The sequence below is a fragment of the Balaenoptera musculus genome, chromosome 13 (genome assembly GCF_009873245.2).
Source record: "Balaenoptera musculus isolate JJ_BM4_2016_0621 chromosome 13, mBalMus1.pri.v3, whole genome shotgun sequence".
Lineage (NCBI taxonomy): Eukaryota > Metazoa > Chordata > Mammalia > Artiodactyla > Balaenopteridae > Balaenoptera > Balaenoptera musculus.
In genome coordinates, this window is record NC_045797.1 from 79,100,656 (window position 1) to 79,172,744 (window position 72,089).

Consider the following 72,089-nt stretch of genomic DNA (forward strand, 5'->3'; position numbering starts at 1 on the left):
CATTTCAGGTTCTTGACTGGGGGTTGACACAAATTAATTATAAATTGAAATGTTGAAAATAAATGAATTCCTGTTGTAGTTTTAAATTATACCAGAAAAGGCTGTTCTTGAATAATGACTCAAGGCTCCTGCTTCCACCCCGCAAGATGTTATTCTTTGCCGAAAAGTAGAAAGCAAAGGACAGATCCCATATCTGGTCATTGTTCCCACTCAGATCTCTCTTAACCTTCAATCCCATGAAGTCACTTGGTGGGCAGGGAGACTGGCACTTGGGGTGTCTGCTTATCATTTTGGCTTTTCAAAAAAGGAGGTGCAGCCACTTTCTGAAGTGACTAGGCTCATTGTTTGGGCTGCCTGTCTGAGCCCACACATCCTGCCCTCACCGCACCCCTTCCCACCCACAGGCAGGCCAAGTCAATTGGGGATCATCCCACAAATCTCCACCATGCTCTCAAAGGGCGATGCCGTAATTCCTAGGATCACCGGATGAATGGCAGGAAGGTGAGTGGCGTTAACATGATACCCCATTGCACTGCATTCAGATCTGGGCTTTTAGAGACAGGCAGAATCAAGGAAATGACTGAGGAAAAGCAGCCTGCGTTCTGGAGATGGTAATGAGAATGGCAATTAGAATAAATGCAATTCTGACACGTGTGGAAGTTCTTTTGTACAGAGAACTACTGAATGCTGGGCCCAGGGTGCGGTGGTCCCATAAGTGCTTTGTAACAGGAGAAACCACTGCAGCACAAACCGTGTGAGGCCAACTCACAGGTAAAAAAAAAAAAATCCTAATTCTCATCTCTTGGCCTTCAGGATCCAGAAAAAAAGACAACAGACTCTGACAGATGTAATGGGAAATAATTCCTTTGAATCTGTGATTTGCTTAGCAGAGAAAAAAAGGAAGTCAGGTAATCCTTAAGTGACCCCAAGTGGTAAAAATATCCCAGCAGAAGGGTTTAGGTCTTTGTGGGTATTCACAGTGTGACACTAACGCCACCTGGTGCACTTGGCTGGAAATGATAAGCCACGGACCCCAGGGAGCTGATGTAGGTAGAGGTGGGCCCTGCTGCCTTTGTGTCATTTCTCGTGGTGCTGGGTTGTGAGCCAACAGCGGGGAAATGAATAAAAAATTTATGGACGGAAGCATATAATAGAGTTTGTTATTACAACCAACAGAACTAACACCAATATTCTAAGTGAACGGTATTTAATGATATGGGTGTAATTCAATGTCTCCAAATTGCTAGCTTTTCAGAGCCAAACAAAATACCTCAAGCTTCCAGCCTGCGCGACTACTGCTGAGCCAATTCTCTCCCAAATATGTCTACGAAGTCGTGGGAGCGCCTGCTAAACCTGGTTGCCCTGAGCCTGACTGTCACCTTGCTGAGCTTTGGTTTGGACGACTGCTCCAGAAGGTTCTCTTGTCCCCTCCTGCCGTTACGTAACCATTTCCCACAGGACAGGGTCCTAACCAATTCCCCCGCCCTCCAGCGTCTCCCTGTCTAAACACGGACAGAACCCTCCTTTTACGACCCAAGTCATACTGACATACCTAATTGCCAACACCCTGAGCAACGTTTGAGGATTTCAGGGCAATCACACTGTAGGAAAGGAAAATCGAAACTCATCAGCAGACACTGTTGCTCCCACGAGACTCAGTCGGTGCCGTACCTGCGGGCCATCACTCTCCACCTCCACACTCACCCTGGCGACTCCTATTCTGATCAGGGTTTCCCAAGCTAGACTCTCCTCCCTGAGACCCTAACCCACCACAAAAAGGAGAACGCCCTTACCATCCAATTATTGCCCTGCAGAGAGACAACCTCTGGCTGCCTCCTCAACGTCCTACTTGGCAGTAGCAAGTATTTATCCTTTGGGATTTAAGTTAAGGCAACATAACAGCCAACAGCCAACCAAAGCCTTTTCTGGTGAACAGGATGAGTTACCAAGCTGGGGAACAAGATTTAAGGTACAATAATGAGTTGAGCCAATGATTTCCAGAGGCTTATAATGTGGCTCTGTGGAAAGCAGAGGAAATGGTTCAAATACAAACAAGTGGCAAAAAGAAAAAAAAAAAAAAATTAAAAGGCCAAATGGGTTTTGAAAAACTGAAGCATCCTTAAAAGATTTGTCTGAATCCCCAAAGTAACAATTTTGAAAGGAACTAAACTCATCTGGCGGCAAAATTTATTTTTAAAATAACCTTATTAGTTTCTCAAAAATGACAAATGGTACCACTTTTATCAAAGTTTTTCTCTACAGTAACCTCTGCTGCATAGTATAATAGCAAGGGCTCCAGCATGAATCTAAACTATATTTAACTTTAAGACACGTATCAGCTGGGCCATGTGCAGAGGGCACACGATGATTTGCAGCAGGATCAAGAAACATCTGGCCAGGCCGTTTAAAGCAGCAGCTCTCAACGCATAAGCGCCGCCGGGGATACCAGGCCCCACCCCAGATTAATAAAATCAGAATTTCTGGAGGTGAAGTACAGATACTGGTATTTTCTTTTAAAGCTCCCTAAGGTGGTCCCAATGCACAGCCAGGGCTGAGAACCACTGACCTAAGGGAAGGAACCTCATTAAAGGCGGTGGACCAGCCCTAGAAGCCAGGCGATTCTAGTACTGCAAGCACCTCCCTCTCAGGTGTCCTTTTCAGTCATCTTGCTTGAGTCTTGGGGTAAAAGATTGCAGTGGGAATTAAAGATCTAAGAGCCATTTGTCCGTAACAGCGTTTCCTGATGTGTAGTCTGAGGTCCATCTGCATCACGATCTTCTAAGGAATTTGTTAAAGTGCAGATTCCAGGCCCCACTTTAGACCTGGAGGTCTCTGCCTGTGACTTATAACTAGAAGTCAGGAGCATTTCCAGGAGCAGGTCCAGGCCTATCTGACTCCAGGTTCTTTCCAATTCCCTATCAACACTTTTGACCAGTACAAGTAGAATCTCTGTAAGAAAAATCAGAGCATTAAATGGTTTTAATGAAAGGTAATTATTTAAATCCACAGGGCGGAAAACAACAGTAAAAATTCCCCTGCCACTCCTCCCACCAAAGGAATCCTCCATCAATTACTCTGGAGTAGCAAAATACTATCCCTCCCTTTCCTTCCTGTTCCACTGCATTTTTTCCCTTTTAACAAATATTCCTTTTTCTCCCAAATAAGGTCACCTGAAAAAAAATTCCTGATAGATGTCAGCCTCTATAGGGAAATAATAAAAGTATTATATAAAGGAAACTACCCCAGATCTCATTTATATTTACCTACACATTTTTCATATTTTACATATCTCATTCAAGCTGCAATAAAGTATACAGTTCCCTCTTAAGTCAGAAGAATAAGGTGAAAAACTTGACTACGTAGTTTTGCCCATTTAGAATTGGCTGGGAACCAACTTTTATTTTTAAATCTGGACCGTTCTCGATCGCTGCCACACACACACTTCTACCTTAAAAAAAGAAAGAAAGAAGCTTTGCGCCTTATTTACAGTAAATTTGGATCCTTGTTTGTAGCATAAGGATGGCGGTGGGGCAGGAGCGGGGAGGGCATGGAGACTAAGGAGTCATGTGCAAAGAAGCTGCCGGTCGGACATGCGGACCTCCACTCAGCACCAACTCACACAGCGCGTGGAGAGACAGGAGAAAAGCAAACTTTAAGTGCAACAAGTACTATTTCAGTTTGTAAAATAAGTTGTACAGAGTTCTTCCTATATTGTTAATGTGAATGTCGACCAGTACCACCCTTTCAGAAAGCAATCTGAAAATGACCCTGAAAAATCTTCATAAGTTTCATTGGTTTTAATTCAAGAATCCAGTTTCTAGGAATCCAGGTGAAGGAAACAATCCAAAAGATAGAACTAAGATGTTGACGGTAACACAAGACAACCGTAAACGGTGTAAACACCGTAAAATGTGGTATGAGTGCCTCTTATCTGCTGACTTTGGCTGAATGTTTAACATAATCCTGAGTGATGAGAATTATTTTCACCATTTTTATAAACAAAGAAACAAAAGCTTAGAGAGCTAAGGACCTCGCTTCAGTCACCCTGCTAGTAGGGTCAGAGCCGGATTCGCACCCAGGCTTGACATCTGAGATTCACGTTCTCTTCAGTTTCCCTCAAAGCTCATGAGTTACAGACCACAGCATTTTCAGTGGATTATGCAGCCATTAAAGTATTTATAACAAGAAAAACACTTACATTAAATGAAGATATAAACATTGTACATATGGTAAGATCTAAACTGTACACCAAAAAATTTACAGAAAAAAAGCAATGAGGCAAAATGTTATTTAGTGGTGACTTTCTCTACTAGAGGGAATATAAGTAAAAAAGTAGGGAAGGGTGGGGTTACTCTAACCTGAAGTTCTCATCTCTGTTTATAATAGAAACATACATGTTAAGAACCAGGTACAGAAAGGCTTTGGCAATCTATAACTAATCCCACTAGCTGGAGCCCATTAGAATCAGTTCTCTTACGGCAAACATCCCTGGGCAATGAAAGCATTTGGTCCTTCTATTTAGTTTTCTGTGTTCTCTCTCGGGTGGCTCTGTCCGAATAAGAGGCTCCCAGTATCTTCCAGATTAGCAATACAGTGGAGACATAACCCGGAGTTAGAGAAGCTCATTTAAGTTTATTCAAATTTGGATAGCAAAACAAAATCCCCAAACACAAAACCACTCCAGTCACTATGAAAAGCATAATTCTAACAGAGCTTGAAGGTAGCTTTGAAGAGAATGAATGGTGAACAGAAGATGAGATGAGTGACAAGGAGAATGTGCCGAGACTCACACCCTCAGACCTGAGGGCATGTCTATGAAGTGTTGAAGATGGCGCCGGTCTAGGCATTTCTGTGCAGAGGGGAGACTGACAGTAAGAGATCTGTGATTACACTCATAAATTCTTATAGTGTATATAGTAGACAGAGCTGACTCTGTGAGTCGGAAATACTAACATTTGCTGGTTAATATTTTAACATTTTCTGGACATTCAGGTGCCTCTAGTGTCTGTGTTAACTGGGGACCTAAACATACCGTACCAGGCAGCCTCTGAGAGAGGGTGGCAGCTCTTCCGCAAGGCCACCCAGGTGCCCTCTGTCTCACTGCTCTGCCACTCCCCAAGGGTAACACTTCTCTAACGGGGGACACTGACTCACTAATACACCAGGTTCCAGCCTGAGGGGGGCGGGAAAGGGCAGGTGGAAAGGGCACGTGACACATCACCCATCTCATACCCCACTGACCAGAACCTGGGAGGGACAGTCTCCAGCCAGGTAATCTAGGACCAACCGAAGCTCAGGAGGCTCCATTTCTAATAGGAAGGAGGGGCAATGAGCATCTCTCATGGCTCAGTGGCCACAACATAACCAGAACTTAACAATCATTCACATCCTTAGCATTAATCGGAGGCTGAAGAATGGGCACCTGGAAGCAGGGACCCAGGGACTTCCCTGGCGGTCCAGTGGTTAGGACTCTGCGCTTCCACTGCAGGGGGCACAGGTTCAATCCTGGTCAGGGAACTAAGATCCCACGTCCCATGCGGCGTGGCCTAAAAAAAAATTTTTTTTTAATTAATAAAAAATGTTCTTAAATAAAATGGAAGCAGGGACCCAGCATAAAGGGAAGGATTCATGGTGATGTGAGTGGAAAGTCAGGTCTCCAGGCAACCCCTCTACTGGTCTGATTACATGTCACTTCCCCTTTTAAAAACTCCATTGCCTGAGTAACGGCATTTACACAGTACTTTGAGGAGAAAAACCAAATACCCCTCCCACGGACTCCCAGCTCTATCTAGAATTCCTCTCTAACCTCCCCATTTGGACCTGAGAATCTTCTTCCAAAGGGAGACCCAAGAGTAAAAGCTGAAACTAGGAAACCCAGGTTCTGGTCCCAGTTCTACCAACCGGGCTGTGTGAACACGTACTCCTGGAAACTCAGTTTCTGTACCTACAACACAAGAACATGAACAAGATCAGAAAGACCTCTTCCAGCTCTAATCTTTTTTTAAAATTTATTTTATTTTTGGCTGCATTGGGTCTTTGTTGCTGCACGCAGGCTTTTCTCTAGTTGCGGCGAGCGGGGGTTACTCTTCATTGTGGTGTGAGGGCTTCTCATTGCAGTGGCTTCTCTTGTTGTGCAGCACGGGCTCTAGGCGCGCGGGCTTCAGTAGTTGTGGCTCGCGGGCTCAGTAGTTGTGGCTCACGGGCTCTAGAGCACAGGCTCAGTAGTTGTGGCGCACGGGCTTAGTTGCTCCACGGCATGTGGGATCTTCCCGGACCAGGGCTCAAACCTGTGTCCCCTGCATTGGCAGGCGTATTCTTAACCACTGTGCCACCAGGGAAGCCCAGCTCTAATCTTAAATGCTCTAAATCTCAAGACTTTTCCTTGCCATTATATCAATTCAAAACCTGTTTCTAAAGCACTGATTAATGGGCATGAACACAGCAAGGAGCTGTCATCACATAGCTTTGAGATTGGTTATGGTAGTTCTAGGAAATCTCCAAAGACAGTGGTCTAACTAATATGTATAAAATAGATAACTAATGAGAACCTGCTGTATGGCACAGGGAACTTTACTCAATGCTCTGTGATGACCTAAATGGGAAGGAAATCCAAAAAAGAGGGGATATATGTATACATATAGCTGATTCACTTTGCTGTACAGTAGGAACTAACACAACATTGTAAAGCAACTATACCCCAATTTAAAAAAAAAAAGTTATGCCAAAGAAATATTATGCAAACATATGAATAACTATGTAAAATTGTTCTCAGTATTGTTGAAACTAGTGACAAATTGGATTCACCCTAAGTGTCCGGCAATAGAAGACTGTTAAAATAATATATGGAACACCCAAACAATAAAATACTATATAGCTATTAAATAATTTTTTTATAGAAATCTCTTTGCTTTATCTCTTCACTTGTTTTACTTCTGTATCAATATCTGGAAAATAATATATACAATGTAAAAAGTGTGTTTCCCTGGTGTTGGGATTTTGAGTAACTTTTATGTACTTCTTACTTACAGATAATGTATTATGTAATTTAAAAAAAAACTATGTAATATAAAAATAGAAAGATAACTAAATATATGGAAATACTTATTTTTAATAGCTGTTAATTAAGAAAAGTCACAAAAGTCACAAAAAAGCATTAATCTATTCTGTAAACCACCCCCCTTACTTGCTAAATAAAAGAAAAACTACTTGTTCTATGTAGTAGAAGTAAAACAAAAAAAAGCAAAGACAGTGGTCTAGAGATAAGTGAAAGAATGGAATCCTCATAATCATTTCACATAAACTATGACTCAATATACTAGGTAATGGTTTTCCCACTGCTTACACAGTGAATTTCACTCAAGATTTTGTTTGAAGAAAATATCTCAGTGCTAAAAGATTTAAAAACCATCATATAAGAAATTATAATAGCCTGCCTGTGCTATTAAGGAATCTCTAGGGTAAGAATAATTTTCCCAAAGAAACTACTTTATAAATAAGAGTCAAAAGGTACAAAGCAACAATTCAACTGTATCTATATAAATTTTCCCTTTTCCTTCTGGTATTTTAGGCAAGAGGGTTTGAGGAAATGTATTTCAAAGAACGGCCTTTAAATTTAATTTTAAGACCTAGAGGGACATCAGAATAGTTTTATCTTTACAGTATGTATCACCTGGAAAGAAAGGTTCTTAAAAAGAAGATAAACCTTCAGAAATACATCTTCACTGTCACCATCACCAAATCAGTCATCAGTCCTTAGACACAGAACCTTTTCTAAGTCCCTAAAAAACTCTAGGCCTCCAAACTAACCCAGCTGTCCTTCCACCTTAGGATCATACACTTTTCTTTCACGTCACGACTCTTCTCTAGCTTCAGCATATACCGAGGCGACCGTGACCGTCTCAAGGCTGTCTCTATTTAGGACCACTTCTTGTGAAAATTCCACACAGGTCCTCTGCCGAATGCACATACCCATAAACTTTACTTCATAAACCCAGAGCTTTCTTGAAAAACTATAAAATAATTTTAAAATAAGACACAAACTTTCATGAAAATATAGTCATCATATTTATTATTTTCATTAGGTTGCCATTCTATGAAGAATTCCTAAGACTGATGTTTCTTGACATGCAAGAGTTATTAGCATTAATAGCTTAAGTTACTATAAATACTGCTGCTTGGAAGCAGTACAACTATTTTAGAGTTTTAAGACTATAGACTTTTATTATTCAAATCTTATTCAGTGTATGTTAAAATCAGAAGGTTCTGAACAACTGGTTAGGAAGGTAGCCAAGATGCAGGAAAGACGTCTGTGCCTCCTTTTCAAGGGCAGCCAGCTCTTGAACCGTAGGTGCCAAAATATCCACATGGCCTTTATAGTTTCCACCTGTATCACACGCACGAATCACAAAGTAATATAAATGACATGCTTGAAATAACTTGTCAGCAATGCTTTGGCTCAATTATATCAATTTAAACGTTGCTCCTAGCAGTAAAAATGTACTACTGAGCAAGTTATCTACAAAACTGAGTTCTAAACGTGTTAAATCAATTAAAATAAACGATTAGGCCTTCCTTACTAACAGCTGCCCCAATACCCCTACCAACCCCTCCCCTATTCTCTTTTCCTTGGTTTAGAAACCACCAGTTTAGCCTGAATCTTTAAAAAATTTCAGGAACGAACGAAGACCATTGCAGGCAAAGGGAATAAATAGTATCCTGGGTTACCCCTTGTTCAAAATTACCATTATTCTCTTGTTTCCTAATAATTCCATAAATTTTCAACTACTCTTATGACATTAACACCTCAAGAGAAACAGCTAAGTTGCTGTCCATTCGCATAGAGATCACACAATAAAAAATGCTGCGAGACAAGTATGAACAAAGTGCTATAAGACTAATAAGGAGGGAATGATTAATATGCTAAAAATATACACTGAACATAAGGAAATGAAATACTCTCTTCTTAAACTGAAGCTCAAAAAAGGACACATTCACATTTAAAACAGAATTCAAAGTAATTCAAAGCTTACCACCAATAGTTCTTTTTTGACCATAGGTAACTTTCCCATCAAATTCATCCACTGGTACCTTTATATCTGGCTCAACCTGAGAAATGGTACAGTTCAGATGTTCTTCTATCTCAGACAGCAACTAAGAAAGGGAGAGGAAATCGACAGAGCTGCGTTTTAACAGCATTAAATTAAACCAGGAAGGCTATCATACTTAGTATAAATGGAAGTCAGATTTCTGAAGAGATGAACTCAATTTATGAACTACCATAACATAATCACTCATTAATTCTCACAATTCACAAATAGACAAGAGCTGATACATAACTTTTACAGATAAATGCAGTCTATTCCTACCAATTCTAATAAGACTCTGGGAGCCTTACCTGCATCTCATTGTACCATATGGTACAACCACCATCTTCCTTGAGTCTTGTGTTGTAACACCCTTTTCCACGGCTGCTACATACGTGGTACCAAACCTACGAAGGAAAAAAGATTAACATGTACAGAGACTGAAACATGCTAGGTATCTTTGTTCTCAGTTAGTTTTTTAACATTTTCTGTCCTCAGAGCACAAGATAAAAATAGATTGCAGGTATGGTCTGTCACCCAGTTACTACCACTATTAGTAGCTCACTAACTAGGTCTTTTGAAAGAGTTATTTTTGAAAGGAATCCAAAAGTTTTCCTAAAACAGATGTCAATTACAGAAAGGAATTCTCAAATAAAAATAATGAGAAAAGTAAATACTGGAGAATGCTATATCAAGATTAGCATCAAAAATAAAGTTCAAATGTTTTCTCTAAGATTTTTTTTGAATTTTTTTTAATAGATCTTTATTGGAGTATAATTGCTTCACAATAATGTGTTAGTTTCTGTTGCACACAAAGCAAATCAGCCATATGCATACATATATCCCCATATCCCCTCCCTCTTGAGCCTCCCTCCCATCCTCCTTATCCCACCCCTCTAGGTCATCGCAAAGCACAGAGCCGATCTCCCCGTGCTATGCTGCTGCTTCCCACCAGCGAACTATTTTACATTCGGTAGTGTGTATATATTGATGCTACTCTCACTTCGCCCCAGCTTCCCCTCCCAGCCCTGTCCTCAAGTCCATCCTCTACGTCTACATCTTTATTCCTGCCCTGCCACTAGGTTCATCAGTACCACAAAGCAAATAGCAAAAAGCAAAATGAACAAGTAGTTTGGGGAATGAGTGTGTGGGAGTTCCTTACTCTTGCAGCTTTTCTGTAAATCTGTATCAAATTATTGTATCAACTGATATCAAAATAATAAGTTAACCCTCTCTCCCATAAAAAGCCTACCATGGCATGATGCCAGAGAGGGTTTAAATACTTTTCACTGAAAATTATATGAAAGCTATTCGGGAAAATTACATTTCATATTTTTCCTTTCTAAACTTCATCCTACTAGTCGTCCATTCAATGAATAAAGAGAAAAAGATGCCATTAAAAAGCTCATTTAGGGCTTCCCTGGTGGCGCAGTGGTTGAGAGTCTGCCTGCCAATGCAGGGGACACGGGTTCGAGCCCTGGTCTGGGAAGATCCCACATGCCGCAGAGCAGCTGGGCCCGTGAGCCACAGCTACTGAGCCTGCGCGTCTGGAGCCTGTGCTCCGCAACAAGAGAGGCCGCAATAGTGAGAGGCCCGCGCACCGCGATGAGGAGTGGCCCCCGCTTGCCACAACTGGACAAAGCCCTCGCACAGAAACGAAGACCCAACACAGCCAAAAATAAATAAATAAATAAATAAATAAATAAATAAATATTAAAAAAAAATGCAAAAGAGTTCTTTACCATTTAATTATTAAAAAAAAAAAAAAAAAAAAAGCTCATTTATATTCCATACGCAACTGAATTCAATGTAAATGAAAAACTCAAACTGCTTTTATTTCCAACATCTAAAATAACGACACAAACAATGAATATAATACAGCACTGAAAAGATTACCTTCTCTTTTTCTGTTGCCACCAGGGAAATGGCCAGCCCCATCCTGAAAGATTTTAAAAGTCTTTATTAGACTTTATTCCTGAAGCATAGAAGCTTAAAAAGGACAAAAAAAATGACAAGAGTACCTTTCAGCTCTTCCTACTCTGCCGATTCGATGGACATAGTTTTGCTTTTCATCAGGCAAGGTGACATTTATAACTGTAAATAAAAACAATTACTACCAATTGACATTAGTTCCTAAAATTTTCAAACATACATGATGTTTGATGTCCTGAGTATTTCAAACATATTAAATGGTTTCCTTTGAATTCCATAAAATTCAAACTGCAAGCATAAAGACTTTCTTTACCATAAGGAACACCATGGATATCAATTCCTCTGGCGGCTACATCTGTGCAAATCAAGAATCTTACATCTCCTTTCTAAAGAGAACAGAGAGGAGAGAAAGGACTTTATTAGTATATATACTAAAAAAAACCCCACAAATACCATCTTTCCACTAAATGAGACCTCTAATAACTAATGTGTTCGTATCATATTAGCGGTCCAGTCATTCATAATTCACTGGAACAAGTATTGCATTTTTAAGTTATAATTTGCCGAAATATGACATTTAAGGTGAATAAATCAATGACTGGATTCATCTTTGCTTTTTTCACATAAAAGTTCTTCAACCATTGCTAAAATTTGGCTTCATCTTTAGAAATCCTGACTGGTAATTCAAAACATAAGACAGAATAAAATGTAAAAACATAAGCTTTACTTTTACCCTTGTATTAAAATAATTCAAAATACTAGATATTTTACCTCAAGGTTACACTTTTTGTGACAACAGATAAAATCCTAAAGAGACTGGGCCCCTGGTGTTCTCACCAAGAATATACCAATTAGCCTTCAGATGTCATTTGTGCTGCAAGGCACAGCAAAGTTAGAGATTTGGAGGGAGTGAGGGGCATACTGACTTCCGGTCCAACAAAATGCCAGGATAGAGAAGGGTGGCATAAATGCTGAAATGAGGCCATGTGATTTTTTTTGTTTTTAATTAATTAACTTATTATTTTTGGCTACGTTGGGCCTTCGTTACTGCGTGCAGGCTTTCTCTAGTTGCAGCGAGTGGGGGCTACTCTTCGTTGCGGTGCGCGGGTTTCTCATTGCGGTGGCTTCTCTTGTTGCAGAGCACGGGCTCTAGGTGCACAGGCTTCAGTAGTTGCAGCATGTGGGCTCAGTAGTTGTGGCATGCGGGCCCTAGAGCGTGCGGGCTTCAGTAGTTGTGCCTCACAGGCTCTAGAGCACAGGCTCAGTAGTTGTGGTGCACGGGCTTAGTTGCTCCATGGCATGTGGGATCTTCCCGGACCAGGGCTTGAACCCGTGTCCCCTGCCTTGCAAGGCAGATTCTTAACCACTGTGCCACCAGGGGAGTCCCCCCCACCCCTTGTGATGTTTTAACATCCACACCAATTATGCTCAGCATGGAAACATAATCCAAAATTTTTAAGCCCAGTACTTCCTACCTTTTTTCATATTATGGGTCTGAGAGAAATGATATTTGTACTATACACTGGGTAAACACACTGTGATAAATGATGAGAATGCTTGTGGGTGGAGGCCACTGACCCTGAGTTCTAAATGGCTCAGCCCAACCCATCTACACCAAAAGCTATACAACCTGTTCATGTGCTGAAATCACTTAACTGTGACAGTCTACCCCAAATAATTCAAAATATATTTAATTCTACAAAACAGGTATTCTGATACCTGTCTCAATCTACAAATTAAGTTCCCTATGGGTATTGTTAAAAATTGTTTTAAAAAAAAAGGCTCACAGACATAATTTAACTATCTGATGATACTTCTCTTAAAAATTTCTACCTGAAAGAATTTAACTAAAACTTCCTTAAGTTGAACATTCTTATCAAGTAGTGTTGTGCTGATGGAGAACATGTAATTTACCACTTGACTGTTAAAGATGACAAAGCCCTGCTGTGATGAGGATATAACAATAGGGCAGAAGTATTTTGAAATTTCTAGGACAAGAATTGCTTTAACAATATTAACTGGAACTGATTAAAACTAGATACAACTCCCCTCTTAAGTTTTAAGGAAATGCTGTCAACTAAATATCAGTACCTTGAATCTTTCCAAGTTTTGCTTCCTCTCATGAGGCTTTCTGTCACCATGAAGACAAACACATGAGAACTGGTGCCCCTTTTTATCAGGTCCTAATGAAAAGCACATTAAACAGTTAATCTTGGAAACGATTACGACTAAGACTATGTCAAAAAACCCAGTAACATTTAGACTACCAGTTGGGGTATAATTCTATGGAAATCTATACCCCAACTTGTCATAAACCATGGTTAACACAATATCTGTCGTAGGTGAAATACCCTTAAAATGAACTCCATCAGCATTAAAACTGATTTGCTTTGAAGGACATTTTAAGTAACCTTTCCCAATCTGCAGTGGTAGTTCCTGTGTACACCAGGAACCTCACCTAACCCATGTAAAGCGAAGAACCAAAAAGTAAACAAAAGAGATTATTCTTGGAGGAACCAAAATAGGCATCAGGAAGTTCATGCCCTTACTAAAAGGCCATGATCACAAGCCTGCCCTCCTCGAGGTATTCTAAACAACTTAGTTACCTGCCTTCTTGGCCAAAGCAGATTAGAAACAGCAAACTGGAAGGATGGAGAAGTGGTATTTTAGAGGCAAGTGCAGTGGTAGCCAATCAAAAAAGAAAGTTTTCAAGTAGACACAGTAACAAAAAGCAGTGCAGTTCAGACCAGAGTAATAATAGTCACTGTGAGAAGTCTTTCAATTTTGCTATATGTTTGAGAATATAATAAGTGTTGGGAAAATATATAAAGTAAAAATAACCATTAACATTGACTATACTTGCTTTACCACATATCTATCCATCCCTCTATCAACTCACTTTTATATTTTTGATGCATTTCAAGGTAAACTGCAGGTATCAGTACACAGTTGAACATGCGTATCATTAACTAGAGTACAGTATTTGTTTAGGTTTGTTTTCTTGTTGAGGTTAAAGTTGCATACAAGGAAATGTACAAATCTTAAGTGTACACTGTCTGAGTTTTGACAAATGCATACACCCATGTAGCCCAAAGCCCTATCAAGATACAGAACACGAACATCATCCACAAAGTACCTTCGTGCCCTTTCCCAGTTATCCACACTCCCACCTTCCTGGGGACAACCACTGTTCTGGTTTTTTGCTCATCATAGATTAGTTCTGACTCTTCTAGAACTTCACACAAATCAAATCATACAGCCTGTACTCTTGTGTAAGAATTCTTTCATTCAGCATAATGCTTCTGAGATTCACCCACCATTGTTGTGTCAATCAGCAGTCCATGCCTTTTCAGTGCTCAGTAGTAAGTATTCCACTGTACAGATATTTTGCATTTTGTTTAGCCATTCTCCTATTAATGGCCTCTTAGTGTACAGTTTGGGGCCATTATAAATGAAGTGCTATGACCATCTTGCACACATCCTTCATCAATATATATTCTCACTTATCTTGGGCCAATACTTAGGAGCTGAATTGCTAGGCCATAAGACAGCAATGTTTAATTTTATAAAAAACTGTAAGACCTTTTACCTAAGTGACTGTACTTCAACAATGTATGAGAGCTCCGGTTTCTCCATATCCTCACCAAAATTTGGTGTTTTAATTATTTTTGATCTAGTCACTCTGAGTATACAATTGTATTACATTGTGATTTTATTTTGCATTTCTCTAACGACTGATTATACTGAACATTTTCTCAGGTTGGTTTATATATTTAATGTTAATTATAAGGAGCATAAAATTAGAATCATTATATCTTCATTGTAGATTGAATATTTTATTACATAGTGACCCTTTTTATTTCTAGTAATATTTTTGTATTAAAGTCTATGACATCTCCATTAATACAGTTAGACCAACTTTCTTTTAATTAATCTTTTAGCTGACACATACATATATTTTTTCATTCCCCTTCCTTTCAATCTATCCATGTCCTCAGGTTTTAGGTATGTTTCTTGTAAACAACATACAGCTATATTTTATCCAGTCTAACAATCTATGCTCTTCATCAGAAGACTTCAGTCCACTGATAAATACTATAGTGTTTACCCATACGCTCAGATTTTTCCACCAGCCGTTATTACTCTATAATTTCCAACTGCTCTGCTTTTTCTCATTTTTTCCCCCCTTCCTTTCTTACCTTTTTTTTTAGATTAAGGTTTTTTTTTTCTCATTTATTGATTTAGAAGATATACATTCTATTATTTAATGATTACACTTGAAATTTTAACATTAATCAAAAACTCTACCCTTCTTCCAAATGATATAAGGGCCTTCGAATGCTGTGATTCATCTTCACTGTAGTGAAACTGTACCTATGTGCAAAATTATCTCATTGTTTTTCCTACATCGTTGCTGTAAAATCTGGGCATCCACGCTATACTGCATCAACATGAGACTAACAATCTATTAAGTGAGAAAATAAACACAATTTATTTCAAGTGAGGAAACACTACCTCCTCCCTGTTGCATAAAATACTGCTCCAAGTTATCACAGTCGATTTTGGTTCTACAGAAAATAATTGCTTGATCCATCTTGTGTTCCTTGATTGCTCGGACAGCATACTCCCCCTTCAGGATTTTAATAGCTTCAGACCACATCTCTTGAGTAACACAATAACAACAACAACAACAAAAAAAGAACAACAGAATTTCAATCTGAAATTGTCATGAACACACATAGTTACACAGACTCACTGCTTCACTCACCTAAAAAACTCTACTTTAATACAAGTATTATAGACAAAACCAAGAAATAAAAAGATAGGGTGAAATGGTGAGGTAATCCACTTGCTCATTTATTTTTGTTTCTCTTAATGTTTTTTATGCCAGTTTATGGGATACCAAAACACCTATAACCATACCTCTTATAAGGGAAAATGCACACGTACAAACACACACACACAAATAAACAGAAATACATACCCACAACAAAACTTTGTTCTTACCTCTCATTGAGAACTAATCATATTCTGCCCTGCATTAACTTCCCTAAATGCTCAATAAATGTTTACTCAATTACTTTAACCTCTTTAAAAAATAATAAATGTACTTTCTAAATCAATCTAAACACCAGAAAGTTCAAACTTCACTCTATGAAATAAATACTTTACATCAAACCTAGTTAGTAACTTCTTAGTTGCCATCCTCCAAATGTCCATTTTTCAGTGTGAAGCTGGGCTATAGTTACTCTGCAACTATCTAATGCAAAATTTTAATTTTGTAATCCAACATATTTCTAAGGTCTCTCTAGTCATCTCTAATTGTAGTAAAAACTAAGCAAAACTTTTACAAGGAAAAATATATGAGGCAGTAAAACATTTTTATTTTATAAAATGCGTTCCCAGACAGTGGGATGATACATTATCATTATTTTGACTATCAGTGTCCACTCCTCTCCAACAATAAGGCTGGCTGAGCAGACGCCTCATAAATTTGGAGCTACACGTAAAACTGAGTTCAAAGGAACTGTCTTCGATCAAAATTTCAGACAATTCACCTTTTAGATACTTGTTAAAAATCTACCAATGAATCCAACTATGAACAAAATGCAGTCTAACCCTTGCCAATGATCCACTTGAGACATGTGATAGCACACATGTGGCCTAACGGGTTTCAGATCTCTTCTAGGTTCTCTAAACACTATGCTTGTATCATGCTGGATCTTCATATATCTTTGAAATATTATGTACCTGATACAAACTGTCTCAATTCTGCATAGAAGTATCTTCATTGAATCAATTAATTTTAGGCATTTTAAAAACTGATAAATATTTAATGATATGGAGTTTCAGTATAGGAAGATAAAATAGTTCTGGAGATGGATAGTGGTGACGATTGCACAGTAGGAATGTACTCAATGCTACTGAATTGTACACTTACACACAAAAAGAATCATCTCAGGATCATTTCTGTATCTTTCACAGGGTTGTAGCTAAAGACATGTTCCTTTGTTACTCAATTGCCAGATATGAAGAATCTACATGACATTTCTCTTGGAATTCAGGGCTAAAATACAACCCGTAGCCAGAGAAATTTGCTGGCTTCCTGGAAAAATGAGAATTGTATAATCCAAAATATTTGTGATTTGGATGCCAGGAGACTAATATCTTAAATTCAGTGATTAATATTCCTCTAAGTTGACTGATATCAGCTTTCCCCCCATTTTTAAATTATTTTTGTTCCTTTTATTTTCAGATTTCCTGTTCCTTCATGAGAGTAGACAGGGCATAAATTCAGTAAAACAGATCAATTCGTTTTCAAAACCTTTCCACACATTTTATTGACTCTTCTAACTTACCTGGACCGTTAGCACCAGGTCTTGTATTATCTTTTGCATGTACTTCATCAGTCTGTCAAAGGAAAGGATAAAAGAGAAGTGGGGAAGGGTTAAGTAATGATTCAGAACAGGTATATTTTATAAAGGGAGAACTGTATCTAACTTTAGATTGCATTTCAGACCTACATCTTTATCATCTATAGGCAAAACCATTCTTCAGATTCAGAAAAACCCTTTATTAATTATAGGTCTAAGGCTAATCAATTTTAAATATAATAATAAAAAAGCAAAGGTGGTTTTCAAAACATTGTGTATTTAGAATAAGCATACCCTTATTATATAAAGGTAAATCTAACAATGGTGAAAAAGTGAGATGATGAACTCATGAAACTGATATTTAGAAAAATAAGGCACATCAAGGAGATTCTAAAATACTACTAAAAATGGAAATCATTATATCAGAAATTAGACCTATATACACACAGGTAATCCTATTTATTTACAAAAACTATGTCAAGAAAGATGATCACAAAAGTAACTTTATATAGAGAGAAAAGTAAAGTATAAGCCCATCACTTATTCCATACCTAATAGAACTAAACTCTTCTGGTCAATGTGCCAGACTTCTCTTTTCTTAAAGGTACATTGTCTGGTTGCTTTAAGCATCATGAAGAGCTCCAGGTTAAACTAGTTTACGAATGCTTTACTCTATACAAATGTGAACGTTATAAAGTACTTACCCTAATGTGGTTTTTCCCAAGCCTTTCCCAGAGTCTGTCAGCTTTGGGATTCACTGGGACAACAACATGGTGGACAGTATCTGGAACAGAATCTTCTCCTTTCAGATCAACCCAGGTGGGAAAGTGCATGATCTTCTCAGACAGTTTCTTCACATCAAAGGAGTGCAAAGTGGCTGAGCAAACAATCACCTAAGAATAGAAAAACCAAAATTTAGATAAGCTTTTATAGTAATAATGATTCTAGCATATGAATACAGATGTGGGGCACGAAGTACGCTAAGCCTGGAACCTAAGACAAGTTCAATACCTGACTCTGTAGCAACAACTAGTGCTGTGACTTTGGGTGGGTTAATCTCTCTGAGCTTCAGTCCCCTCACTGCCACAGAAATCATGCCAGCTATTCCTCAAGGTCCTACAAAAACTAAGTAAGATGAAAAGGTTTTTAAAAATCTAAAGCCATAAACTTGTCCCCTTCTCTTAAAAGCCTCTCCTCTTGAATTCTTCCTAAGAAAACAGAATGAGAAAGAGTAATATTTTAAGAAATAATTACTAAGGAAATAACTGTTTTTCAACAGTTCAAGACATTTCTCCTTCAAAGAGGAAGCAGTACTCAGAGTCTTGAATATAAACCCTAAATGCTCTGTAGAAAACAAAAATAACGATTCAGAATTTTTTACTTATAGTCTTCTGTTACACCTAAGTAATTTCCTCAAATTCCCTTCACCTTTATTTCTAAAAGCAGCTTGTAAGACTGTTTCCTTTGTGTGTACTACTTAATCAGGTAATGAAGACAATGTTTCATACAGCAGTTAACGTAATCAGAAGACACTAAAATGTGAATGTAAAACAAAAAAAGTAAGCATTAATACGTAACAATTGTCTACATGTATTTTAAGATGCATTAGTTATTTCATACCTGAAGTCTTTTTCCATCAGAGGTAATCTGAGGAATCTGATTGTGAATCCTATTTATAAAATCAGAGTAACCTTGAGAAAGAAGCCCATCCTGCATGAGAAGCAAAGAAGAACATAAGTTTTTTAATCAGTATCTAAATCTTTCTTTTCTAAATCAATTGCAAAATATAAGATACAGAAACTAATTCATACACATACATATCTCCATACTTTCAAAGTAATTATTTTCTACTGGATATTTAAAGACAAGTTGTAAATTCAACTTTAAAGCCCATGTGACTATAATATGAAAAAGCTGACAATAAATAACTCAAAAACCATACTCTGGTATTCTAAAATGAATACAAGAGTTAATAACTCCCACATCTCCTTAAGAATACGACTCTAATATGAAAAAGCAAAGACCTTCAATGTTGAAAAACTACCTCATCTTGAAAATAACTTGGAACTATATCTCAAGACCCCAAAACACATTAATGTAATTTGTAATGTGTAAAAAAAAAAAAAAAATGTATGTACAAACAAGATAACTATTTGGAGTACAAAACAAACCTACATGTCTAGTAATAAGGGTGGTTAAATCAGCCATGAAGTGTGCATATAAGAGACCATTAGACAGCCTTTAAAAATTATTCATAAATAATGACATGAAATACTTATGTACCATATTTTTCTAAAAAAGATTTCCCAGATTCTACATAGCCTGATTGCAACTACATAAAATAGTATTTATTATAAATATAAGCAGTGAATGAAAATACACCAAACTGGTAACAATGTTTCTCTCTAGGTATCGGGATCATGACTAAATTGTATTTTTTCTTCATCATTTCACATATTTTATCCCCCAAAACATAAGCAAATATTTTTTTTAAAAGCATGAGTATATTTTAACATACAGCTTCATCCAGGACCAGGAATCTAACTTGGGATAAGTTCAGCTTTCCAGTTGACACCAAATCATCCAGTCTTCCTGGAGTGCCAACAACTATATCTACCTAAAAAATATCCAAAAAAAGCACCTTAAGAAAACTGAAGAACTATTGTAATCACCTTAGAATAGCAACCAACAATGGTCTACTTACAATAAAAACATGCATATTGAAGTAGTCATAGTCAACTTTAAATCTGAAAAGAAGGAGTTCTAGATAATGCTATATTATTAAACTTATATCTGGTTTGAAATTAATGTGAAGATTTTGGCAACTGATTGTAACGTTTTAAACTGTTATAGACAGTCTAGTATATAAAATTTGTTTTCCAAGTGAAAAATCAAATGAATTTATAGGAACTCTGAAATTAAACCAGGATCCAAATCCCAGTTCCACCATTACCCAGCTGTGTGACCTCAACTTATTTAATCTCTTCTAGTTTCAATTTTCTCATTTTTTAAATGGGTAACATTTTGTGTTTTGCAAGACGGTTGTGACAATTAAGAGATGAGATATGTAGTGCCATTGATGCCCAGTGTGCCAGGTGCTTGATAAATTTGGTTATAATTAATAATGAAGATGACCTGACTAATCCAGGAAAAACAGTAATAATTACTATTTGTCAAGTGCTTATAATGAACATGTGCTGTGCTAACCTTTTACAGGTATTATATCATTTCATGTTACCACTAAGGAAAACACTACTATTATTAGTCCTGTTTTTAAATGAGGAGACTGAAGTTTAGAATTCTCAAATCATAAGAACTTGGATGATACAGCTAGTAAGTACCCCAACTGGGATTCAAACTCAAAGTCCAAACATGAGAAAAGGTCTAATTCAAGTAAGAACAAGTTTTATTTAACTTTTTATTATAAAAATTTTAAGACATCTACAAAGAGAATATGAGCCGCCAACGCCAGTACACCCAATTAACCACATTTTCCATTTTCACACACACAACTTTTAATCAAGTCCATGGTATAGTGATTAGGAACACAGGCTTTGAAGTAAGTTCCACCTATGAGTTGTAAGATCTGGGGCAAATTACTTAATATTTGGTATAAGCCCTCTTCCTAATCTGTAAAAATGGGGAAGAGGACCATCACAAAGGGCTATTGTGGGAACTGAATAAGAAAATGTATATAATGCACTTAGCAGGGCCTGGCCCATTTCTAGAAGGTAATCAATAAAGGATAAATATTTTTTTTTTTTTTTAAATAATTATTTATTTATTTATTATTATTTTGGCTGTGTTGGGTCTTCGTTTCTGTGCGAGGGCTTCCTCCAGTTGCGGAAGAGCAGGGGCCACTCTTCATCGCGGTGCGCGGGCCTCTCACTATTGCGGCCTCTCTTGTTGCAGAGCACAGGCTCCAGATGCGCAGGCTCAGCTGTTGTGGCTCACGGGCCCAGTTGCTCCGCGGCATGCGGGATCTTCCCAGACCAGGGATCGAACCCGTGTCCCCTGCATTAGCAGGCAGATTCTCAACCACTGCGCCACCAGGGAAGCCCAAGGATAAATACTTTTAAAGTGTGTATATGGATGTATGTGTGTGAGCACAATAAGGTATTATATAAAATCATTCAATAAATCAGACAATTCAAAACTTCTACTCTTTATCAACAGGCATAAAAAATGACTTCTTTTTCACTTGTGTTCTCCACTCCAGACTAAAAACATAACTATCTCCTAACAAATTTATCACTATAGTCTCATTACTTCAATATCTCACCCCTTGAAAAACTGAAAAAGCACTGTGCTGAATGGACTTTCAATTTGATCCAGTAGAAGGCATTTAAACTCCCATAAAAAATGAAAGACATTTCTGAAGCTATTGCTTCAACTATGTTGATAACTGTAAGCAAGTCTCAGTTCAATCTAGAAAATACTGTCTGAAAATAAAACCCACTCAATGTATTAAGAATGTGCTACGTGCCAAGCACTGTGCTGGACACAGCAATGAATACAATACCACTCTGGTTCTATGGGTAATGTCTCTTTACCAAAGGATTCTAACCCACTGTGTGAGTTTCCTCCCTCCTCAATTTCAGCAGGTAGTCAGCATGAAAACAGAAACTTGGTCTCTCAGGTTTAAAAAAAAAAGTCAAATTGGAAAAGCCTGAGAGAAACAGCTATATGACTTGGATAATAGCACCAACCACTTCTTCAGGCCTAACTGCACATGCTGCATAACTGTGCAACTTTAAAAGATTAAAAAAATTAAGTAGTTCTATTCTCTGACTCCAAAGCTGACTTCTGCCTGCAGCGTAAGACATAACACAGGGCTAAGGGTGCCAGAGGATGGTGGGAGATAACAGAAGTAGAGAATGTAAGATGGAAGGAAGAGCAGAAAGAGAATATATTACATCCCCTAAGTAGAATGGAACTGAATCCTGCCAGGAAAGCTATGGAATAACACTCCCTTTACTTTGCCATTAGCTTCAGCCAGTACCAAATTTTAGATCTGCCTGGCAAAAGCAGATCTAATTCCCTAAAAGCTCTGTAGCTGGACAATGTTTTACGTGGAAAATGAATTTGGGTTTGAGGAACCAAGATAGGGAATGAACATATTAAATCTCTCTTATAACCATTAAAATATAGCAAATCAAACAAGAACATAACAAAGCTATGTTACTATCTTAGCATAGTATTAAGTACAGTAATGATTCCTTGCTCTTAATATGCCACACCAAGTCAAATCAAAACCATTCAGCATGAAATTTCATTTGACAGCAGCACCAAGGCAACTGAGGGGAGAACATATTTGCTCACCATAACCCAGTATCAAGCAGTTTAGATTAAATGATAAAATATTTAGAGAAGGAAATGAAAGAGAAGTTTGTAAGGACAAAGTTACTTCATACATACAACATATTTTATGAAGTGCTACCTGTACCTGAACTGACAGGCAGTTAAGAGTTTCCCCAACTTCTTCCCCAGGAATGAGGATCACAGTCCGAGCTTCGTCCTCGGTAACAGCACAGCCTTTAAGACTTCCCCTCACACAAATCTGAACCCATCTCCCCTCCTACTAGAACCACTGCCTTACCATCCTTCAGCCTCCCCAAGGATCACTGCCAAAACTACCTTCTCTGCAATCCACCTTATCTCTATTTCTATTCTTAACTCCAGCTGCTTCTTTTTCAATTATCCCCAGAGGAAATGACTCAATGCATGAAAATGCGAAGGAAATTCGCAGGTTCTCAAAAGATAAACCAAAAAAAATTCACATGTGTTGGAATTTTGCATGAGGTGCTTGGAAGCAACCACTATGCTGTACACTTTTGGGAAAAGAAAAGGCAGACTTGTGAGATGTTTTTGAACATGTATACACTCTTTTTTGACCTTGTTTAATTTCAGCCTCATTTGACTTTTCTTGAAACACAGCAGAACTATATTGCCAAAATGACAACCCATAGTGTTACTTTTTAAAAATTAAAAGTACAACTTACCCCGTTATCCAAAACAGAGAGCTGATCCCGTGCTGCAACACCTCCAATTATCAGAAGCTCCCTGAAATAAATACCAGAATAATAATGTAGAAAAAGATTAAAGCCTGCTTTATTGTTTTTTATTCAATTTTAGGGAGGTGGACATTAAAATTGAATAACTGAGAAAGAATCTACAATAAAGGTCTGGAGAAAGAAAGAAACAAGGCACTTCATTTCCAGGAGCTACATAAAATGTTAATGCACGGGAAAGTAACTGAGGAGAATGTGAAAGCTTGGAACCCAGAAAACATAAGTCCTCATCTACATACCTTTCTATATTAGGATAATTCCAGGTACCCCAAACTCTGGTTTCAATCAACCTTTATAGACACATGTGGTTGTACGTGTATAAAATATATACTCTGAAAGAATATATAAATATTAATTTTTAAAAGTTGCCTCCAGGTTGATAACCAAAAACTGGGGAATGGGGTGAAAGGAGACTTACTTTGCACAGAATATCCTTTTGTGTTTGAATTTTTCTCACTCCAAATACTTCCAAAAATATGTTTAGATTAAAAAAGATTACTTTGGGACTTCCCTGGCAGTCCAGTGGTTAAGAATCCACCTCCCAATGCAGGGGACGCGGGTTCGATCCCTGGTCCGGGAACTAAGATCCCACAAGCCGCGGGGCAACTAAGCCCGCGTGCCACAACTACTGAGCACGTGGGCCACAACTAGAGAGCCCGCGTGACACAACTACAGAGCCCATGCGCCACAACTAGAGAGAAACCCGTGCGCTGCCACGAGGAGCCTGCGCCCCACAACGGAGATCCTGTGGACCACAACTAAGACCCGACGCAGCCAAAAATAAATAATAAAATACACTCTCTAAAAAAAAAAAAAAAAATTGCCTTATGCCGAGACAATTCTATGGGGGGAAAGAAGAGTCTTTTCAACAAACGGTGCTAGAACAAATGGATATGCACGTGCAAATGAATGAAGTTAAACCTCTTCCTTAGGCCACACATAAAAATAAATGCAAAATGAATCACAGACCTAAATATAAGACCTAAAACTACAAAACTCTTAGAAGAAAACATAAGAGTAAATTTTCATGATCTTGGGTTAGGCAAAGTCCCTTACAACACCAAAAGATGAACAAACAAAAAAGCAACAGATGAAAAAATAAATTGGACTTCATCAAAATTAAAAATTTTGTACTTCAAAGGACACTACCAAGAGAGTGAAAAAGCCCACAGAATCACAGAATGAGAGGAAATATTTGCAAATTATATATATCTAATCATAATACTACATGTATATATCTTACAACTCAACAACAAAAAGACAAATAACCCAACTGAAAAATGGGCAAAGAATCTGAACAGACTTTACAAATGGCCAGTAAGCACATGAAAAGATGTTCAACATGATTAGCTATTAGGGAAATACAAACCAAAACCACAATAAGATACCACTTCACACCCATTAGGAGGGCTATAACTGTAAAGACAGATAATAAGGTGAGGATGTGGAGAAACTGGAACCCTCACACATTACTAGTAGAAATGTAAAATAGTGTTGTCACTTTGGAAAACAGTTGCGTGGTTCCTGAAGATGTTAAACGTGAAGCTACTATATGATCCAGCAATTCCACTCCTGGATGTATATTCAGGAGAAATGGAAATGTATGTCCACACAGAAGTCTATATACTAATGCTCAGCAGCCAAAAAGTGGAAACAACCCAAACATCCATAAACTAATGAGTGGATTAATAAATATGTGGTATATGTATACAATGGAATACTTTTTGGCAATAAAAAGGAACTAAGTACTGATACATGCTATAACACTGATGAACTTTAAAAACATTATGGTAAATGAGAGAAGCCAGTCATGAAACAGCACACATTGGAATTGTCCAATTTCATTTATATAAAATGTCCAAAACAGGCAATTCTATATATGGAAAAGAGGTCACTGGCTGCCCAGGGATAGGCAGGTGTGAGGGAAATGGGAGTGGCTGCTAAAAGGTAGTGTTTCTTTTGAGGGTGATGAAAACGTTCTAAAATTGGTTTTGGTGGTCGCACAATTCTGTGAATATAATAAAAACTAAAACAACCTGTACACTTTAAAGAGTGAATCGTATGATATGTGAATTATATCTCACTATAGCTATTCACAAAAAGATTGTCTCCTTTTTATAAATAGCAGACAAAATTACTTCCTGAGGCAGCCAGACAACTTTCAATCAGAAGTAGCTATCAACTACGTTCATTTATTAATTTTACTCTTATTTAATCAGTCATTTAAAAAATACCATAAAATCCTGGGAAAGTGGACGGAGTCTCATAAATTCTATGACTGATGAAAAGAAACAGCTTCACGGTTGCTTACTGTCATCTTAAGCGATTTATATAGTGTTTAAAAAAAAAAGCTTTCTAGCCTGTGAATGTCCATTACCTTGGCATAGTCCTTAACCACCCACCACTAGAGCCATGTTTCCTAAATCCGGTAACACCAGAGGCCAGATTGGTTACTTAAGAATCACCTGGAAGAGGAGAGGTGCCATTCTTCCTTAAAAAACAAAGAGCTCGGGCTTCCCTGGTGGCGCAGTGGTTGAGAATCCGCCTGCCAATGCAGGGGACACGTGTTCGAGCCCTGGTCTGGGAAGATCCCACATGCCGCGGAGCAACTGGGTCCGTGAGCCACAACTACTGAGCCTGCGCGTCTGGAGCCTGTGCTCCGCAACAAGAGAGGCCGCGATAGTGAGAGGCCCGCGCACCGCGATGAAGAGTGACCCCCACTTGCCGCAACTGGAGAAAGCCCTCGCACAGAAACGAGGACCCAACACAGCTAAAAATAAATATAAATAAATAAATAAATTTATAAAAAAAAAAAAAAAAAAAAAAAACAAAGAGCTCCAATTCCTGTTCCCTGGAAAATCTGATTCAGTATATCCAGAAGAGGGACCAATAAATTTGTATTTTTAAATAAGGTCCCTTAGTTCCCAGGTTTGGTAACTATGGTCCTAAATCTATCATTTCTTCTATAAAACTTTACTCTTACCCACTTTCCTGATCAGATACATTTATTTCTACATATCTGGCAGAAAACTACACATACACGTAACAATCTGTGCTTGTGTGCAAAGCACTGTAGGGTTGAGGAATGTAAAAGACCAGCCCCCGTCTCATGGAGTGGAATACTGAGTTGGGACGAGTAAAGCTATGCACATTTAAAACAAGAAACACTAACACATGACAGTGCATAGGGATTATGGGGAAGTAAACAGTCAGCCGTATCCGAGGAGGGAGAAAGGACCGGGCTGGCACCAACACGTTAGCTTCAGAGAAAGACCAGGACTTGAGCTGGGTCTTCAAGGAAAAGGCTCATTTGTACTGAATACCGAAAGGAGTAACACAATTTTACCATCTTAGCAAATAAATTGATTTTGTCATCTATCTTCCCTTCCAGGCTTTGTCCAGATGCACGTTAATCTTTACACATAATTAGAGCACAAAAATCAACTTATATTAGCATTTTACATTCTTCCAAAAACACTCTCTTGTGAAGAGTTCTGAGTCTCTTCCACTAAGAAGCTGCTCTGGTGATGTACTCCTGTAGTGACTCTCCCTGTCGTATCCTTAAAGCATTTTATCACATTACTTTGGTTGTTTCTCTGCCTTCCACACTATCTCCACACTCCTGCACATAATTCTATAAAAGCAAAGATGAATTCTTGTTGTTATATCTTGATCCCTAGCCTAAGTCTTCACACATGGTAGGTATTCAAATAGTTACTGAAAGAGTGAAATGCATCAATCATCAAGACAAAATTAGGAATTATTTTACCTAAAAAGTTTTACTAAGTATAAATTTATCCCTGAATAAGTTTAACTTATGAGAAAGATCAACATTAAAAAGATGGGGGGCTTCCCTGGTGGCACAGTGGTTAAGAATCCGCCTGCCAATGCAGGGGACACGGGTTCAATCCCTGGTCCAGGAAGATCCCACATGCTGCGGAGCAACTAAGCCCGTGCGCCACAACTCCTGAGCCCGTGAGCCACAACTACTGAAGCCCGTGGCGCCTAGAGCCATGCTCCGCAACAAGAGAAGCCACCGCAATGAGAAGCCCGCGCACGGCAACGAAGAGTAGCCCCCACTCGCCTCAACTAGAGAAAAGCCCGCGCACAGCAATGAAGACCCAACACAGTCGGAAAAAAAAAAAAGCTCAGACATCAAAATAAATAAGATTTTTAAAAATATAAATAAATAAATAGATGGGCCCACGGGACATCAATAATTCAGAGTTTCTGAAGTTAGATAGTGGTGATGGCTGCACAACCTTGTGACCATACACTAAAAACCACTGAATTGTACGCTTTAAATGGTGAATTTTATGGTGTGTGAATTATATTTCAGTAAGAAAAATTAATAAAAATCAAGTGTCAAATCAACTGACAGAGCAGTTTACTTATATGGTATGGCTTTCCTCAAATTAAAAGGGATTGCTACTGAGCCAGAAGTTCCCCAAGATCACTAGACTTACGGTCTCCTCACGATGGCAGAAAGAGCCCTCGAACTAGATTGACCAGTGTGAATGCCCACAGGGAAGATGGTCACCACTAGGAGACAGGCTAGAATTAACCTCACCAAGTCAGGTTTACCAACACACTAGACAGAGTGATACATTTTCTATGCAAATGAAGTGATGAAGCTAACATTAAATGAAATGGTCCCTTTAAAAATTAATTTTTACTCTGATAACTGTTTTGCAAACCATGACTCTTATTTTATATAAGAGACACAGGAAAAATCTCAATTTACTTTTTTTTTTTTTTTTTTTTTTAAGAATATTTATTTTTGGCTGCGCTGGGTCTTCGTTGCTGCACGCGGGCTTTCTCTAGTTGTGGCGAGCGGGGGCTACTCTTTGTTGCGGTGCGCGGGCTTCTCATTGTGGTGGTCACTCTTGTTGCGGAGCATGGGCTCTAGGCACACGGGCTTCAGTAGTTGTGGCACACGGGCTCAGGAGTTGTGGCTCGCAGGCTCTAGAGCACAGGCTCAGTAGTTGTGGCACACGGGCTTAGCTGCTCTATGGCATGTGGGATCTTCCCAGACCAGGGCTCGAACCCGTGTCCCCTGCATTGGCAGGCAGATTCTTAACCACTGCACCACCAGGGAAGTCCCTCAATTTACTTTTTTTAATAGAACTCTTCTCACTTAAACAGTAGTTTTATATAGAAACTAATTGTTACTATATGTCAAAGTTAAATATATTTACAAACTCATACACATGGATATGTACACACGCTGAATTTCTACCTCATTTTTTTCCTACTTTACTCTTCTTCTGAAACACCTCAGACCTAAAGACAATAGGCATTTGAGCACAAAAGGAAGCTTTACCTTAATTTAGGATTATCGACATATTTCTTAAACTGCTTGACGTTATTCAAAGTTTGTTCAGCCAGCTCTCGGGAAGGTTCGACAATGAGAGCTTTTGGAGCATTGGGGAGAAACTTCGTTTGTGCCACCTGAGCATTACCTTAAGAAAATAAAGAAGATTAGAATACATTCAGATCACACCTCATGATACCTTGATTTGTAAAACACGAGCACAAATACTCCAGTATCAAAATTTTAAATAATTGTCAAGTGGTATAGGTGATAGTCAAACTAAACAAAATAAAGATTCTTAAAATGAACTACAGATTCTTTAAATCTACTTGCAGTAATTTTAATGGATTATATGCTTTGTGATAAATTAAATGAGCTATGAAATGTACTTTCTTTAAATAACTGGAAGCAATTAGGCAGCACAGTGGGGTGAGAGTGGGAGCTTTGGAGTCAGGCTGCTTGGATTTGGATTCAGTTCTACCACTTACTTGTCCTGTGACCTTGGGCAAGCGACTTCGAGTCCCTAATCCTCAAGTTCTTTGTCTATAAAGCTACCTTACAGGGTTGTTATGCAGACTAAATAATGCAGGTGAAGCACTTAACACAGTGCCATGGCACTTAATAAGCACACACATTATAAATACTGGATACCATCATCATCATGACCAGCTTCCCCAAAACGCGTGAACTGAAACCAAATACTTGGGGTTTATGAATTAGGTTTTGAAACTGAATTTTACTGACATGTTCAATAAAGATGCATGACCAAACAGGCAAGGGGGGTATCTGTACCTCACTACAAGAAGCCTTACTTACTGGAGTTTTCAATACCCCATTCTTGAAATCTTTACCCTCTCAGGTGCTATACCTGTGTGCTGTGATTTGACAATGAAACTATCCGGTGCCTTGGAAAGGGCAACAAAACCATCTTTTGGTGGAAACTTAAATTCTTCTTCCCCGAAGTTGAATTTTAGTTCAGCATTCTAGCATTGAATAAAGGAGAAAATGAAAATGCTTAACCTAAGAGCAAACTAACCAATATGAAATAATGAAGATCGAAGTAGCTTATAATCACAGCAAAATGTCTCTAATTACCTTCAAAACACAGGCAGGAAAGAGGCCTTGGTTCTTCATATGTGGTGGTATTTCAAATGCCAGACCAAGGTCTTTTCCTTTAAGAAAAAAAAAAAGAGAGAAATTGAATTAAAACGACCAGAAAAGAACCTCCACACGCTCACACCACCAAATCCACCAGCCTACACATATTCACACTCCCCCTCCTGTTACTGCAGATTAGCTGTGCTAATACCAACCTCTTCACTTTTTCACTTTACTCCTGAAATTGTCCCCTCTCCCCCGCTACAATTTTAATTATTCCCTTCCTACGGGATTGCTTCCAGTAGACACTTGAATTAGACAAACCTCCCTGAGCTCAAAACTTCCTCCATCTGTCCTTTATTTTTTCTTCTCCTTTTTGTAGTAAAACTGCCTGATTTCCATGTTGACTGTGTCCACCTCATTTCACTCCGTTCTCTGTTGAACTGATTCCCAATCAGGCTCCCCCTACACACCCCTCGCTCCACAACAGCTCTTCGTCAAGCTCATTGATGATCTCCACTTGCCAAACACAGCAGTTCTCGTTCCTCATCTTTCTAGGCTAGACCCGTCAGCAGCACTGGACACCATGTGATCACTCCCTCCTCCTTCAGAAGCTTTCTTCACCTGAACTGCAGGACCGCAACCTCTTCTGGCTTTCCTCCTCATTCACTTCTGCTGGATTCTCCTCAATTTGCCAACTTCTAACCACAAGAATACCCTGGGCCTCAGATCTCTTCTCTTCATTACCTACTCTCACTCCCCAGGTGATCTCATCTAGACCTATGACTGGATCATAGATAAGCCAGTAACTCTCAAAGATGTATCAATATCTCCAATTTTGATCCCTCCCCTGAACGCTTAACTGTACATTTAACTACTTACTTGATTTCATCACTCAGATGTCTAATAAGTATCTCAAACTTAACTTGCCCCAAACAGAACTCTTAGCATCCAACTGGTTCCCTACCTATTGTCACCACCCAGTGTTTTCAACAAAGCAGCCACAGTGATTGTACTGTTAAACTCTTAAAGACAGATGATGCCAATTCTCTACTCAAAACCTAATGGCTTCCAATCTCAGTCAAAGTCTGTATCATAGCCTATAAGGTCCTATATGGCCTGGCCTCACCACCTCACTGACCTAAGATTCTACGACCCTCCCCCATGCTCAGTGTGCTCCGGACCCACTGGCCCCCTCACTGTTTAAATACCCCGAGCCCGCTTTCATCTCAGGACCTTTGCAATTACTGGTCCCTCTGCCTGAAATACTCTTCCAAGATATTTCTACTCAAATGTCACCTTCTCAGAGAAGCTTTCTCTGACCACCCCAGAATGCTCTCCATCCCCTTACCTGGATTTATACGCTCCCTCAGTGCACTGTTCCCACCTAACATATATATTTGTCTCTCCCTATCAGTAGCTAAGCCCCACAAAAGTATACATAAATGTGTCTAGTCCATTTCCTGCTGTATCTCCAGCACCTACCAGCATGCCTGGCACACAGCAAATGCTCAGTAAGTATTTGTTCAAAAGAAAGGCAGGGAGGAAGAGAAAGAAGACTGAAGATGGTGAGGAAATTTAAAAAATCACAAATAATGAATATCACATATACTCTCTAACAAAACGGTCCCTAGAAAGCTTACCATTTTTGGAGAATTTGACATGCCCTTTATCCATATCTAGGTAACATCCAATGGTATCATGCATAGTGAATTCCTAGAAAACCAAAAAGTCAAGTGCTGTTAATAAAAAGCAAAATTGAAAATAAGGTTAAAAGGTCAAATATAGCTGCATCCAAAGTATGTGTTAGTGTTGCATAATGCTTCCTTAAATTCTAATGTAGATTTTAAAAATGCCTAGTACAGCATATCATATACAATAGTAGAAGCATCAGACGGACTTTTTAGAAGCAACATGATATTAAGGATCCTCCACATTACTAGAGATGTCGGCTACCACAACAAGTATATTTAGATTTAACATGATTCAAAATAAGAAATGAGAGCGACACAAGTATTAAAGTCAAAGCCAAAATCAAAATGGGGGGAACACAGAAAACAAAGTAATATACTTTGGAGGGGCTGATAAATGGCACAAAAGAAAAATATTTTTCTCATTTTGTAACATTTCTTCACTGAAGTCCCAATCTGAACTTTCCATGGAAAATATTCAGAAAATTCACTTGAATTTCACAATCATTTCTATACCCTCAGTCATGTCATGAGTGATCAAGTAAGTATGCAGGAAAACTTACTAACACTATGATTAAGTCATTAATACAACTTACCTCTCCATAATTATCAAATTGTTTATTGTGAGATTTCTTTCCTGTTCCACCAAAGCCAAATCCAAACTTGTCAGTACCTAGATTTTAAAAGTAGTTTATAAATGTGGTAAGAATAAAGTTAAAAGCACCATAAAAGTTCACAAGCTGAAGATAATTTGAAGCATCTACACAGTATTGTGTGGTACATATTAATGCATACTAACTTTACTGACTTCATTCATACCCTTAACCTTATTCCTCCTGATTTTATGATGTTATAATATCTATTTTTTTGGTACTTCAAATCTTTCTTGGAACAAGGAGGGTATAGGTAAATATTATTATTTCCATGTCTCTAAATATAAACTTTGTATGGTTAAGTTTACTATTTTGCTCCCCACTAAAATAAAATGTTAAAAATTCACAAATGTAAAACAACAAATTCAGTTTATTTTAGAAACACTTACCTAGGTCTAGGGAAGCCTGCATAGAAGACCACCCAACTCTGCACAATCCTTGGTCATGACACGATACTTCATAGTAGTGTTTCCCTGCAAGGGCAAAATACTTTGAGATTTACATAAATTATACACTTATGATTCATTCACCATGTAGCTACTTTCCCATTGTTTCTGAATAACAATTTGTATCTTCCAAATGAAGAATTGTAGATCTTTTTGTAACATTAAAAATCTTTTCAGATCCTTGATTCAAAGCTACTTTAAAGAAAGTTCATGTATTAATACATCACCCCAAAAGTTCAGACAAGAACAAATGTTGTTTAAATACCTTTCGTTAATCCTTTAGTAGCTCTACATCCATGCCATTCCTTTACTTCTCTGCTCTGACAACAAAGACCATCTGACCCAATTGCTGGATTTGAGAAAAACACAGAAAACCATGTCAATACAGATTACATAAATCACGCATTCTGAAATAAGTATCGTTCAGTCTCACTAATAAGATAATTCATTACTTGGTGCAATGTTCCAGGGACTGAGACTTGCTGATTCCTGAAGGATAGCAATGTCGTCCCCATGAGTAGCTGCCCTCATTCATCCCCTGGAGGGCTGTGGCTTACGTTGAGGACTAGTTTCTCTACTGTTATCTGTTGGCTAGGACAGGATTTTACCACAACAATTCTAAAAAGGCATCAACAGAGCACCTAACCTGACTTGTACTACCGCAGCTGCATCACCAACACATGTTTAGACAACTATTCTTAGAGTCCTTTAAAGAAACGGATACTAAGGATGACGCAGCACCCACTCATCAATGCTTGCTGCTCTGATTTTATGCCGAAATTAGAGCTTGAGTGAATGCTACACTAAAAGAAAAACAGAAACTCTGGCTTGTTCCCTAATCCGTGGATCCAGAAACCATAAAGGGAAAGCAGGAAAAGCCTGAACAAATAACCCTATAGCTGTTATTTGCTAATATTAGGGCTCTAAAAGATGAAGTTCTATATTATACATCATAGTCATAGTGCTTATTGGTGCTTTTTGGCGTTAAGTAAAGCATTTGGCTTTTGTCTGTACTGGAAACTATAACTTCTGTCCTGATTCAGGCTTGCAAATCATATTCGCCACCTGAATGTAGAAGAAATTTTTTAAAAAAGCATCTCGTCACACATTTTCCTTCACTTATAAGAAATTAAATTATTTATTCAAAGTATAAATTCTTATTCATATGGGTACATTATATAAACCACTGAACTTTTAAAAAAGTTCTCTGACAAGGGCAAATCATAAAAAATTTTGTATTTAAAATTCTTTATGCATATATACATATATAAACTTTTACATAAATTAGGTATCACATGGTAGAGAGTAGCAGTGTGGGGTTGTTTGTTTCTGTCATGATTCCTCAAGGCCCATTTACCTTTCTCTGCATCCTGATTTTCTTACTCATTGACACCTGGAGAAAATTCCTCCAAGTCAACTCTGCAGTTCTGACTTATTCTTCATAATGGCTACACAATAGTCCTTGGATACACCCTAATCTTTGTTTACCATTCTAGCAGTATCATTTACTTTGCTGGCAGTTTTTATCATTACAAATAATGTTGCATCGAACAGCTTTGAAAGTATATTCTTACATACTGGCACTTTCATTCCAATGAGCTTGACCTTCCAGGAATATATGTTTTTTTAAATATTAACAGGTAATGCCAAACTCCTTTCCAGAGAGGCAGTAATCTGTAAGTCGGTTATCACCCTTTTGGATTCTTGCCAATCAGATGGGTATAAAACAACATTCACTGTAACTTTAATTTCCATTTCCCTGCTACCTGTAAACTTGACCTTTGTATGTTTATTGCCATTCGGATTTGGTTCTTCTGTGAACTGCCTATTCACATCCTTTGTCCATTTTCCACTGATTGCTTATCTCTTTCTTACTAAAACAGGTAACACTTTATCTGCTGTCAACACAAGAACCCCTTACCAGTTTACAAGGATTCTTTATCTTTCCTCAATATTGCATTAAAAACAAGTTTCTGAATCACAAATGTGCTGCTAAAATCTATCCACTTACCAAAAGCAGATCCTCTATCATATGGGTTCATTTGCCATTTGTTCAGCACTAAGCAAATTAAAACAAGAAAAGTTAACCCCAAACAAACATAATTTAAAACATTCTACAAAAAATAAAGCAAATATTTTATATTTTATATGATATCTTAACTCCTCTAGATCCAATATGGTTTTACACACTATTTGGAATGTACGATTAAAACTGTTGCTGTGGGCTTCCCTGGTGGCGCAGTGGTTGAGAATCTGCCTGCTAATGCAGGGGACACGAGTTCGAGCCCTGGTCTGGGAGGATCCCACATGCCGCGGAGCGGCTGGGCCCGTGAGCCACAATTACTGAGCCTGCGTGTCTGGAGCCTGTGCTCCACAACAAGAGAGGCCGCGATAGTGAGAGGCCCGCGCACAGCGATGAAGAGTGGCTCCCACTTGCCACAACTAGAGAAAGCCCTCGCACAGAAACGAAGACCCAACATAGCCATAAATTAAAAATAAATAAATAAATAAATAAAAATTAAAAAAAAAAAACAAAAAAAAAAACTGTTGCTGTTTTTATTAAAGGCAAAACTGAAACTGAAAACTGAAACAAGCCAAAAATAATAGTCACTGGCCCATCCAGGGCAACCTTTTCTGCTCACTTGCTTCAGTGTCTTTTTATTAGATGGCACTGATCTTTGTCATAACTATGAAAGCATTAATAAAATGAAGTTCTGGTGACTTCAATCATAACGAAAATAACCCACCAACATATCAGAATCTAATTATCACTTTATCATTATCATTAAGAAAAGCAAGTCCTTTATTTTAAATAATTCATAAGTCACAAAATATTTTCCTCCTCGCTTTTATGGGATCAGCATCTTCCTTTTCTAAAACATCTTAAGAGTCTGGATAATCAAAATATCACAATAGCTAAAGAGAATGCTATGTGTTTTCAAGCCCAATTTCCACCCAAGGTAGAAATCTTTTCTAGGTTATTTCTGGTCAAATGATACCTATCATCTGCTTAAACACCTGAAATGATGGAGAAGTAACGTTCTCTTGAGGGTCTCTATCCATTGTGGGCTCAATCAAGCTACTAGGAATTAAACAGTATTTTCTAGAACAATTATTCTCTCTCCAGATCCCAACAATGATTTAACAATTATACCACCTCCCTTTTTTGTTTGTTTCTCCATGTTTAAATATCTAGCTTCCTTACTCCTAATAGGACATGATTTTTGGAACTACAACCATTCTGGTTACCCTTCTGTGGAAGCAGATAGGATCCTTCTCTTTCATCACTCTCTCTGATAAATGATGGTTTATAGTTGCTACAAATTCTGAGACTATTTTTAAACAGACTAATAGTCTAAATAGTTCATATCCATTATCTCACAATTCATTTACAAATGAGTTCATTCTACAAACTATGTAACATTGTTACTTTCAAACTACTGAGAAGAAAATGTTGATATGCCAGCTCACTCCACTTAAGCTTGCAATTTTGTCACAATCCTATTTTGTATCATGAAACATAAGTGACTTAAAATATAACAAAACCATAGATTACTCAAGATAGAATGGAATTCAGAAACCATTTAATAAAAGCAACAAAATTTAAGGATGAGAAAACTAATGTAAGATTGCTCATGGCACAGACAGAACCAATCTCCATGGAGATAGGACTGAAAATAAGAAACTGACTTTAAAAGGTACACTTTACATTTCAACCTCCTGGGCTCCTTCTTTCTTACCTTAAAGGAAAATGCATGCCTCTTTTCCCTGTAGAAGGCAATATTTCCTACCACCATGGGTTTATACTCTATCAACTATTTGTAAAATCTTTCCTTAATGCCTTTGTAAAATACTGTACCAATTTATCTTCAATATATGCATAAAAAGTTATCAGGTTAAGAAAAACATTAAAATAACTAAATATAATTTCTAAAATGCCAGTGTTTTCTCAAAGACAACACTGTTAGTATCTTAGGAGGGACAATCTTTCAGTGTTATGCTCTAAATGACATTTAGCACGCTGGTTTCCAGGGCACCAAATGACAATACCATCCCCTGGATGTTGACAATAAAAATGCACACTAAAATTTCACATCTGGGGCTTCCCTGGTGGCGCAGTGGTTAAGAATCCACCAGCCAATGCAGGGGACACAGGTTCAAGCCCTGGTCCGGGAAGATCCCACATGCCACGGAGCAACTAAGCCCGTGTGCCACAACTACTGAGCCTGCGTGCTGCAATTACTGAAGCCTGCGCACCTAGAGCTCATGCTCCGCAACAAGAGAAGCCACCGCAGTGAGAAGCCCACGCATTGCAACAAAGAGTAGCTCGCCACAACTAGAGGAAGCCCGCACACAGCAACGAAGACCCAGTGGAGCCAAAAATAAATAAATAAAATAAATTTATTAAAAAAAAAAACTTCACATCTGTAAATGCCAGGAATGAGAATTACTAATTTATACAAAAGGAAATTAATAATATGCAAAAATTACCTGAAGCACCAGTTTTAATTGTCGTTTTTCCTTTTTTGCCTTCTTGTTGGTCTTTCAGAGTTTCATAAACTATCTGGATAACTGGAATACTGAAAGCCTAGCAAAGAAACAAGAGTTCTCGATATTAGCATTCAGATATCAGTGACAGTTCAATAATCAATATGAATTACAAAAATCATGCACGCACCTTAAATAATGACACATACTCCTGAGCGCTGCTCCAATTTTCCCAAACCCAAAATACCAGTAAGATAACAAGAGTTGACTGAATGAAGGAAATACGAACCAGCTGATAGCCCAAAACAATAAACAATCGGGACCCACAGAATGAACTAAACTAAAAAGGATAAATATTATTCTGACAAACCGTTTCTCTAGTCTAGGCCAACAGGAGATCAACCTCTATTTGCAACTTCTTTATTACTAGAGCCACTGCATTAAAATTCAGAAGTGAGTATAAATACTAAAGATACTGTAACTCTTTCTCCAAGACCAGTTTTAAACTATATTCTTAAAGCCATACTCTTATAAATCTTATTTCAGAATGAGCTGGCAAAAAAAATATTGTTCTCTGTGGCAAGCAACCACTTTTTACATTTTGGAAGGAGGATATTTGATTAAATATTTCAAAGTAAAAACCATTGTTCAAAGTTGCTTTAAAAATCAACTCTTACGGGCTTCCCTGGTGGTGCAGTGCTTAAGAATCCGCCTGCCAATGCAGGGGACACAGGTTCGAGCCCTGGTCCAGGATGATCCCCATGCTGCAGAGCAACTAAGCCCATGCGCCACAACTACTGAGCCTGCGCTCTAGAGCCCGCAAGCCACAACTACTTAGCTCGCGTGCCACAACGACTGAAGCCCGTGTACCTAGAACCCGTGCTCCGCAACAAGAGAAGCCACTGCAATGAGCAGCCCATGCACCGCAACAAAGAGTAGCCCCCGCTCACTGCCAACTAGAGAAAGCCCACGTGCAGCAATGAAGACCCAACGCGGCCAAAAATAAGTAAAATAAATTCATGAAAAATAAAATCAACTCTTACAAAGTAAGTCAATTTAAGTTTATTACTTACACCAGTTTTTCCACTTCCTGTTTCTGCAGCCTAAATGAAAAAGAAAAAAAAGTTTAAGTTGTCAGTTAAGGAAATCAAATTAATGTGATACCATGTAGAAATCTTTAACAATTCACAAGCTACCTTTAGTTCCACAGTGTCTCCAGATTATTCAGATTTCCTCATTCAACTTTATTGCCAATCTTGCCATTTCTCTTCCATTCCCTCAAAAATCTGTTCTCCCTTTTATTTTCCCATGGCTACCATTCAAATCTAAACCCTTATTATTCTAACCTAGATTGTTACAAAAGTATCCTAACAGTATCTCATGTCTTAGAGCTACACTACAAGCTGCTACCAAATCAGTCTTCATAAAAACACAATTCTAACCGTGCAACGCATCCCCGGTTAAACATTTCCAATGATCCACACTGCCAACAAACACCCAAATTCTTTAGTATGACACTTAAGAAAGGCCACAAATAATCTGACCCACTGTATACTTCCCATCTTATCTCAAGTTACACTCTCCACCCCAGACACATGTATTTTATGCTACCATTGAAGTGAATTACTCTGGGATCATATCCTGCATTCTCCTATTCACAGTTTTTGTTGATGTGCTCTCTACCTAGAGAGCATTCCTCCTTTATCTTCCCTTGTCCAAAATCTACTTCTTCCAAGCAGAGTCCTTTATGATTCCTCAAGCAGAAGGGTAACTGGACCCCACCTGAATCTTTTCATACTTTGCACCTCTCAGGCAGGTGTCACATTTTCCCTTGTATGACATTTATCCATGTACATGTCTTACTGTGGTACTGGGTTGAAGTTTCTGAAGGGCAAAGACTGCATTTTACTCACCTTTGTGTTCCCCACAACTTTTACCTAATTACTTCGAATGTAGCATAGGTATCTTAAATGTTTGTGAACAAATAAAATTAATTTGGTGAAAATACCATTTTTAAGCCTATGGAGTTCTTAAAGTGGGTCACAAACAGCCCCAGACTTGTGTTTCCCCAGCTTCCAACCACCTCACCACATTTAAACATACCATAAGGACATCACCTCCTCCTAGGATCAGGGGGATGGACTCAGCCTGGATATCAGTTGGGAGACTAAAAGAATCATATTTTGAAGAATTTTAGTTAGTTAACAAAAAAAAAAAAGAATCACTTAAGCTAATTAAGACATGTTAAATTATAAACCTAAAAGAGAATTTTATTTGGTAAACACTACCAATCTGGGCTTCCCTGGTGGCGCAGTGGTTGAGAATCTGCCTGCTAATGCAGGGGACACGGGTTCGAGCCCTGGTCTGGGAGGATCCCACATGCCGCGGAGCAACTAGGCCCGTGAGCCACAACTACTGAGCCTGCGCGTCTGGAGCCCGTGCTCCGCAACAAGAGAGGCCGCGATAGTGAGAGGCCCGCGCACCGCGATGAAGAGTGGCCCCCGCTTGCCACAACTAGAGAAAGCCTTCGCACAGAAACGAAGACCCAACACAGCCAAAAATAAATTAATTAATTAATCAATTAAAAAAAAAAAAAAAATCTGTCTCTCAAATTTAAAAAAAAAAACAAAACAAAACACTACCAATCTTTTTCAGCTAAAAATATATCAACGTTTAGAAAGGAAACTCTATGATTTAAAGAATCACAGGAAAAAACTGAATTTCACTTATCCAACTGGGCCCAAAAATATTTGATAAAAACACTAACCACTATTTAAATTGAAAAACATTGTTGTCACAGGTACATTTAAGCTTTTAAAGATGGAGGTACTTACAGCCAATCCATCTCTTCCACAGCTTGAGCAATTTCAGGCATAACACCCATCTCTGAAAACAAAAATTAATTTTAAAAACTACACATACTAAACTTAAATCATATTGCTCTTAAAATTACTGTTCAGTGGGGAAACAGGTTTGAAGCATAGCTCAGTTACATAGTATCTCTTGAGTATAAATTTTGGAGAAAGACTTGAGTTCAAATTCAAGCTCTCACTAGCAATGTGACCTTAGGCAAGCTATAAACCTATTTCTTCACACAAAATGGAGCTAATATTGTTTATGTTGTAGGAATACGGGACGATTACAGATAATCATATGAATGCATCCGGCACATAGTTATCACTTAGTACCTAGTATCCACCAGTGAGTGTCTCCTCCCTATGACTGGCGAAAAATCTGCCAGAGTTGAAGAGAAAGTTCTAGACCAGTACCATGGTTGTTTCACCTAGAGATAATGTGGAAATCATGTGCCTTGACTCTTTGAGGACCATGTGAATACCCTCAGCGATCTGAGAAAAATGAATAAGCAAGTAGAGAGAGCCCACATTTATAGGCAGTCATAATCAAAACTCTGGTAAACTGAAAAGGGAGGGGCTGCTGGTGAGAACTTGGGTTAACTGGAAATGTCAGCTGAAGAACTACTCTCTTCTTAGTTGTTCACATATTTAAGTAATTTACATCAAAGTGAATCCTAAATGAATAGATTGGGTTATCTCTGATTGGATTTTGAAATTTTATCACTTCTCAAATGAACTGTAGAGGGTACACATGGAATAGTGAGTTGTATTACTTAAATCTCCTTTCCAAATAAGAAGTGATCTTTCTTTTAAGTCTGCATTTTTAAAATGTAGCTTTTATTATTGTTATCTTTACAAAAGTATATATTTCTATTAAAAAATGAACAACACTCAAATATACCCAAGCCCCAGCTCCAAATCTATTTGGAAATTTTGTATTTCTTGTAATCATTTGTGAAAAGGCATAAAATAAAACTACAATCCACTGCAAGAGTAGCTTTTTCTTTGCATCAGGTGAGAAGACGCATACTAGCAATTAACAATAGATACAACACTAACATTTTGTATAGTAAATTAGTTAATATAAACATTGATGACATGGGAAAGTGTAAAAATCTTTTTCAAAAAGGCAGGCTCTCCCACCCCTAAGTCTCTTCAGAAAAATCCACAGATTGAAAAACTACTCAAGATCAAAAGTTGTATATCCAAGCTGACCTTTTTAAAAATTGCCCCCATTAAAGTCTAGGTGTATTCTCTCTCCTACAACGCAAATTGCTTAAAAAAAGGGAGTGATCGTCTTCAATATGCTGCATACAGAATACTGCAAGCTGAAGCTGCTTGTGAAACTATTCTATTGCAAGCAGCAACCACAGACAGCTTTCAGCAAATTCCAGGCAATTTCTTGTTCCATTCTGGTCATGTTTTCTGCAGGTTTGCTTTGAAACCATGTTTTCTTTAAACAGAACATTTTTAACATTCAAAACAGGAATATTCATGCTCTTTGTTGATTCCACTTTTGTCTTTATTTCACATCACAGACTCTTCTAGTCCTTTAATATTCCTGAAATCTGTGCATGACTCCCAAAGAAGTGAACCTATAAAATGACAACCTGGAACTGCTCTACACACCTTGGCTCTGGAATCTTGTTTGAGGAGAGAGCTGGGGAAACAAAAACAGCTTCCAGGCTGAGCAGATTCCCCCTTGCCTATTATGAAATGCAACTAAAACAATCAGAAATCCTCTCTCACGACTAAAAACTTGGAATTCCTAATGTTCTAATAGGAGAAAAATGAAGAAAGTACAATACTGTTATATCTGAAGTCATCTTAATAGATTAACAATATTAAAACATAGTAGCCCTAATTTGATACATTTATTGCTATATAAATGTACAACGTTTAGTCTATAAGACTTACTGCAACTTGTAAAACTGTGGATGTATAAAGGAAGGATGATAAAGGAAAAGAGAAAAACAACTGTCGGGTTAGGTTAGCCACCTAAAATTCCTGTTTGGAATAAAGGAGGGTATCATCCGCAAATAAACAACGATTTCCAAAATCTGTGATGGGCTCGTGTGTACGCGGATGAAAATGCTTTCCCTTTAGCTTAGATATTCAACGTTACTGTTGATATAATAAAGCTTAACAACAAATAAAGATCAGGTTTGTGCCTGGAACTTTTAGTTTTGGAAGGGCCTGAAAACAACTAGATGCACGATGGTCATTTCCAACTGACCCCTCCCCGCGCCCTGCTGCTTCTCGGCCAGGCCAAGCGCCTGTCGGGCGCGGACAGAAAAGGGTTCGTGAGCACCACTGCCACGTCAAAGAGCAAGAGGCAGGGGCTCCGAGAGCGGCCGCAGCAACGCCGCCGCATCGCTCTCGCACCCCCGGGTGTCCTGGCAGGACAGCCGAGTGAAGGGAGACTGGAAGGAGAGAAAGAAGAGAGCGAGCACGGGGAGGCCCGGCTCGGCCAGCACCTGGAGGGAAAGGCTCTCCCTGAAACACCGAGGCGCACCGATCGGGCCTCTCGCGCCGCCACTGATCCGCCCGCAATGCGGGGACCGAGGGGACCGCCTTGGACAGCTCCCTCCTGTCCCGCGCGGCACCTGTCCGCCCCCGCCCCAAAGGCTCCCCTCCAGCCGGCCCAGGGCCGAGGCGTGCATCGGGCCGCCCGCTCCAGCCCCAGCTCCGCAGACGCACCGGAGAAGGCCGCCATCTTCGCCCCGTCCTCCGCGATTCAGCTCGCGGTCCCTCCCTCCGAAAGGACACGCGGCGCGGTAGCGGCCGGCGCTTCCGGCCCCCGCCCCCGGCCCGCGTGTGCCGCTTTCCAAGTCCCGGCAAGGACCCAGTTCCGAAAGAACTGTTCCGGCCGAAGAAAAGACCCGCCGCGGACTCCACGGCGCGGACCCAGTTCAGCTGCCCCTTGCTTTTCCTAAGTAGCCAGGACCCGTCATCATCAGACGTACTCAGAGTTACCCTCTATGTAGAGCATGCTATGTGTCATCAGGAGCACTTTTCCACATGCAAGGAAGCAGACGTTACGTGATGAGGGTCACACAGTGGCCCAGGCTGATCTGACAGCAAAACTGTGCCATCTCTGCTGCCTCACTCAGACCCCGCAGCCCCTTAGAGATAAGCAGGGCTTTGTGGTGTGTGAATGACCTGGAGAGAACGTACTGAATTCATCGCCCAGAAAACCAGCGCTAGTGAGCGCCTGGCACCCAACAGTCATTTACTAAATACTTTTGACTAATTTCGGTCTCCCAACCTCCCTTCCCCGGTGTTTGATGGAGTATTGATAATTTCACATTTATCTGACGTCCTTACAGTTTGACTCTTCTCTTTGCAGAAAGATGGGAAAAGTAAACGAATGTTTAATCCTGCCAACAACTGTCAGGTTGTATTAGCATCTTTAGACGAAGATACTAAGTTTCAGGAAAATTAAGTAACTTATCTCAAGCCATATGGCTACTGAATGGCAGCGTGGGATCTGAGCCATATCCGCCTAACTTCAGGGTCCGTGCTGTACCTAATGTGTAGCCTGCCCCAGAATGACATGAGAAAAGTCAAACCCTCAGGCAAGATGTTTTAGATGGACTTAGAACTACAACTTCTGGAGCCATTACTCCCTGCGTTTGAATTCTAGCCCCGCCATTTGCTAGCTGTGTAACCTTGAAAAAGTCTGGGCTTCAGTTTACTCATTTGTGAAATAACCATGAATAATAGTACTTGTCTTGAAGGATTGGTATGAGGCTTGAATAAAATAGGTAAAGCACCATGTGCACAGCACGTGGTAACAGTATATGTGTTAGCTCTATTCTTATACTATTACATGTAATAGGATTCACCTAAAGTTCCAGCAAGGCCAATACAGTCAGGCCTGCCTGCAGCTTTGCACCTCCAGGGGGCACCATTCACATTATATTCTATATTCTCATTATATTTTGTATAAATTTATATGTGATACCCCCTGAGAGGCAATATAGCAGTTCTGAATAGATGCCACATACGCCGTATATTTTTCTCTCTCAAGGGACAAAGCATTTTCCAGGGGACTACTCGGAGGACTTTTGATCTCAGGATTTTGGGAAGCAGAAGGCATGCTATGAGAAGCTGTGACTAGAAGGCCCCAAGGCAGCAGGGCAGGAAAAGAGCCAGAGGCAAGAGAAGGCGGCTGTAGGAGCAGACCACTTTTCCAACAACTGTGGGGAAACATGTGTGACTTTTTCCACCCAGGGCTAACTGGACCTGTGGAGAGTGGACTTGAAGCTCTCTTCAAAGGGAACATGCCCAGGACTTCCCTGGTGGTCCAGCGGTTAAGACTCCACACTTCCAATGCAGGGGGCGCAGGTTCGATCCCTGATCGGGATCCCACATGCCATGCAGCCAACAAAAAAAAAAGGGGGGGGAATGTGCCCAAGAAGGCTGCCTGCAGAAGCTAAATGATGCAGCAGACAGACCCCCAAAGGACCCTGTTTTATTCATACCTTTTAACCAGAGGACAGAAATCACCTGCTTCGTGGAAGTTGCATTTGGAGGATACCAGCAGAAGAATCTCCAAGAAACCAACAAAAAGTACCCCTGAGCTAAAAAAAAAATCGACCTTGGGCATTATTGAGCCAGAGAGCGCCAGATTCAGATCACAAAGGCACCAGCCAAATAAAGGTGGGTCTCCTCCCTGCCCAGATTTTACCGCTCCCCAAGGGTCAGAAACAACAGCTAATGGTAGAGGGGAGAGCAGGAAAGAGATTGACTGCATCCTTCACCACATTGATAAACTGGGGAGGGAGGAAGCTGTCATTTTGGTTAAAGTTGTGAGTTATGATCATGACACTGGACCCAATAGTTTAATTACAGAAATGAGACTATAATTGTGATGAAAATAGCCAGGCAACATTTCGTTGTCTGGGAGTGACCAGAAAAACTCTGGAAGATGCTGGAGATTCCATCTAGGTCAGAGGAAAAAATAGTCTCTAGAGAGGGTTTCAAGGTAACAGATAATGTTTTCTGCTCATTCCCTGTCAAGTTTAGCTTATTTAGTAAATATAATATGAGAGAGATATAATAATACCTTCAATAATGTGAATTGGGATATAATGTGATTGGCTCCCCTCTTTGGCAGGTAGGACAAGGCCAGGCAAAGAAGTGGCAGGCAACCCCTTCATCTAACCAAGAGATAAATGATGGGTGTCCCCAGTCCAGTATCCTGCTGGTCCACTCTGCCCAAAACAGGCTGATTAAATGGGCACATACTAACAGGGAGACAGTCCTGGAATCCTTGCCTGGCTCCAGAAACCCACCTACATAAATCATAGGTAGGAAGACAACCACCACTAGGTGGCGCCAAACTGCAGTTGATCCCGGTAAAGGTTGAAAGGGACATAAAACTCCCAGCTGGGACTTTTCCCTGGACATTTATTTCTATAACCTCACAATAACCCAGCATCTTATTGGGTTGGGGAATTGGACCTTTGGGACCCATAGCCAATCACGTATGGTGGAATTTTGCTATATTATCCATACACCCAGAGAGACTGTGTTATGTATTGAATTTTCAAGTAAGCTGTACTATAGGCCACTGCAGACCAGATGGATTTGCAGCTACAAAGTCAGGCCTACGAAACAGGTCCTTGAGATACCCAGGCCCTTGAGAGTATAGAGAGGATTTCCTTAAAGAAAGAAAAAGAAAAAGAAAGATCTGACTGGCAGATACTCTTCGTGCTCTGCAATATGGACATGGTACCTGGAAAGGCAGTGATGAGCCTTGAAGATGAAAGCTTCATGCTAAAGCTATTGAAGCAGAAAATAGGAGGAGCTTGGATCCTTGATGATGGTGGTGAGCTACCAGCCCAGGTCTGTTTGCCTCAAGACCTCTTGTGGCTGGAGAATGCGTTACGTAGTTGAGCCACTGTTAGTTCTCTCTGCCTTGCCACCCGACACATACCTAACAGGTACAGAAAAGAAAGGAGATGAGACATTCATCAGTATAGATTTTGTGTAATGAATCACTCAGAAATTTTTTTCAAATGTTCTGGAATAGAGCAATAAGAAACCTATCGTGGCTCCAAGATGGAGGCGACTTTGGCTTGAGTCATGAAGGCACCATCAAAAACAACCCTTGAGGAATCCTCTGGTGGTCCAGTGGTTAGGACTCCGTGCTTCCACTGCAGGGGGCACAGATTCGATCCCTGGGCAGGGAACTAAGATCCCACATGCCGAGTGGCATGGCCAAAAAAAAAACACTTGAATTTTAAAAAAAACAGCCCTTGAATATATGGTCATTTCCTCACAACCAAAAATGAAGATGAAATGTGCCATACGTAATGGAGGATGTGAGCCTGAACCCAGCCTAGGGAATATAATTCAAATCAGGTTGTTTACTTTGTCCTTTCACTGGCACCCAGCCACACTCCCCAGTCCCTGTCCTGGCTCCTTCTGGGCCCTCGTTCCTAGCTCCTAAGGATCCAGCCACCACCAAGAGGGAAGCAGCAAGAGAGAGTAGTTTCAATGTAAAAGAAGTCAATTAGAAAATGCAATATCTTCATTACGTAGCCTCCCCCCGCCAAATCCTTCCTCACAATACATAATACAAACCCACTCACCATGCCACACAGGTAACTGCAACTCCTCCCTCCTCAAAGATTCCCCAGGAAGTTTGCCCTCAGATCTATGTCTTAGGAGAACAGAGAACTTGGCATCACCTGCTCTGGATCTTGAATCTTGCTGTGAGTGGACGTGGCCGACCTTCCATCAGGACACCCGCTCCACTTTGATACGGCTCTTGGTGGGTAAGACTCCTGATTCCATCTTCCTCAGGATGGCACACACCAGACCCTCCAAGTCCAGCCTCCTGCTTCCTGCCAGCATGTACCCTTGGGGTCATTTTACCCTCCAGCATGTCAAACTATATAGAATTCCTTGGGGATTCCCCGGCAGACGAGCGGTTAGGACTCCGTGCTTCCGCTGCAGGGGGCACGTGTTCGGTCCCTGGTTGGGCTGCTGTGCAGCACGGCCAAATAAAAAAAAGAATATTAGAATTCCTCGCATACGGCAGGTTGCCTCTCACCGCTGTGTATTTCCAATGCTGTTTCCTCTCCCCAGAATAGCCTTCCCCTGTTAGTTTCACTTACCTATTGCTGAGTAATACCCCCAACTGAATACAACGACCAATTTATTGGTCATGATTCTGTGAGCCTGGAATGTGGGCAGGGCTTACCTGGCTGCTTCTTCAGTTCCACACGGCATGGCCTGGGGTCATTCACTCGGCTGCATTCAGCTGGTGGGCTGGACTGGGAGGTCTGAAAAGACTTCACGCTCCTGGGTGGTGCCGTAGGGCTCCCGGACACAGTCTTGCTCTCTCCACATGGCCACCTTGGACCTTCTCACAGCAGGATTAATCCCAGGGAAGACAGAATTCCTACATGGTAGCTGGGTTTCAAGAGGATAGGGCCCCAAAGTAGAAAGCCGAGGCTGCATATCTCAAGTCAGCTGTGGAAGTAGCCCAGTGTCACTTTTGCCAGATTCTATTGGTCAATACAAGTCACATGATCAGCACAGCCCAGATTCATGAGGAGCGGAAATAGGCTCTACCTCTTGATGCAAGGAATGGCAAAGAGTGTGCTGCCGTCTGTAGTATACCACGCCTCTCTTCTTGGCAAACTCCTAATTATTATTCAGACTCAGCTAAGCTAGCAACTTGCAGCAAATCCTGCTTAATGCCAATCCCCAGCTAACAGATACTGCTAGTTTGCCCCAATGTTTATTTCTCTTTTTCCTTAAATTTCTGACTTTAAGCCAGATGTATGGCTTCCCAGAATAAAGACTCCACTTCCTAACCCCCCAGTAGCAGGGCCGTATGCCTGTGTTCTGGCCAGTGGCATATAAACAGAAGTGCCCTTAATGGAGTTGGTGCATCCTTCTTGCTCTTGCTTCTTCCTCTTGCTGGAATAGGGATGCAATGGCTGGGGTTTGAGCAGCCATATTGGACCATGAGAAGAAAGCCATGTACTGAGGATGGCAGAACAATAAGAGAGAAGTAGCTTGAGTCCCTGGCACCAAGGAACACCGTACCAGCCAGAACTGTGACTCTAGATTTATTGTTGCTCACACTTCTGTGGAGCAGGAATTCAGGAGCAGCTTGGCTGGGCATGTCCACTCAGAGCCATTCTTGCTGCTGTAGTCAAGCTGCTAGCCAGGTTTGCAATCATCTGAAGTCTAGGGGCAGGGGCGGGATGGGAGTGGGGAAAGATCAGCTTGTAAAGGTCACTGGCTCTTATGACTGCGTGGCAATTAGCAGAAGGCCTCTGTCCTCCACTTGGACCTCTTCCAGGGCAGCTTGAACGTTCTCATGAGATGGTTGCTGGCACCCCCTACACCACCCCCCTCTGCCACCGAAACCAGCGATCCTAGTAAACAAAGCAAATCCAGTGATATCTTTTACAGCCGAGCCATCAAAGTCACACGGCCACTTCTGCCATATCTCGTTGGTCACAGAGGGCTGTTCACAGGCATGAGACACACACAAAGGCATGAGGACCAGTGGATGAGGATGATTTAGGGACCAGCTTAGAGGCTGCCTTCCACACCCCACCCCACCCCCGCTTCCCTAACAGACCCCTTATTCGTTCAAGTAGCAGGTGGCCATCCCTCAACAACAGGAAAAAGCCTGTTCATCCTCTGGGGTAAATCATGTTCCTTCCGGACCAGCCATTGTTGTCATTAATTTGTTGGCTTAGTCTACCCTGTTTTTCACAGTTTACCTGACTCAGAAAACAGTTTGGAGACAGCGAAGGCTCCTGTTTAAACATCCCCTTTTTTCCCTCTGAATTTCCTACAGCTTCTGAGCTGAGCAACAATCATTGAATTTTATGCTTTTGTCAAAATAAGCTGTCAGAAACGGGTCCAGATCTATTAGAATGCAACATCATTCTCGCTGCCCCAGTGTTCACCTTATGGTACAGGGACCGGAGAGAGCCCAGCAAATGGACATAAATCCAGAGATCTAGAATTCTCCATCCCCTGAAGAAGTGGCCATAAAGTCCGTCACTCCAGATACATGGGAAGCAGAAGACAAAGCACAACTCAGATGAGTTTCAGAGGGACTGTAAAACAGAAAAAGAGATCTTACTAACTGTGTCGGTCTCGTTATAAGCAAGCCAGGCGGGGACATGATTCATGGCTGGGTGCTGAATGGCCGGCAGGCGTGAACGTCACTCCGACCCCCCTGCCCGCCATCTCCTGTGCTCATCAGCTCCTGCCAGCGACGCCGATGGCTCGTGGGGAAATGGCTCCACACTTAGAGGCTGAGCAGGAGAACACGGCCTGGAGGTTGTGGGTGTTTAAGAACAGACTCCGCACCAGACAGATGTCCTGAATCCAGCTGCCCAGAATCTGCTGGGACCCTTGAGTTCCATTACCTGCAAAAGAGACACATTTTGCACCTGCACCCAGGGTGCAGGCTTGCTTTCTCAGCCCCTCTCCCCGGGTCCTTGTTTTACTGCACTTCCTTCCTATCTGTGAAACTGATCACTTGTTAACAAGGTCTGTGATTTTTTTTTTTTTTTTTTTTTTTACTTTTTTTGGCCACGCCACGCGGCTTGTCAGATTTTAGTTCCCCGACCAGAGATCGAACCTGGGCCCTCAGCAGTGAGAATGAGGAGTCCTAGCCACTGGATCACCAGCGAAATCCCCAAGGTCTGTGAATTTTATCTGAAGCAGACTGAAACAAGACCACTTGCTATATTTAAAGAAGGAGGGGGTTGATATAAAGGATGGTCAAGAATTCTTCAAAATGATTTATTCATATTGACAGACCCAGGGAGAAGATAAATCCATCTTCCTGTGGAATTCAATGTTCCACAGGGCCAAACGGAAGACTTTGGTTTGGAGTTCTGGTTTTGTGTTTCTGTTTGTTTGTTCTTAATAGCTGAAACAATCAGTCATTATCAAAAGCCTGACATATTTTTTTCAGTTGCCTTCATAATAGAATTAGGAAGTTCAAATAACAATTATGCAATTGCCAGGGAAAATCCAAAGATCTTTTTTCCGAGACAAATATAGGTTCTATATATATGTTACTCCAGTGGGCAAAGTCCATGTTGATGGGTAGGAGACATTCCGGGCAAAGTCCATTCTCCAAATCTTCACAGTTAATGACTTTGCTGTTCTTATTCCAGGTACATCAGGCATATAGCTAAATGATCGATAGATTATAGATAGATAGGACAGCATCCAAAGTATATTGAAAATAGCTCATATTTGAGAGAGATTATCTAACAGGCTATTTAATTGCTCTGAGGCATATACTTTGAGTTCCTTTTGTTGCAGCTCTGTATCCTTTTGTGAAGTCATAACAGAAAAAAGAGGGCCATCAGAAAAATTATTTGCTCCAATTTTTTGTATTTTACAAAACTACATTTGAAAAGAATATCCTCTTTGATTTTCAGGTTCTCTTATACAAAGACCTATAGGAAAAGTTTCAATTTGAGTTTATTTAGCCTAGGTTAAAAAGAAAACATGCACAGAGCATATGTGACACATTTGCTCTCCCCAATCCCTTCTACCTGCTCAGAACCCTTAGAAAGAAATTCACAGTCTGGGTAGAAAGCAGTTTCCTTTAGGAAATCAATACCATCCATTTTCCTTCAATCTCTGTACGGTCTCTGTTATATTATGATCCCAAATTGCCATGTTTTGTGTTATAGCCACTCATATAGATCTTCTTAAATCCTTTCAGATATAGCTCATAAGCAACATGAAAGCAAACACTGTGATCTCCTAATCCCCTAATGTAGCACCGAGTACAAAGAGGGATTCTGTAAATATTTACTGAATAAATTAATAAAAGATATCAACATAAAAACAAAAAAAGAATTCTTCAAAATGCCTGGAGAAAATCCTGAATATGGCAGAAATTTATTCTGCCTGGTCGTATAGTTTCCCCTGATGTTACAATAGCAAGACTGGGAATTCGTAAAGGCTGCTTCAAGTGTCTCTCTGAATAGTGATGTTCCAGTTACTATGACTGCATAAAAAACTACCCCAAAATGTAGTGGCATAAAAGCTTCATTTATTATGCTCGTAGATTCTGGGAGTGAGGACCCTGCACAGGGCACAGCAGGAAGGGCTTATCTCTGTTCCTCAGTAACTAGCACCCCAGCTGAAAGACTTGAAGGCTAGAGGTTAGAATCATTTGAAGGTTCCTTCACTCACGTGACACACTGATGCTCATGACATAGAAACCCTAGCTGGGGCTGCTGGCCAGCTGTGGCCTCTCCATGTGGCCTGGGCTTTCTCACAACATGGTGGTTGTATTCCAAAAGCAGCATCCCAAGGACCCTGTGGTCTTTAATGACCAAGCTTCAGAGGTCAAGCAGTGTCACTTCCTCCTCTTTCTACTAATTGAGGCAGTTACAAAGGTCTGCTAGGTTAAAGGGGATCATAGATTCCACCATTTAAAAGGGGAATGTCAACATTTCATTGTAAGAAAAGCACGTGGGACAGGGTATAAATTGGTGTGGCCAATTAGAGTTCTCCAGAGAAACAAAACCAATAGGATGTGTATATGTAGAGAAAGAGATTTATTTTAAGAAATTGGCTCATGCCATTATGGAGGTTGACAAGGTCAAAATCTACAGGGTGGACTGTCAGACTGGAGAACCAGGAGTTGCTGATAATGCAGTTCAAATCCAAAGACTGTCTGCTGGCAGTTTCCTCTTGCTTGGTGGAGGTCAGCCTTTTGTTCTATCAAGGCCTTCAACTGATTGGATGAGGCCCAACTTTACCCAGACAAGTTAACACATAAAATTAACCATCGCAAGTCCACCCCTTGTCAACTTGGCATCTCCTTAAACCACCCTTAATCTCAAAATAAAGATAATAACGAGGTCATACTTCTACCTAACATGATACAACTATCCTGTGTACAACTGAAAACTCACTAACCCTTTCTCCAGAGGAGGATGCAACATCCTTGCATGCTGTTTACTCTTGTTAATATCTTGTAACTTGAATACCATGATGTAAGGTTATCAATACTTAAATACTATGACATAAAATAAATACATCTTATGTTGCACGATAAAGGGATTTTAAAAAGGGCAGGAAATGAAGCTATTTGTCGTGTGTGTGCAAATATATACATATGTGTATGGATATGAATCACATGTTCATAACAAAATAAGGAAGAAACACTCATGACAATTGTAGTCCACATTTCTGAAACTGGTCATGTGGTGGTAGCTGGTATTTGTAATTACCTTCTTCCACTACCCATTTCATATCCCCTTGCCCTTGGGCCTCATGCCTTCATTATCACAATATTCCACTGATTAGAGACCAACCCTATTCCACGTGGAGGGAAATACACAAGGCATGAATGCAAGGAGGCTGGGATCATTGGAGGACAATTTTGGGGATGGGCTTCTACACCTGGAAATATCAAATATTTCTCCATTTTTCAGATGTCAAGTTCAAGTCATAAAATGGATAGAAATAAGGCGAAAGTGTCCGGACCTGGACTAGATCAGGGAGGACTGTGTATGTCAGATTAAGCAGATTGGTTTCATCTGGTAGATGTGTGGCTTTCAACCTCAGTGTGCCCTCACCTGGAGGACTTGTCAAAGTGAAGATGTGAGGCCCTCCTCCCCAGAGTTTCCGATTCAGTAGGTCTGGGGTTAAACCTATCATTTGCTTTTCTCACAAGTTTCCAGGCGACGCTATGCTGCTGATCGGGGGACTACAGTCTGAGAACCTCTGTTGTGGGTAAAGCAGATTTTAAGCAAGACAGTGATGTGACCAGATTTTTATTTTATTTTGTGTAACTCTTTCTGGTGATTTTGTGAAGCATAGATTTGTGTAGGCCCCATAACAGGCTTTCAGCCATACACATAAGATATAACTGAAACTTGAACTAGGACAAAGAATGTCCGACTGGAAATGACAGGTAAGAGAAATATCATTAAATGTCCTGGTTTGATGGCTCTTTGGATTTGATTGGGGTGGGGGGAGGAGGGAAGAGTGGAACTGGAGTAGACGAGAGAGGAAAAAAGGCCTTAGTACAACTCCCAAGTTTCTAGTATGGATAAATGGGTGATGGCGTTAGCATCAATTGAGAAAAAAAGATGAAAGGAGGGGGCAGCAGGTTGGCAGGTGGTGGATATGCTGAATGGAGTTGGAAGGAAGGACTTCTACCGGAGGAGCCAGCAGGTACGTGGTTATATGAGTCTGAAGCCTGGAGGTAGAGACACGGATTTGAGGATCATCAGGAAATAGGTAGTGAGCCTGGGAATTGATGAGCTCCCCCAGAAAGTGGAGCAGGGAGCTAGGAGTGAGCCCTAGAGGGGCGCTTCTCCCCTCTACCGTACATAGAAATCACCTGGGGATTCTGTTAAACTACAGACTCTGATGCAGCTGGTCTGGGGCAGGGCTTGAGATTCTGCATCTCTAACAAGCTCCCAGGGATGCCAAAGGTGCTGGTCTGAGCACCATTCCTGTAGTAACAGGGCTCTAGAGAACCCCAGCACGAGAGGGGCCAGAGCAGTGCAGAGAACTGGGAGAAAACTCTGAAGGAGATACGAAGTCAGAGAAGTATGAAGACAATTCAAAGAGTGCGTTATCACAGAAACACACTCTATTGTATTAAGAGAATAGACCTTCCAGGAGTTTACACAATTCTTAGTGTTAAATGTGTAGGGGAGGAAAAGTATCTGTTCCCTCTACCCATCTGAGGTTCATTGGCTGGGGCTCTGTCAATAAGACTGACAAAAGGCAAATTAACAACAGAAAAGCAACAACATTTATTAACACGTGCATCCCACACACAAGTGAGAGAACTCAGAGAAAACTCAAAGGGATGGTTAGAACTTGGGTTTATATAGCATCTTAGCCAAAGGGCAATACATTTTTAGAATAGTGACAAGAAAGAAAAAGGACTTTAAATTTCTAGGGGTGTGAATTGTAGGAAGGTAAATAGTGGGAGAACTAATGGAAGGTAAGGGCTAGTCAGCAAAGTTTGTTATGTAGATCCCTCTGGTGCTCTCTCTGGTCTGATAAGGGTCTAGAGTTGTCTCTGGTTATTAACTTCTGTTCTTCCTAGTAGAGAGGAGAAGGGGCCCCTTTTGAAAATGTATGTCCTGCTGTTGGGCAAATAGGGGAGGGCAGGGAGCTTCCCTTGTATCTACTTCTCCTCAATTGCCTTCAGCTCAAAATAATCCTTATGCCAAAGTGGCATACTTTGGGGTGGCATATTCTGGTCCCCTGTGAATGTTTGGACAGTTTAGAAGAGGGTGGAATTAGAAGCCAATTTGCGGTAGGTTAGGGGCTACATGGGAAGTGAGTACTTGCTATGAGCATAGACCGCTATTGTGAGAGGTTGGGATGAAGTGAAGTTGGGTGACAATTAGGAATGGATGTGGAGTGAAGAAACGGCTTTATGTTTTAATCCTAATCATAGAAGAAACCCGGGTGGTTACAGGCTGAGGGTGTGTAGCCAGTAAAGAGGAGAACGTAGAAAGATGGGGATGCCCCCAAATTAAGCCCAGCTTCAGAGAAAGAAGAAGGGATTACGATGGATAAAGGGAATGGTTTTGATCAGGAGAAAGAGAGAAGCCTCATCTCTTTGCCATGGGTATTATCCCCACAGACCTGGCAGTCTGCAGTGACAGTGGTGTCCAGATGTGTACCTTGATTAATCTCACTGTCCAACATCCAGTTCTAGACAAAGAGAGACTTGCCCATGGGTCAGAGTTCAAGGATGATCAAGCCCTCGCGCCTGGCTTCCATTACTTCTTATCTACAGTAAAGTTTGAGGATCCCTGGTTTAAATGATACAGTATAAATATGCTTGCTATAAAGTTTCCTCCAAACAAGTGGTGATCTGGGCATAACATATATGCGCTGTCGACTGAAAAAAGAAAGCACAAACAAAAAGTTGAGTATTATGTTTTATTCAGCAGATTTGCTGAGGACTTAAGCCCAGGAGACAGCCTCTCAGATTGCTCTGAGGGATGGCTCTGAAGAGATAAGGGAGAATCCAGGATACATAGGAGTTTTTGCAATGAAAACCAGGTAGTCAGAACATCAAAAATTACTGTTAATTAAGAAAAAACAAATGTCTCAAGTTAATGAATTTAGTGCTTTTCTGTATATGGGAAGATGCAAGAGTCTGGGCTCACTGAAATCATTCCTTTGATCTGCACCTTAACTATCTAGGACCAGTGTCCTGTTGTTTTCCATCCTGAACCTTCTCAGGGTGCACAGTCAGAGGCAGCTCCCGTGGCTGATGGCTTGATGGCCACAATATCCTTTGTTTACTGATATGGCAGGTGACATTCTTTGTCTACAGTTGTCTGTTTCAGCCTCTTTATGTTGAGGCATAAACATGATATTAACATCCAAAGAAAAAAAATGTCAAGAGAAGATGACTCATGTTTTGAACACAGAGTCCCAGGATTGCAGCCTCAGAGGGCTTTCAGGAGGTTGGGCTGCTGCCGGAGGGGGATGTGGAGCTTCTATGCTCCTCCATGTGGCCCCTCTGTCGCTTGCTGTCTTCTCTGGGGCTTCTCCTCTGGGCCTCTCTCTGTAGCAGGGTGGCCTGGCCTTCATGGCGGCTCAGGAATCCAAGAGGGAGGAGAGGGAAGCTGCTAGACCTTCTTAAAGTCTGGACTCAGATGCAAGAGGAACCACTCACAGGCTCAGCACAGACTCAGAGGGAGGGGACTTTGCCCTATCAAAACTCATGATTGATTCCTCATCAGCTTCATTGAATCCTTGTTCTCTCGGTTAATATTTCCATTGTAGGTTTCCATCGCAGGCAACTCGCAGATAAACTGAAGGACTTGACCATAATTTCGCTACAACCGTAGTAAAAGAAAAAAAGAAAAAATCATAGCTCATGAGCGGTTTATTTATTGAGAGAAGTTTTCCTTGAGCCTGTATTATTTGCTGGAGAAAAGAAATGATTTCTTAAAGTTACAATCTCTTAAGCAAAAAGGGTTAATCTGTAACAGTTACAACATAACCATGAATAATTCATGCAGTCAATAAAAATGCATTCAGAGCCTTCCTTCAAGCTGGGTTTGCAGCTGGATTAAAAAGCCATTGTCCCTGTCCTCAAAGAATTACAGCATTTTGGTATCATAGTTGCCTTTTGAATTTTTGAATTATCGGTGTGATTTGAGACTCCCTAGGTGTCCACAGTCTGTGGACATGAATGGTAGTCACCACTGGAACATGAAACGCTGTAATTTCACTGGTTTTGTTCCTGGTGGGTGACACGGAACCCTTCGTCATTTGTAAGATCCCCTACCAAATACTTCCAGGGAGACCCAGAGGCATCTTAAACATGTGGGCAAATGAGTCCCTTCCTTTTGGATACTGCCAGTCACCTCCCCCTAGAGCCATTGTTGATCTGCTGTCTGTGGTCTGTGTGCCTGTGAGCTGCGTAGTTGTTTTTGGCAAAGCTGGGGAGAATGCCTTCCCCTTTGTGTTTCCCTCTGTGAGGTTCAGAGTGTTTTATTTCAGGCAAACGAACAAACACCAAGAGTGCTTGCTAAAATACAAAAACGCCAAGAGTGCTTGCTAAACACCAAGAGTGCTTGCTAAAATATAAAAACAAATACTTAACTTTTAAAATGAATGGATGAGTTTGTCAGAAAGTAAAGGAAACCCAGAGTCCTGGCAATAGGCAGGAGAATACATGGAAGAAGCAAGCAGTGAAGTCGCCGGGTGCTTTAGGGGCGCATTAGGGATGGAACTCTGATTTCAGGGCTGACATAGAGGTGGGTGGGATGGGATAGGGGGCAGGGATTAAAGCCTTGGGCCTGTGAAAGGAGGGAAGTTGGATCACTGATCCCCTTGCATAAAAGTAGGACCCATGAAGAGCTACACAATTAAAAATACATCTCATAAAACGCAGTCCGTCAGCAGATAAACTTGTCTGTCCAGCCTGGAATATGAGTGGATATAAAGGTCTCTTTTTTTTTTTTTTTCTTAAAGTCGTGATGTTGATGGTTATTCTTTTTTTTTTTTTTTTTTTTAGAAATTCACGTTCTTTTATTTATTTATTTATTTATTATGACTGTGTTGGGTCTTCGTTTCTGTGCGAGGGCTTTCTCTAGTTGTGGCAAGTGGGGACCACTCTTCATCGCGGTGCGCGGGCCTCTCACCATCGCGGCCTCTCTTGTTGCGGAGCACAGGCTCCAGACGCGCAGGCTCAGTAATTGTGGCTCACGGGCCCAGTTGCTCCGTGGCATATGGGATCTTCCCAGACCAGGGCTCGAACCCGTGTCCCCTGCATTGGCAGGCAGATTCTCAATCACTGCGCCACCAGGGAAGCCCTAAAGGTCTCTTTTGAGAATTTGTGACCACAGCCTGACCCTCTTGTAAGTCTGGGGGCTAAATTCACATTATTTGTAATATCTGAAATGTAGATTCTTAAACTGGACCCAAGTCTCGCAGGTGCCTTTGCAAAAGTGAAGGCAAGTCTTCCCAGGGGGAAGGCACCCTCTAACCCAGGCCTCAAAAAATGCTCACAGATTGTATTCCAAAGCACATGAGTGAACAATCTCTCACACACACACACACACACACACACACACACACACACAACATAAGGAAATAAGCCACCATGAGCAAGACTCGGCAGGAAAAGAAAATCCTTAAAGGCTTCAGGTGTTAGAAATATCAGGTAGAGAATATGAATTACGTTTGATGTATTTCTAAAAGTAGGAATTGAAACATAAGTAAGAAATAATCAACTAACAAAATGACCGGCCTACTTGAATTTTAAAAAGAACTTCTAGAAATAAGATATATAATTGATTATGAAAACCTTAGTGGAAAGATTAAATATAGACTAAACAGAGATGTGAACAAGCAAACTGAGAGAGATGAAGAAATGATACTGAATACACAACAAAAACACCCACAAAAATGTAAAGTGCAACATACGTCTAAAGAGAATGGTGTCCAGGCAATATTTGTAGAGGTAATGACCGATTAAAGGAGCAGGGAAGAAATTATATTCCAAACTTCTGAAATTACTCTTTATGAGACAAGACGAGGTTGGAAGAGAGTATTGTGTGTGTGTGTGAAGTGCGTTTGGATGTGTATGTGAGTGTGTGGTTTTGTGTTAGCTTAATGATTATTGTACCATCTTATTCCAATGGGGGAATTTTCTCTTTATCCTCGTTTATGTTTGCTTATTTACTCTGTCCTTTCCTGTCTCAAATGGATAGTTTTCTTTATTTTTAAAATTCTATTCTATGGTTTGGAAGCTATGTGTTGTGTTTCTTTCTTTCAAAGAAAATATATAATTAACAGTATATTTTTCTATCAAAATTTGCAGTTATTTAGAATCTCCGTCCCGCTCCCAAATCAGAAAGGACTTTATCACACTATTTATTGGACTCTCTCTCCCATATCCCTTGATCGTGCTATCGAAAATTATAGATTTACATTTTTTCCTAAAATTTTATTATGAAAGTTTTCACATATAGCAAATTTGAAAGAATTTTACAGTGGACACTCATGTACCCACCACTGAGATTCTATCATTCGTATTTTTCCACACTTGTTTTATGACGTCTCTTTCCAGTTATTCATCCGATCTATCCATTAATTCATCTTACTTTTTGATGCTTCCAAGCACATTACAGATCATTTACTTTTGTTTTTAAACCAAACAAAAGAGCTATTCTTAGTAATAAGTCAATGGTTGATTAATTTACTTTTTTTTTTACTAATTTTTTTGCTCACTTCTTACACTTGCTGCTCATTTTTGCATTTGTCACTGCATATGCCTCTGGTGAGGCTATTCCCCAGTTTGTTGTTCCATATGATTTGTGAGTGAGGAAAATGGGGGAAAGGGGCCTGTGTGAATTGGGCAGTGAATTAGAGTAAATGAACTTTAAGCAAGGGGCTGGTGGTTTCTTCTTAGCTAATACCATGCTTGAACTTTATGACGTCTATTTGCCTGCCAAGAGATATTATGGCAGTCTTAGAATATTTATAGAAGGATTGACTGGGATTCTTCAGGCTTTCTGGAGGAAATAGACTGTCTTGGGTTGCTCTGCAAAGTATTTTCTTATTATGATGAAAATTCATTCTCTTCATAAAGAGCTACCATTCAATACATAGTTTACCATTCAATCAAGTACAGATGTATGATATCTATAACAGGCAGCATTTAAATGTCCAAATTCAATTTTGCTATGCAATTTCAAATTTAAATGGAAGCAACTTCATATGATGAACTAATCTCAGAGGTCTCTAATAGGCAGAAGTGTAAAGGGTTAAATGCAGAATCATTAATGGCTTCTGGCTTCATGGGCTTTTTAGCTGATGGGAGTTAACCTGCTAAGCTCCTACTGAACCTATCACTTAATGATAGCTCTACTTGGAAGAATTAAGAGGATAAAAATGATTCTTTTATGTGAGATGTTGATAAGTAATTTTTGTCTGGATCTAAGGTAGAAATGTCTATGGCCATCAGCAAAGTGGAGGAGAATTATATTTTAGTTCGGTTGAGGCATACTCAATACGCTGTGAGGATAGGAAGAAATGGGGAAATTTTCTGTCTTTTTTCCTTAACCTCATCGGAGGCTTATACAAACATCAGTTACTTCTCTTTCAAAGGGATATATCACAATACCTTCTCTATTAATAATTTGAACATTAGACAAAACAGTGTTTCGATTCTGCATCCACTATGACCTGTGTGTAACCTTGTTTGGGTGACAATGACTCAGAGCCTGAGTTTCCTCATTTGTATGGATATTAACCCTTTCCTTGCAGTGAAAAGGTATAACAAAGTACCTGGCACAGTGCTTGGAGCCATTATTGTAGCCATTATTATTATTATTATTATTATTACGCCTATTTTGGAATTGTCTCAATTTTTATTTCAGTCTTATTTCCTTAAGTAGCTCACAGAGTTACCATTTGTTTTGGTTATTTGGAAAACATAATTTTTCCTTTTAGAATGACTTATTCATGATTTAAAATATCTTTAAACCAGACTGGGACCTTCAGCTAAATTAAGAAGTTGGTTAGATGACCACGGTAATACATGGCAACCAAACTCATATCTGTGACATATTTAATCCCCCCCACTGCTGACAGAACAGGTTGGTAGTACTCCCATCCCACATGTTGGAACTTCTGGTCATCCAAGACAGTTCATTTCCACTTTCTACCATCTAAATGCTCCCTGTGATGTGCTGTGGTGTGAAGGAAGGAGTGCATGACCAAGACCTGGAGAACTGTGTTTGAATTTTGGCTCTGTTGTGACCTTGAAGTTCTCTGAGTTTTCGTTCCTTTACCTGTGAAATGGGGATCTGAATCTCACCCCAGAGCTTCTGTTTATTCACATCAGCAGTGGCTGTGAGGATGAAAGGGCTCTGTAAGCCATGAATACTCTCAGTGTATTAATTAATAACACTGTCAATGTATTATTAACTAATAACTCAACTTGGAAGCAACATTGCAGACAGCCATACATTACAGATTCTAAATTAGGCAAATCTGCAAAATCCACTGGTAGATGTGTCAAGAGAGAAGTGGTTTCAAGGCATTGCAACTCAACTCAAATTAGCTTAAGGTGACTGTACTGGCTTGCTTACCTGGGAGGATGGAAGCACGCAGATGTCACTTGTTTCAGGCACGTTAATAGCCAACGAAGTCTCCTGCTCTCTGGTTTTCCTCTGCGTGTTGGTTTCATTCTCTTACCATGCAGACAGTCTTTCCCTCCATTGTGAGTACAATGGCTGTTGACAACTCCCAATCTGTGTTCTTCAAACTTTGTGATCCAAAAAGGAAAGGTGCTTTTTTCCTCCACTTAAATCTTTAAAATAAATAAATAAATAAATAAATTGCAGGGAAGAATTCTCTGCCCAATGCTTGAAGTCAGGGGAATGGGGCCCTTTGAGTGGGCAGACATGGATCAAGGAGACAGAGTTTGGGGACTGGTGGCCCCACGAGAATTTCCCAACTGAGTGAAGGAAGAGGCAGTTGGAGCAGTTCTCCAAAAGCAAAAGGCCTGGGCAGACACAGCGACAGCTGTCACTATGAGCACGAGGGAGGAAGAAGAGGATTCTGATGAAGAGTCTTGCTGTCCTTATGAACTGCCCAAGGTCTCTTCATTACATCAGCCACTCTCCTGTTTACGGTCAGTGTGACCATCATTTCGGTTTGTCCAGGACAGTCCTATTTCATGGCTGTTTTCCTGGCATAGTTATTAAAATCATCCCTTTTCATTTTCAAAAGTGTCTCAGGGAATTCCCTGGTGGTCCAGTGGTTAAGACTCCACACTTCTCTTGTGGGGGGCACGGGTTTGATCCCTGATCAGGGAACAGATCCTGCATGTCACGCAGCATGGCCAAAAAAAAAAAAAGAGAGAGAGAGCGAGAAGTTCAAAAGTGTCTCAGTTTGGACAATTAATTAGTGACTGTAAATAAGACCCACTAGCTATTTGGCTTCAGTCACCCAACCCGTCTTAAATCATTACTCCTTTGACTCAGGTGAACTTTGACTTGTGCTTTGATCACCTCTCTGCCTTTTCTTTCCAACCCCAGTGCCTGATGGTCTCCATCTGGAGCTCTTCTCAGGACATACATATTCTTACCACCTTCTTCTGGTCACTTCACATTCTTCCCCTCCCAGGAATATTCTGGATTTTAAATGGTGGTGACGAAGACTTTATAATCTGCCTATCTGCTCCAAGCACCTCCGGTAGCAGAATCTTCCTTCCAGGAATTGCTCCAAGTTAAATGTCCAGTCACTTTCCAAATAGTCCTGTTTCTGCCTGTGCTTTTGTTTCTTCAGAATACAAGCCCCTCCTCAGAGGTCAGCCAGGCATGGCTTTATGTTTCCTGTTCTGGTGTGCAAACGATGATAAATGGGGTAAGGCTGAGGATGGATAAAGCAATGAACACAGTGTGATGATGGTGAAAGAAAAAAAAATTCTTGGTAATGCATTTGTGGTGGTCTCCCGTGAATACAATCTAAGAAGGGAGCATCCTTTGTCAGCTTGGCCTGTTACCTCCCGGCCATGGTTGTGTCGATCAGGTGGAGGTAGAGAAGAAAATGAACGAAGTCGAACACAATCTCAATTTCTATCCGAGAAGGGGTGAGATAGGGAGGAGGAGTTATTTTGAGTGATTTGTAGTGAGGTGGATGGAGTTAGAGTCTGTCATACAGAGTGAAGTAAGTCAGAAAGAGAAAAACAAATACAGTATGCTAACACATATATATGGAATCTAAGGGAAAAAAAAAAAAAAAAGGTCATGAAGAACCTAGTGGCAAGACCAGAATAAAGACACAGACCTACTAGAGAATGGACTTGAGGATATGGGGAGGGGGAAGGGTCAGCTGTGACAAAGTGAGAGAGTGGCATGGACATATATACACTACCAAATGTAAAATAGCTAGTGGGAAGCAACCGCATAGCACAGGGAGATCAGCTCTGTGCTTTGTGACCAACTAGAGGGGTGGGATAGGGAGGGTGGGAGGGAGGGAGACGCAAGAGGGAAGAGATATGGGAACATATGTATATGTATAACTAACTGATTCACTTTGTTATAAAGCAGAAACTAACACACCACTGTAAAGCAATTATACTCCAATAAAGATGTTAAAAAATATAAATAAATAAAAAAAAGAGCCAAGGAGACGAGGTGCACAGAAACGGGAGGGGGCATTGTGGAGGCCCCGTATGTTCCAGGGTCCACCCCCAACACTGTATTCCCTCTGAGTGAATGGTGTTCCTACCCCTTCACCTTCTGCAGCACGTGATGTAAGAAGTGCTCCCTGAGGCTCTGCAACTTGCCAGCCCGAGTGGGGTGAGGAGAGGAGACGTCTGGTGTTTGCATTTGAAGATTTGATAAAAAAGACACAGCTGCTGAGAAGAGAAGTACTTGGGGGAGACAATGTGTAAAAAAGGTTCTGGGGGGGCTTCCCTGGTGGCGCAGTGGTTGGGAGTCCGCCTGCCAATGCAGGGGACACGGGTTCGAGCCTGGTCTGGGAAGATCCCACATGCCGCGGAGCAGCTGGGCCCGTGAGCCACAACTACTGAGCCTACGCGTCTGGAGCCTGTGCTCCGCGACAAGAGAGGCCGCGATAGTGAGAGGCCTGCGCACTGCGATGAAGAGTGGTCCCCACTTGCCACAATTGGAGAAAGCCCTCGCACAGAAACGAAGACCCAAGACAGCCATAAATAAATAAATAAAATTTTAAAAATATATATAGAAAGTGAAAAAGGCAGATGTTTAAAAAAAAAAAAAAAGGTTCTGGGGGTAGTTTTTCATTTATTCGACAAATAAAATATATTTGGCCTCTGCTCTGTGCCAGGCACTGTTTTCAACTCTGGGGATTTGGCAGGCATGTATATAGCACCTGTGAGAGAAAAGGAAAAAGATATATATTGGTCTCTGCCCCTGGTTCCTGGCACAGAGCTCCTGAAACCCTTGTAATTTCTTAAGTGGTAAGGATACTAGGAGCATCTCTTGTTCTAATATCTGTCTTTGACCCCAACCCTGACACAGGGCTCCTAAAATCCTTGTAAATTCCTAACTGGTAAGTACTAGCAGCATCTTTTGTCCTAATGAGCCGACTCTGAGTGGGCTCCTGGATGGTGGCTGGTCACCAGAAAGACCAAGCAATGATTAGAAGCTTTGAATTGTTAGTTCCTCCACCCACCTTTCAGAGAGGGGAGAGGACTGGAAATGGAATTGATAATTGATCACACATTCATGAGGAATCTTCCATAAAAATCCCAACGGTAGGGGCTTCTGAGAGCTCCAGACCGGTGACTTTGTCCACACTGGGAGGATGACACACCCCACCTCCACAGGGACAGAAGCTCCTGTGCTCAGGACCCTCCCAGACCTCACCCTCTGTATCTCGTCATCTGGCTGTTCATCTGTATCCTTTATCATATCCTTTAGCAAAAAACGTGTTTCCTGGAGTTTTGTGAGCTGCTCTATCTAGCAAGTTAATTGAACCCAAGGAGGGGGGCCTTTGGAATCTCTAGTCTACAGCCAGTTGGTCAGAAGCACAGGTGATAACCTGAGCTTTCTGACTGGCATCTGAAGTGTGTGTGTCTGTGAGGTGGGGTTAGTCTTTTGGGACTGAGCCCTTAACTTGTAGGATTGATACTATCTCCAGTTAGATAGTGCCAGAACTGAGCTGAATTCTTGGACACCAGCAGTTGTCCAAGATCTTGTTGGTGTGGGGAAAATCTCCACACACTTGGTGACCAGAAGTGTCAGAAGTGAAGAGCTTTGTGTACGAAGTGAAGGAGACTCCCAGGGAAGAAATACATTGTAGGGAAGATCCGGATTTTCCCTTACATAGGTGGAAAGCTGACATTTTTCCATTTTAGCATCTGTATGTATACAGTAGAGCACTCTGTTCTGGCAGAGTGAAAGTGAAAGGGGACAGACAATAAACAAATGTAATAAAATATAAATTATATAGCATTTTGGGTAATGACAAGTGTTATGAAAAGAATGTAGAGTGGGTAAGGGAGATCTGGAGGGCTGGAGTTCAGGGAAGGTGGTTACAAATTTAAAATGAGCGGTCAGGGTAGGCTTCAGAGAGAAGATGACATTTGAGCAAAAACTCTTCCAAGGAGAGGGAACAGCCCTTGCCAAGTTCTTGAAGAGGATGTGTGTCTGGTGTGTTAAGAAACAGCAAGGCCAGTGTGGCTGAAGGTGGCCGTGGAGCAGGAGATGAGGAGAGAGAGGAAGCGGGAGCAGGCACGGGATGCAGGGCTTGCTTTGAGGTCATTTAACTTCGGGAGACACAGGAGGCCTAGGCTTCCCAGAGGAGGGTTTTAATTGCATCTCTGCCTGATGCATCTTGATGGATATTATACAATATAACTCCTGCAAGATATCTTCAGTATTTGTGTTTCTTTTGAATGTGACACAGTGCTAATTCCCTGGACACTGTGTATTCATTCAGGTTGCAATAGGCTCTGCTTACAGGGCAGGGCTTTTCACAGAGAGGCACCTGTTGAATGAAGGAATGAATAAATGAATGAACAAATGAGACTGGACCTCCAGGTAGATCCTCAACCTATTATTTCCACTTTATTGCCCCACACTCTCTCTGGACTTGGGTTCTCGTCAGCTGCCTGCGCTTTCAACTAGATATTTCTGCCTCTGTCTTTGCTCACCCCATTTCCCACTACTTGAAAGGCTCTCACCAAACCCTTTCCACTTGATTCGAATTCTATCTGTTGTTAAAGACCCAGGATGCGCTCCACTTCCTCCAGGAAGCCCCTCTAGACCCTCTGGCCTTCGTTGCCTTTTCTGAACTCCTATAGCATCATTCTTCTGATACCTTTTTTTTTTTTTTAATTTAAGTTTTTTACTTTTTTTGGCTCTGCCGTGCAGCTTGCCGGGATCTTAATTCCCCAACCAGGGATTGAACCGCAGGCCCACAGCAGTGAAAGCGCCGAGGCCTAACCACTGGACCACCCACGGAATTCCCCTGATACCTTTCATTAGTTCAGCCTGTTGCACTGGATAACTTTTTGATGTTTATTTAAAAACAGCTGTTTGCCCTCTTTGTATCGGTTAGGCAATGAATACATAAATGCTAGATCTCAGGGATATGATCTGTCACTTTTGTTTTATAGAAGCTGACTGGTTAGGAGAGGTTCAGACTTGGCTGACCTCACGCAATTAATAAACAGGGAGTGCACTGGGACCAGGACCTAAGTAGTAGCCCAGACAAGCAATAGGCATTGTCCCACCTATTCACTCAAGGGTTAACCCAGCATTTCCTTTCCACGCCCTGTTAACTCCACCCACTGCCCCGTGAACCAAAAGCGGCGCGGCCAGGGAAGCTTGTCCCTTGCGGGATGCCGTAGGGGCCCGCCCTCAGCTGCTCTGGGCCCGCCCTCAGCTGCTCTGGTCCGGCCAAACATGGCGGCCTCCGAGTCAGCGGCGGCTGTGAATGCAAGCACTGCGGAGGGCGAGGAGGAGACGATTCTCTATGACCTGTTGGTCAATACCGAGTGGCCCCCGGAGACAGAAGTACAGGTGAACCAGGCCCCTCCAGGGCTGAGGCCAGCTTGTTGCGGGCGCTGCCCTGGCAGAGCCACGTTGCAGTAGCCACGTAGGAGAGTGGAGCTGGGTGGGCGGGGGAGCAGGACTCGGCCGCTTATGCGGTCGCCCTGGCAACGGTACCGTGGGCTAGCGAGGGTCTGGGTCCCCCAAGTGGGATTTCCTGGAATTCCTCCTGGGCTCCAAATTAGGATGTCGGGGGGCGGAACCTCGGTTCCTGAGGCATGTACCTTCCCCCCACGCTGGTTTTGTTTCACCGCTCCTACTTGGAGGGGAGGCACAGCGTTGGATTCGAGGGTCCTTCTCATATCTAGACTCTTGGTGGTCCCTTCCCGCGGGCCGGCTAGGGCTGGGCAGGGCTGATCCTCATCTGCAGTGGGAGGATTTTCCAGGACCCTGCAGTCCATCTCAGCATCTGCTGGGCTGTCGTGGAGCGCGGCATCAAACCTTTGCTCCTACTTGGGCCAGAATTGCGCCGGTTCTTGTGTATTTCAGTAAATAAGCATTTAATGAGTGTATGTGTGTGTGCGTCCGTGTTCCAGACACTGTGCCAGGCGCTGGGCTTACAGAGGTAAAGAATAGCTTTCGTGGTACTTGCAGTCTAGAGGGAAGACAGTGGAGTAAACGTTTTTCATCGCCTACCGTAATATGCGCTGTAATAGCGGTGTGAGCAAAATGCCTTGGGGAGTGAAGATTTATGAGCTACGGACCCGGCGTTGGGTTCTCTGTTAAAAAGGGGTCGTAGGGGTTGGTATTCTGGACCTTGGAGTTATTAGTTTCGTAGAGAGGACCTCCCAGGCACAGAATGAAGAGTAAGAACCAGGAATCCACATTTATTCAACAGCTATTTTATGAGTCCCTAACGTGTGCCAGTCACTGCTTTTGGCTCAGAACACGCAGGAAGATCGGAAAGGACTTTCTCTAAAGATCATGGAGCCCAGCCCATATGAATTCTTATTTACAACATCTTTTCTGAGTTTCTTTACTGGAGAAAGTACTCATTCTCCAGCTTCTCTTGTAAAGTTTGTAGTTTTTCTTTAACCTTCCCACTGCAGTTTCTGCTTGTCTTGAATCATTTATTTTGTAGGCTGGCAGATATCCTCATGTATTATTGTTTTTCAAGTATTTACTTAGTTTCTGTTTGTGTTGAACAACGTGACTACTTTGTAGCTTATGCAGCTAGGAAGTTGCTGCTGCCATTGGTTGGATAAGGATAAGTTTCCGCGCGTTAGCACTCACTGGTTAAGTACAATAATGTTTCAAGGTGCTTAACATTATAAATTATTAAAAAAAATAAGCACAGCATCAACTTACATTGAAACCTTGTAACACTCTTTTGTTTTTTTGTTTGGTTCTGTTGATTTCAACTGAACTACAAGCTCTTGGAAGGCAGCTACATCTGACTCATCTTTATATCCCTCCGCCGGACTAAATTCTGCCTTACAGGAAGTGGATGATCAATTCATGCTTGTTGAATGAAATAACTTTTCTGTGCTTTTAAGCCATAACTGTTTGCACTTTATACTGTTTAATACAGCAATTATATATCAGTGTGGATGTTAGTAGCATTTTCTCTATGGATATACAACAAGAATTCAGTAAATTTGCCTCCAGGCGTGAGTTTATTAATCCATATGACCACTTTTCCTGCAAGCAAAACTCGTTTTAAGCCTCTGTAGCCCACCAAAATAGACTGTGCAGGACTGGCAACCAGTGTGGTCTTTGCCCTTGACTTCTTTTGTCTTTGCACTGGTGTTTTGATCTAGAAACATTTTCCAGCCTCAATCCTTGTCCTCCCTTGCAAAATTCATCCTGACAAATGCCTGTATCTCTGCCGTGTTCACTTTCACTCCCACTGTTTCTAGTCCTGCTTCTCTTTGCTTTGTTTCTATCTGTAAGTAGTTTTTTTTTTTTTTTTAAATATTTAGCCTGTGCCAGGTATTAGTTGTGGCATGCAGACTGTTAAGGTGCAGCATGCATGCGGCTGACCAGGGATCGAACCTGGGTCCCCGGCTTTGGGAGGGCGGAGTCTTACCTACTGGACCACCAGGGAAGTCCCTATAAGTAGTTTTTAAATACTGGTAACTTGTACCCAGTGCTCTGAGTATTAGCAAAGAAATATAACTTATTGTATAAGTATTACTAGAAGATTCTCAAATGTGTTTGTTTTTGTTTTTCCATTTGCAGCCTAGAGGCAGCCGGAAACATGGTGCATCCTTTATCATCACAAAAGCAATCAGGGGTGAGTATAGCATATTTATTTTTCTACATATAATGATACAGTTAGCAGATAATTTTTTTCTCATTCTTATTTTTTTCTATTCATAACTGTGCTGTTTTAGGAAGTTTAGGGATTTGAAAATGTGTTCTTCTGAGTTTTAATGTAGAGCCTGATTAAAAGTGAATAGCATAAATGTTACGTAAGTTTTATTTTATAAAAAATGCATATATACATATATGATATATATGTGATATGTCTATATAAATATACATATGTGTGTATATACACATATGTATGCATATGTTTACACACATACATTTTTAATGTGGCTTAAAGTATGGCCTGAGTTTAACCATTATGGATGTGTTCTGGAAGAAATGAAGAAAATCAAACCCACTCAGAGAATCTATGGACATCGACGGTGAAAAGAGAGTGACAGACTGTTTTAAGTGTTTTACATGATGTTTCAGATACATCTGTTTAGAGTCACTCAAATTACAAATTTGATTAACCAGGACATTCGTTTAACTCCTGACAGACTTTATGTATGAGCTCACAAGATCTGAGAAAGTATTGAGCACTAGCCGATTAAGCTGGTGTTAGGAGTGAGGGCTTTATGTATATTTATTGATGCAGTCCTTTACCAGACCAACAACGTAGGTGCTGTTACAGATTTCTGTTTTTAGATGAGGAAACTTCCCCAAGGTCATGCATTTGGAGTTTGACTACATTTCTTTCTGGATCCAAAGCCCATACTTATTATACTGGGGAATTTCAGCTACTTGTAAAGAGAAGGTTCAGTTTCAAAGGAGTTGAGTACTTGAAATTAACTCTAATTTTATCTTCTGATAAAGATAAAATACTTTTATCTTCTGTTACAAGAAATACTAACATGTTCAATTTTCATTATCACAAATGTGAAATTTTGAAAACTTAGGAAATGTACACAAGTAATAAAATGTACAAAGTTTAGAGAATATAGACAACCACAAATTAGAATTAAATAAGTCCTCATTTTTACCACCTGGAGATAATCTCTTATCCTTCAGACCTTTTGCTATTGATACATACATAACCATGTACACAGGTTCACACATGTATACATTTTAAATGGAATCATATAAAACATTGCTTGTCCATAGTGTGTTAGAGATTTTGTTTCCCATGGACTTCCCCATTTTAGGCAATATTATTATTTTTTAAGTCTTCGCTATAAAGTGTAAAATGGTATCTTAACCTTTATGCAAATACTTTGGTTTTAATGGGTGATTACTATGACTTCTACTCCATGGTTTTATTAAAGCCTCTTAGGAGAAATTCAGCATCGCAAACCACTTTTACTTGTAGTGTTAGGAGATACTTCAAAGTTTTTTGAATAACACAAACTTGGAACTTAATATAAACCAATATATGATGTAAAAGTTATAGTGTATATTAGATTATATTTATTCTTGTCAAGAGTTGTATTCTCCATGTTTTGTTTTGTTTTGTGATGACTCAGTCTACAGTATATTTTAGATTTATTATCAATAAATCTAACATTGAAAATGATTCCTAAAGAATAGCTCATTCATATTTGGCTTTGCTGTTTCTTTTTATTACAGATCGTTTATTATTTTTAAGCCAATATATCTGGTACAGGTGAGTCATGAATTCTTCAGAGAAACAGTATGAACAGTAAATACAAACAATATTATCCTACTTACGATTTAAGTTTTCAGAATTGAATCCCAGATTGTGATACGGATACTGACATTCAGGTGAACCCAATTTATAAGATAGACCTTTCAAACATTTGGCCTACCCTGACAAGATCTCTCAGTAAAAGTAGGGTACTTTTTGATCCCTTAGTCATTATTAGGAATATCTCATAACAATTTATGCTTTCTCTGAGTGTTCTCAGCCTTATCTTGAATGCCCACATGATGGATCTGCGCTTGTGTATCTTTTTAAAAACCTTTTTGTTCTTATTGTTATGTCGACTCTTGTGGACAATATTCATTCAGTTGCTATGCATCAGAGAAGGTTCTTTAGGTTTCAGTTCTTGGGAACTTCTTAAGTCTTTTGAATGTTAAGTGTGTTTTTAGGCCTGGCGCTAATATTCACCTTTAAAAGGAACAATGAAATGATTATTCTGACCGAGATGCATGTGTAGGAATTGTTTTATAGAATTACTTACCACAAGTTGCTTTTTACTCAAGGACATCTAATCTTAAAAGCTCCAGAGATAATAGAGTTCTGGTTCTATAAAAGGGACCTTTGGCTCTTCTCTGAGGTTAGCTCCAGTGCTTTTCTGCTTTTACTGTGTGTGTGTGTGTGTGTGTGTGTGTGTGTGTGTGTGTGCGCACACATAAATTAAATTTCTTATTGAATTTTATCTTATTTTTTGGGGTGTGGGGTGTGATAGAGAACTGAGTGAGTGAGAAGGTAGTAGTGGGGAGGGGAGTGTAAGAGGTAGGCTGTTTTTCCTGGGCTCACCGGGCTACACTTGGTAGTGCTGAGCACCCTTGGATAGGGATGGTAGAAGATATGGCTGTTTGGGTTACTCCTTGACAGTAAGTCCTTTTGTTATTTGTTAAGAAGGAGGACTTCCAAGAGCTCCCTCTGATACAAGCCTTGTCCAATGTGTAAACACCTTAAGATCAGGCATCAGGAGGTATGTTTCTCGCAAGAAGTCCCTTTCCTTGCATTGGCCACGTTGATCAGTGTACAGACTGTGAGCATACCGTGAGGTGATTATCTCGTCTTCCCTGTGGTACGTTTCTTTCAAAAAGCTTGTAGTTGAGTTTTTTGCTCTTGAGTTTATGGTAATTGTACCTAAAAGGTTTTGGGGCCAATATTTGTTTCAAGAGGCTTTTTCTTTTCAAGTTTTTTTCTTTCAATCACGAAATACTATAAACAGACTGAGAATTATAGACAATAATATAATAAACCTGTTACGATTTCTGTCCACATCTGAATTAAAGCAGTTGCTGCTTTTCTGCCGTATTTGCTTCAGATAGCCCTGTTTTTCTTTGTATGCAAGATGTTACAGCTCAAGTCCTCTCCCCACACTCCGCCCAACCTTTGCCCCACCCTTCCCCTCCAGAGGGAATTATCATTCTCAGGTTGATTGTATCATTCATGTGCATGTTTCATCTTTATTATTTCTGTAACTATCTGATGGCATTAAATATTTTATGTTTTAAAAATGAACATGAATATACTAAATGTAAATTACTAATATTTTTATCCTATTTTGTGTTTTTATTATTTTTTTTCATTTTCCGGTCCCCACCCCCCAATCAAATTATTTTCTTTCTGCTTCTTTTCCACCTATTTTCTTGGTTTCTTCATGTGTTACTTCTCTAATTTATCTCCTGATTCACGTATGGTGGATCATTTCCTTATATACTTTGTGAACGATGCTCTCGTGAGCTTATGCCTGGGCATCTTGTGTCACATGAGTAAAGTGAAATCGCAATCCAATCTTGCATTCAGTAAAAGCTTGGGGTTTTGATTTTTTCATAGGTTTCATTCCCATCCCCCCACAGACCAGAATTCCAGGCGGAAATGAGATTCTTGAAGGTCTCCCTGGGCCCGTGGTGACGTTTGTCTAGTTCTCTTTTCTCTGATAGCACCGCCATTGGCGAGTCCTGGCCTTTGCAGGAGTCTCACCTCCAGCTGCTGTCCTTCCTGTGGCCCACAGCTCATTTCCTCTCCCAGGTGTTAACTCTTGTTTTGAGTTCTGTTTCTCTCTTTGTCCTGTACCCAATTCTGACTTTCAGTTCTCTTTGCATTTGTAGTTCTTG

At 40.5% G+C, this 72,089-nt stretch overlaps 2 protein-coding genes across 4 annotated transcripts in view; one reads left to right on the top strand and one right to left on the bottom strand.

The window, feature by feature from the left end:
* Positions 1 to 8,040: 8,040 nt before the first annotated feature.
* On the bottom strand, positions 8,041 to 42,840 carry DDX1 (DEAD-box helicase 1). The gene is made up of 26 exons (XM_036873248.1): positions 42,706 to 42,840; positions 39,985 to 40,036; positions 39,254 to 39,317; positions 38,224 to 38,253; positions 37,154 to 37,250; positions 34,674 to 34,721; positions 32,928 to 33,011; positions 32,606 to 32,689; positions 32,160 to 32,236; positions 31,516 to 31,588; positions 29,870 to 29,946; positions 29,643 to 29,757; positions 28,784 to 28,922; positions 23,392 to 23,452; positions 19,908 to 20,006; positions 19,010 to 19,099; positions 18,094 to 18,282; positions 17,375 to 17,426; positions 15,531 to 15,677; positions 13,107 to 13,198; positions 11,329 to 11,401; positions 11,105 to 11,177; positions 10,980 to 11,022; positions 9,395 to 9,490; positions 9,030 to 9,150; positions 8,041 to 8,383 (listed from the first exon to the last, which is right to left on the bottom strand). The coding sequence occupies exons 1-26, from the start codon at positions 42,719 to 42,721 to the stop codon at positions 8,253 to 8,255; spliced, it is 2,223 nt and encodes a 740-aa protein (XP_036729143.1). The 5' UTR covers positions 42,722 to 42,840; the 3' UTR covers positions 8,041 to 8,252.
* A 23,081-nt stretch (positions 42,841 to 65,921) lies between these two features.
* The window catches only part of NBAS (NBAS subunit of NRZ tethering complex), a 342,092-nt gene continuing 335,924 nt past the window's right edge, over positions 65,922 to 72,089 (top strand). For 2 of the 3 annotated variants that reach the window (XM_036873209.1, XM_036873211.1), the window contains exons 1-3: positions 65,934 to 66,053; positions 68,265 to 68,319; positions 69,903 to 69,939. In XM_036873209.1, the coding sequence (XP_036729104.1) occupies positions 65,937 to 66,053; positions 68,265 to 68,319; positions 69,903 to 69,939 (209 nt within the window). In that variant the 5' untranslated portion in view covers positions 65,934 to 65,936. Of the gene's footprint in view, positions 66,054 to 68,264; positions 68,320 to 69,902; positions 69,940 to 72,089 lie in introns of all 3 variants that reach the window. The other variant, XM_036873210.1, reaches the window with a different exon arrangement.

Coding starts and splice junctions, on each gene's coding strand:
- DDX1 (XM_036873248.1), bottom strand. Junction 38,254..39,253: donor GAGGAGGTGATGTCCTTATG/GTATGTTTAAAT, acceptor TTTTTCATTTAG/GCTGCAGAAACAGGAAGTGG. Junction 13,199..15,530: donor TTTTATGCAACAGGGAGGAG/GTAGTGTTTCCT, acceptor GCTTTTCATTAG/GACCTGATAAAAAGGGGCAC.